General features: G+C 46.0%; 4 protein-coding genes across 8 annotated transcripts; 3 read left to right on the forward strand and 1 right to left on the reverse strand.

The window, feature by feature from the left end:
- Nucleotides 1-2475: 2475 nt before the first annotated feature.
- Nucleotides 2476-3620, reverse strand: LOC135295557 (thyroid hormone-inducible hepatic protein-like). Its single transcript, XM_064411326.1, has 2 exons — nucleotides 3094-3620; nucleotides 2476-2808 (listed from the first exon to the last, which is right to left on the reverse strand). The coding sequence occupies exon 1, from the start codon at nucleotides 3511-3513 to the stop codon at nucleotides 3112-3114; it is 402 nt and encodes a 133-aa protein (XP_064267396.1). The 5' UTR covers nucleotides 3514-3620; the 3' UTR covers nucleotides 2476-2808; nucleotides 3094-3111.
- Nucleotides 3621-9174: 5554 nt separating this feature from the next.
- Nucleotides 9175-10345, forward strand: LOC135295558 (thyroid hormone-inducible hepatic protein-like). The gene is made up of 2 exons (XM_064411327.1): nucleotides 9175-9657; nucleotides 9943-10345. The coding sequence occupies exon 1, from the start codon at nucleotides 9238-9240 to the stop codon at nucleotides 9637-9639; it is 402 nt and encodes a 133-aa protein (XP_064267397.1). The 5' UTR covers nucleotides 9175-9237; the 3' UTR covers nucleotides 9640-9657; nucleotides 9943-10345.
- Nucleotides 10346-19660: 9315 nt separating this feature from the next.
- Nucleotides 19661-24838, forward strand: KCTD14 (potassium channel tetramerization domain containing 14). Of its 3 annotated transcripts, none has more exons than XM_064409742.1 (2): nucleotides 19661-20134; nucleotides 23073-24838. In XM_064409742.1, the coding sequence occupies exons 1-2, from the start codon at nucleotides 20066-20068 to the stop codon at nucleotides 23742-23744; spliced, it is 741 nt and encodes a 246-aa protein (XP_064265812.1). In that variant the 5' UTR covers nucleotides 19661-20065; the 3' UTR covers nucleotides 23745-24838. The 3 variants fall into 3 exon arrangements, with proteins under 3 accessions (XP_064265812.1, XP_064265813.1, XP_064265814.1); XM_064409743.1 differs by having other exon boundaries at nucleotides 19662-20125; XM_064409744.1 differs by lacking the exon at nucleotides 19661-20134 and adding an exon at nucleotides 21659-21737.
- A 1757-nt stretch (nucleotides 24839-26595) lies between these two features.
- Nucleotides 26596-59079, forward strand: INTS4 (integrator complex subunit 4). Of its 3 annotated transcripts, none has more exons than XM_064409750.1 (23): nucleotides 26596-26699; nucleotides 27510-27704; nucleotides 29578-29695; nucleotides 30368-30474; nucleotides 30674-30859; nucleotides 32075-32125; nucleotides 32744-32832; nucleotides 33091-33211; nucleotides 33723-33794; nucleotides 34791-34965; nucleotides 37032-37237; nucleotides 39507-39649; nucleotides 40600-40715; nucleotides 42560-42693; nucleotides 43525-43682; nucleotides 46903-46996; nucleotides 49172-49252; nucleotides 50976-51106; nucleotides 52008-52067; nucleotides 53693-53852; nucleotides 54169-54312; nucleotides 55023-55143; nucleotides 57390-59079. In XM_064409750.1, exons 1-23 carry the CDS (start codon nucleotides 26646-26648, stop codon nucleotides 57581-57583), a joined length of 2910 nt encoding a protein of 969 aa, XP_064265820.1. In that variant the 5' UTR covers nucleotides 26596-26645; the 3' UTR covers nucleotides 57584-59079. The 3 variants fall into 3 exon arrangements, with proteins under 3 accessions (XP_064265820.1, XP_064265821.1, XP_064265822.1); XM_064409751.1 differs by having other exon boundaries at nucleotides 26608-26699; nucleotides 27513-27704; XM_064409752.1 differs by lacking the exon at nucleotides 26596-26699 and adding an exon at nucleotides 27029-27064.
- The last annotated feature ends 4480 nt before the right edge of the window (nucleotides 59080-63559 follow it).

Consider the following 63559-nt stretch of genomic DNA (forward strand, 5'->3'; position numbering starts at 1 on the left):
CGCCCCACGCCGGCTCCTGCACCCGTCTGCTTACGGCAAAAACATGATCTGCGGCTTCTCCGCTGCCACCTGTGCCACTGCCGTGCCACCCCACAGAAACCGCCACAGCCGGAGTTGCTCAGGGACATGCGCTGCTGCCGGGCGCGGCCCGGGCTGCTCCGCTGCTACCGCGCAGCTCGAAGCCACTCCATTGGCACTGCTTGCAGCCTGGGGCCACCTTGCCGCTCGGACCGCAGCAACCCGCGCCGTGTGGATCCACAAAACTGCCCGCAAACACGAGCCCCTCCACAGAGGGCTGCACCCTTCCCCTGCACCAGAGACTAACCCCCACCACACAGGGGTCACTCTGGGGGTTCCACTATCAGTCGCGGGGTAAAATCACCCCTTCCTGGGGACCTGGGTTGGCTGAAGTGCTGTGAGGAAGTCCTCTGTCCTGCGACTGGTTCGTTCAGGGCTGGAACGAGTTGTCAGTCCCTCCCTCATGATTTTCCGACATCCAAAAAGTGACGGAGAACACCGAGGCAGCTGACAGTCCCAAAAGCTGACAAAATACACGCGTAGATAACCAGCCGCAGCATGGGATCTCAGACCTTGTAGGAAGGCCCACGTTCAGGTGCCAGCTGTAAGAATGATCTGGGGGCCTTTGAGGGTTCTAATCCGGCTAGCTCTGGAAACATGGGCCCTCTCAGTCTCACAGGGAGAAAAGTAAAAGACTGGCAGCACTCTTTTCTCTCAGGGCCAGTTTATTTGTTGATAGGAGCGATCCGGGAAAGAAGGAGGTGTCCCAGAGGGAAAGAAGAGGGAGTCTGCCGGTGGGAGATTTTAAACCCGGGGGAATGGGGGAGGCAGGAGAGGAGCCACAGCCAATGGGATAAAAGTGATGGGAGGGTCGAGGGGAGGAGAAACCAGGGGAGAGACCACCACCACAGGGGGTTTTTGGGGGAGAGGGAAAAAACAGAACAAACCATGTGACACAAACAAACTATTCAGTGCAAATTACCAAACCTGAGTGCAAAACAATTAAGGAAACTATTTAGTGCAACACATCAGGAAGGGATATTCAGAGACCACCTAGTGCATTGCCTTGCTGTGTGCTGGGACATCTTGCACTAGACCTGGTAGCCCAGAACCGTATTGAACCTCAAGGCCTGTGCACACTCATTCAGCAACCTGTTCCTTTGTGTCACCAACCTCAGGCTGAAATGGCTCTGCCTTTTCTTGACAGCAACACCACAAAAGCTGATGCCTGATTTCTGTGCAGAAAAACTGTGGATCTGCCCAACACCCAGCCCAGTCATGCAACAGTGAGGGGCAGCAGAGCTGTAGGTCTCAGCACTTCTGGGGAGTAGCCTCCCTCAAGATCCCAGCTCCATATCCAGACATCCTAGCTTTGGGATACACTGGAGATTCCCATCTCCCCTCTCCTGATCTGGCCACTTTCTCTCAGCTGCTGAGACCACTTGTCCTGCCCCATTGTGGGCAGCAGGGACAGGGTCTCCAGCCAGCTGTGGTTGTGTGAACTGCTGAGGGGACTGGGGGCTCTGGAAGGAGCAGCTGAGGCCAGACCCAGAAGCTCCCTCTCTGGAAGGGTCCTGGCCAGGTTCAAGGGAGGACAAGGACAGTTCTGAGGGGTTTGGGACAACCAGAGTCATGGGAGATGTGTCAGCAGGATGCACTGGGGACAACATGTGGACATAGGAAGATCCATGAGGTAACATCTACCTCCTCCTGACCCATGGCTTGGATTGGGGTCCCCAGGAGGACGGTGAGTTGAGGACAGGTTGACCAAACACCAGCTCTGTGGCCACAGAGAAGGAAGGAGCTCACTGCACCAGCACCCAGAAGTGCTGCTTTCCTAGGAATGCAGCTGCCAAAGACCAAGTTGATGAGACTATCCAAAGTATCTCAAAGCTGGGATATCTGCACATGGATCTGGTTCTTGAGGGAGGCTACTCCCCAGAAGTGCTGAGACCTACAGCTCTGCTGCCCCTCACTGTTGCATGACTGGGCTGGGTGCTGGGCAGATACACACATTTATGTGCACAGAAATCAGGTAACAGCTTTTGTGGTGTTGCTGTCAAGAAAAGGAAGAACCATTTCAGCCTGAGGCTGGAGACACAAAAGAACAGGTTGCAGAATCAGTTTGCACGAGCCCTGAGGTTCAACACAGTTCTGAGCTACCAGGTCTAGTGCAGGATGTCCCAGGACACAGCAGGGCACTGCACTAGGTGATCTCTGAAGATCCCTTCCAACCCAAACAATCCTATGGCGTTGGGATTCTTTGTCCCTTTCAAAAATTCCCCAGCACTGCCCTGGAATGATCCCACCCCGCAGAGCCAGTGTCCCCCTGCCCCTCCCTGGGGCACTCCATGAGTGAAAGCAGCACACTGACAACACTGGCTTCCCAGGGATTCTTTTATTAGCAGAAATAAAATTATTATTATGTTACAAGGGGGAAATGCCCTTGGAGTCCAGGTACCAGCTGGAAAAGGACTTGGCAATCTCAAGAGACTGTTGGAGGTCAGGGCCACATCACAACACTCCCAACATCGTGCCCCTCTTTGAAAATAAAGAGCAGGCTACGAGCCTGCAGCTCTTCCAGTGGCCTTCCCAGCACAGCCAGATGCTTCTTCCTATGAGGATAAGGCACCATCTGGTTCTGCCGTGGTCACAACCATCTCCGGTGTCGGTGCCAGTGCCGGGAGATCCGATCAGCTGCCATGGAGCGGGGAATGCCAGCGTGACTGGGAAGAGCCTGCAGTGGTCAGCGATGGGGATGTCTTGTGCTTCCTGACACCAGCACCTGTCCTGCAACAGCAGCATTCCTTAACTCCAAGGATCATCCCAGGGGGACACACAGACCATCAGCCCTGAGCCCACAGACCCTGAAGCCCTGCAGTCTCTGCACAGAGCAATGGGACACGTTCCCTCCTCCAGCATGGAGAGGGATATCCAATGTCAGCTGAGGGGACAGTCCCCATTTCAAGGCCCTTCCAGGCACATCCCCAGCCCTGCACTGTCGGGCACCTCTCCCAACAGGGAGGCCTCCCATTGTCTTGCTGCCCCTTGACTCCTTTTGTCCCCTAGTCTTACCTGGAGGCCAGGACAGGGTCACCAGCTGGGCTGCCCCTCGCTGAGGTTGATCTGCTCCAGGATCTGGCTGTACCTCCGGGTCAGGGCGTTGGTGTCCCTGGTGAGGTGGGTGAGGACCTGCTGCAGGCCAGTCAGGTGGTGGGACAGGCACTCCTCGAGCTGGGCATCCTGGGCCTCGTTGCTGTCCAAGGATGTGTCCACGTCGCTGTCGGCATCGCTGGGGCTCTGGTCACCGACAGAGGCCAGGCCTTTCTCCACCATGGGCTTGATGGCCTTGAGCAGCTGGTAGCGCTCGTAGAGGTCCGTGCGGCTCTCTGCAGCCGGGGCTGCCCCCTCCTGCTGCGGGAAGACCCCTCGGAGCAGGCTGGGGAACATCACCTCCTGCTCCATCTTCTGGGTGGCTGAGAAGTACTGCTCCATGGCCCTTCTGCTACAGCTCTGGCAGTGCTGCTCTGGGCTCTTCTGACAGTGTCACCTGCTCCCTGTCCCCGCAGGGGCTTTTTATGCAGTGCTGGGGCACGTCCCTCCCCTGCTGTCCTCCCCTGCCAGCCGGGGTTGGGCTGGATGCCCTTGGGGTCGGGCTTGGCTCCAGCCCAGCCGGGGCTGGGCCCTGCTGTGTCCCTGGCTCTGTGCAATCTTTCCCGGCCCAGCCTCCCCGTGGCCTTCACCCGAGCTGGCCGGGGGTCCTGATGCCTCCCCATGCCAGGAACTACGGGGGATAGCAAGGAGGAGAGGTGCCCTGGGTCTCTCCCATCCTCTCCTGTGTTAGCTCAATCCCCCAACACGATCAGAACTGGGGCCCTCTGGTTGCGGGTCCAGCTCCTGCCCCCCAGTATGGCAAGGCTGCAGGGGACCGTCACCGCCCCTCCTTCCTGCTGCCATGCGCTCAGGACGTGAACACTCCAGGGACATTGAGCAACCCCTTTAGCACACATACAGAAATCTGGAACACACTGGACATACACTGGAACATTGTCCCACTGGGACAATGTCTGGGGACAATGGAGCCTGCTGGTGTCCAGAGATGTGGTTGCCCAGAAACATCCAATGCCCCCACCTCCCCCTGAGCTCAGCAGGGATGTGGGCAGGGACAGGAATCGGACTCCATGCTGTGTAACTCCTGTGGCAGCAGCACAGAGCCATTGCTGCCCCCAGGGGATGCTGGACATGGCTTCCCTGCCATTGTCCCGATTCTGGGAGAGCAAAAGCCACTCCTGTTGCTGGCATCTCTCCCTCTGTCCCCCTCTGTCCCACACAGGTGCCTGCACTGCCACTCTCCCTTTGTCCACCCTTTCCCCACCTGTCCTCGCCACTCCTCCTGTCCGTTTTCTTGTCTCCTGGCATCTCTTTTTGTCCTGCCCTGGGGCCCATTGCTTCACCAAGGAGTGTGGGTGCTGCTGGCCCCGTGCAGGTGCCAGAGAGAGCCTTGGCCACATCAGGGCACCTGGGCCATTCCATAGTTTCCAGGAGCTGCAGGCACATCACAGGGCTCTGGGGACAGAGGCACACATGGAATGCTCTGCCCTCCTTCTCCCCCCACTATTTCCCAAGCTGGTCGTAGTGAGCATGGCAGAATGTTTGGGGGTGACAGGGGCTCAGCAGACTCCAATGGCTCCCCAGTTCCTCACCCTTGGGACATGAATAATTGCTAAATCCTCTCTTTGCCTCTGTGAACCGTTACCCAAACATGGAGCACCACATCCCCTACATCCTGCAGGGAGATACTGGGGAGAGCTCGGCAGCTGCCACTGCCTGCAGGGATGGCAGGAGCAGGAGGACCAGGACTGCTGCTGGAGCACAGCACAGCCACCATGGGGTTGCAGCATGGCTGGGTTTGGGCTGAGCTGGACCGGGGTGCCCAGCCCTGGTTTGGGGCCCTGGGGAGGCTGCTCAGGGCCACCAAGGCCCCCAGGAGCTGCACTGATATCCTATGGTCTCTGCTGTTACAGACCCCCAGATTTGGGCAATCTTGGCCCTGACCTGTGACCCTCCCGGGGAGTGCACCCCAGCCCCAGCCTCAGCTCAGAGTGCAGATCATGCCACCACATGTGTCCCCATGTGTTGTGGCGTGATGTCATGGTTTACCCCAGATCCCCGGTTTCTCTCCAAAGTTTCCTTCCCCAGGTTTGTCACTCAGCTCTCATTTCCCCCACTCTGTCCTCTGCTGGGTACTCTCTATCTACCCAGGAATTCCAGAGGAGCGTCAAGTGACTGGGGAGATTCAAAAGATGCCCCTGCCCTTGGGAGGCATTGGAGCATCCAGGTTCGTCTTTCCCTAAGTCCTTGTCCCCCCGTACTTAGTTGGTCGTCCTTGGTGCCCCCCCACACCCCTGGGTAAAAGGGCAAGCAAGCCACACGGTCGGGGAGCTCTGTTGGAGCTGTTGCTGGATTCAAGGGCCATGCGGCCCAGAAAAAAACTCTGGATTAAAAATCTGTATCAGAACCAACTCCTTCCTTCACCATCGCATTAAAGCTTCTCTGTCAGAGGATCTGAGGAGCGAACCCTCCACGGAGGAAGTTCTAGCCTGCAAACACTGCAGCTTGGGCATACCTGGGCTTGCAAGCATGTGCCCAGCCGCGACCCACAGATAGCCAACATTTTCTCTGGGGTGAAACACCACCATTGCAGCTATTTGGTTCAGCAGTACGGCCAGGCAAGCCAAGGCATGACCCGTTCAGCAATATTGGTACATCCAATACCCAGGTGTCTATGTACCACCCTGGGCACATCCTCCTGTCTTATCCCTCTGTGGCACCAAGGGAAGGGAATGTGGCACCATGCTCGGCCTATGGAGCTGGGACAAGAAGGAAGAGGGGCACAGTCAGAGTGACAGCAGTCGCCTTGGCAGGTCACCATGATGTGCAATGGAGCCCTGCTCTCCTGCAGGTGACTGAAGACCTGAGTGCCACTGGGAATGGCTGAATGAATTCCTTCTTTTGCTTTGCCTACTTGTGCAGCTTCTGCTTTTCCTGTGGAGCTCTCTTCATTTCTGCCCACGACTTTTCTCACATTTACCCTCACTAATTCTCTCTCCCATCCCACTTGGGGGGAATGACAGAGCAGCTGAGTGGGGCTGAGTGTCCAGTGGGGCTCAAATCATGATATCCACAGGAAGCTCCAGCCCCAGGGCAGACATGTCCCACCCTGAGGCCATCCTGGGGGACACCATGATGTCTCTGAACCTTCAGGAAGCTCCACGGTGTCCCAGATGTCCTGCAATCATGGGGCTGCCAGTGTGTGCAAACCTGAGTGCAGCACAGGGCAGCCCGGGATGCCTGGAGCAGCCAGAAAGGGAGAAGAGGAGCAGTGGGTTTAGGGCTGAGGGGAGAGGGCAGGTGGCAGCATGGGCACCTGGCTGGGCTTTGAGGGGACAGTGGGAGAGCTGCCAACACTGAGGGTTGCAAAATGGAGGAAGGGCCCCATGGCCTTTCCCAAAATAGAACCAATTCCTCCAATTGCCACATAGTGCAAGATAAGAAGGGACAGGAGTCCTGGCCATTGACCAGCCATGGAGTGGGGCTGGAGCAGTGGGACCCCCAGGCCAGGTCAGGCAATGGCCTCAGGGAGCCTGGGCCAGGAGCCAGGGGTGAAAACGAGGAGAGGTGCCCGGGTTCTCTCCTGTCCTTTCCTATCCTATCTCAACCCCCTCAAAGTGTTCAGTTTTGGGGTCCTGTGGGAGTGGGTCCATCTCATGCACCCTGGGATGGCCAGGCTACTGGCAGCTGTGCTGCTGGGGATGTCACCTCCCCCACTCCTCGCTGCCATGTGCTCAGGGTGTGAACACTCCAGGGACATTGAGCAGGCTCTGTCCATGACTGCCAGTCTGAACACGGCAGCAGACACCGGTGTGGAACATCCCACTGGGAGGGCTCTGCTGAAGGAATCCTGCACAGGTCCTGAGGACATGCAGTGGGGACAGAGATGGGACCAAATGACACAAGGGGTGTAGCAGGCACAGGGCCTGCAAGGCCTCCCTGGTGGTCAGCAGCCTAAGATAGGAATTGCCTAGTCATGATGACTGGGCCTTAGAAACCCCTCTTCCATCTTCAGACCCTTGTTTATCTTCCTGTCAGACTACAGGTCACTTTCCTTTTGACCCTTACTATTGGACAATTTCTAAAACTCCTGTAGCCTTTATAAAGAGCTCCTTTTGCCCAGTTTGTCAGAAGATCCTGTCCCTGAGAACCTTCTCAGACGATATCAATGGAGACATCTCGGTGGAACCTTTCCCTGCATCTGCCAAAGGCACTTAGCAAGCTAAAGAGCTGAAATCACCTAATGAGCTGATAATCACTAAAGAGCTGAAATCACTAATAGCTGAGCTTGCTAAGGTTGCCTGTGGCTGGGATCTGCCTGGGCACTCAAACAGGCTGTGCTGAACAGGACTGCACTATCAGGACCTGGTGCAGCCAGCCTGGGATGCCCCAAAACCTGCCAAGGCGAGCCCTATAAAGGGAAAATGAGATTTCATGGCACACAGTGGAGCACAGATGGTGCCACCTTCACACCCATCACACCCATCCTGGAGCAGAGGTCATGGCTGGTCAATGGCCAGGACTCCTGTCCCTTCTTATTTTGCACTATGTGGCAATTGGACGAATTGGTTCTATTTTGGGAAAGTCCATGGGGTCCTTCCTCCCTTTTGCAACCCATAGTGTTGGCAGCTCTCCTGCTGTCCCCTTCCACTGTCCCCTCATAGCCCAGCCTGGTGCCCATGCTGCCGCCTGCCCTCTCCCTCACAGACCTGAGCCCACTGCTAGCCTTCCCTCTAATGGGCCCTAGAGGCACAGAGAGGGTCTGGCAATTATTCATGTCCCAAGGATGAGGAGCTGGACAGCCATTGGAGTCTGCTGCGCCCCTGTCACCCCCAAATATTCTGCTATGCTCACTATGAGTAGCTTGGGAAGCAGTGGGGAGAGCAGTGGGGCAAAGCATCCCTTGTCTCCCTCTGTCTCCAGAGCCTTGAGATGTGCCTGCAGCACCAGGAAGCTCTGGAGTGGCCCAGGTGCCCTGATGTGGCCGAGGCTCAGTCTGGCACCTGCACACGGCCAGCAGCACCCACATCCTTGGTGCAGCAATGGGCCTCAGGGCAGGACGCAAAGAGATGCCAGGAGAAAAGAATAGGGATAATAGGGGTGGTGGCAAGCGCGAGTGGAGAACGGGGGGGGGGAAACGATGTCTGGTAGTGCAGGCACCTGCGTGGGACACAGAGGGACAGAGGGAGAGCTGCCAACACCATGGGTTGCAAAAGGAACCAGGTACCCCACAGCCTTTCACAAACAGAACCCCTTTCGCGGACTGCCACACACCACAGGGACATGCAGGGACAGGCAATGCTGGCTGGTGCCCAGGCTGTGGCTTTTGCTCTCCCAGAATCGGGACAATGGCAGGGAAGCCATGTCCAGCATCCCCTGGGGGCAGCAATGGCTCTGTGCTGCTGCCACAGGAGTTACACAGCATGAAGTCAGGTCCCTGTCCCTGCCCACATCCCTGCTGAGCTCAGGGGGAGGTGGGGGGCATTGGATGTTTCTGGGCACCCACATCTCTGGACACCAGCAGGCTCCATTGTCCCCAGACACCCAGTGGGACAATGTTCCTGTGAATTTCCAGTGTATTCTAGATTTCCATATGTGTGCTAAAGGGGTTGCTCAATGTCCCTGGAGTGTTCATGTCCTGAGCGCATGGCAGCAGGAAGGAGGGGCGGTGACGGTCCCCTGCAGCCTTGCCAAACTGGGGGGCAGGAGCTGGACCCGCAACCAGAGGGCCCCAGTTCTGATCGTGTTGGGGGATTGAGCTAACACAGGAGAGGATGGGAGAGACCCAGGGCACTTCTCCTCCTTGCTATCCCCCGTAGTTCCTGGCATGGGGAGGCAGCAGGACCCCCGGCCAGCTCGGGTGAAGGCCACGGGGAGGCTGGACCGGGAAAGATTGCACAGAGCCAGGGACACAGCAGGGCCCAGCCCCAGCTGGGCTGGAGCCAAGCCCGACCCCAAGGGCATCCAGCCCAACCCCGGCTGGCAGGGGAGGACAGCAGGGGAGGGATGTGCCCCAGCACTGCATAAAAAGCCCCTGCAGGGACAGGGAGCAGGTGACACTGTCAGAAGAGCCCAGAGCAGCACTGCCAGAGCTGTAGCAGAAGGGCCATGGAGCAGTACTTCTCAGCCACCCAGAAGATGGAGCAGGAGGTGATGTTCCCCAGCCTGCTCCGAGGGGTCTTCCCGCAGCAGGAGGGGGCAGCCCCGGCTGCAGAGAGCCGCACGGACCTCTACGAGCGCTACCAGCTGCTCAAGGCCATCAAGCCCATGGTGGAGAAAGGCCTGGCCTCTGTCGGTGACCAGAGCCCCAGCGATGCCGACAGCGACGTGGACACATCCTTGGACAGCAACGAGGCCCAGGATGCCCAGCTCGAGGAGCGCCTGTCCCACCACCTGACTGGCCTGCAGCAGGTCCTCACCCACCTCACCAGGGACACCAACGCCCTGACCCGGAGGTACAGCCAGATCCTGGAGCAGATCAACCTCAGCGAGGGGCAGCCCAGCTGGTGACCCTGTCCGGGCCTCCAGGTAAGACTTGGGGACAAAAGGAGTCCAGGGGCAGCAAGACAATGGGAGGCCTCCCTGTTGGGAGAGGTGCCCAACAGTGCAGGGCTGGGGATGTGCCTGGAAGGGCCTTGAAATGGGAACTGTCCCCTCAGCTGAGATTGGATATCCCTCTCCATGCTGGAGGAGGGAACGTGTCCCATTGCTCTGTGCAGAGACTGCAGGGCTTCAGGGTCTGTGGGCTCAGGGCTGATGGTCTGTGTGTCCCCCTGGGATGATCCTTGGAGTTAAGGAATGCTGCTGTTGCAGGACAGGTGCTGGTGTCAGGAAGCACAAGACATCCCCATCGCTGACCACTGCAGGCTCTTCCCAGTCACGCTGGCATTCCCCGCTCCATGGCAGCTGATCAGATCTCCCGGCACTGGCACCGACACCGGAGATGGTTGTGACCACGGCAGAACCAGATGGTGCCTTATGCTCATAGGAAGAAGCATCTGGCTGTGCTGGGAAGGCCACTGGAAGAGCTGCAGGCTCGTAGCCTGCTCTTTATTTTCAAAGAATGGAACGAAGTTGGGAGTGTTGTGATGTGGCCCCAACCTCCAACAGTCCCTTGAGTTTGCCAAGCCCTTTTCCAGCTGGTACCTGGACTCCAAGGGCATTTCCCCCTTGTAACATAATAATAATTTTATTTCTGCTAATAAAAGAATCCCTGGGAAGCCAGTGTTGTCAGTGTGCTGCTTTCACTCATGCAGTGCCCCAGGGAGGGGCAGGGGGACACTGGCTCTGTGGGGTGGGATCTTTACAGGGCAGTGTTGGGGAATTTTTGAAAGGGACAAAGAATCCCAACGTCATAGGATTGTTTGGGTTGGAAGGGATCTTCAGAGATCCCCTAGTGCAGTGCCCTGCTGTGTCCTGGGACATCTTGCACTAGACCTGGTAGCTCAGAACTGTGCTGAACCTCAGAGCTCGTTGAAACACACTGGGCAACCCAAATGAGTGCAAAAACAACTCCCTCCAGCCAGAGTGAGGATTTCAGAGCTGATATGCTCTTGTCCCTCCTTAGCCTGGGCAAAGTTGCAGCCCTGTCTTATCCAGAGGGAATGGAAGATGAGGGGCAGACTGGAAGAGACCTGGGCCATCCCCATTGCAATGGCACCTCTGGCTGGGGCATGATGGAGCTCTGCCTTTGGAGCTCTTCGGTGTCTGGCGCTGAATGCAGAGGCAGGTGTTGAACCATAAGGAACATATGGAGACTGGTTCCTGTGAGGAGAGGACCATGGAGGGGCAATGTCCCTCCGGTGCTTTACCTGGCTGTTGCTCAAGGATGGGATCTGTGTCCCCAGGAGAACACAGCCACCTGTGCTGGTTTAGGCAGTGGTGGAGTTTTCTTTTTTTTCTGTACTGCCACTCTGGTGAGGGGACTGCAGCACATGGAAATCCGGGAGGAGATACTGGTGGGATTACTGATCCATACCAACCCAAGGGATATTCCAGATCGTATGACATCAGTATATAAAGTGGAGGGAAGAGGTAAGAAGTGAGCTACACCTGGAATTATAGCCTTTGTCTGCCCAGGTCACCATTACCTGTGATGGACCCTGCAGTTCTGGGATTGCTGAACACCCACCTGCCCATGGGAAGTGGTGAATGAATTTCTTGCTTTGCTCTGTTTGCATGCATGGCTTTTGCTTTCCCTGTTACATTGGTTTTATTTCAGCCCACGTCTTTTCTCGCTCTTGCCCTTGATTCTCTCTCTGATCCTGCTGGTGGGGCAGTGAGTGGCTGTGTGCGCCTTGGTGGCTGGCTGGGGTCAAACCCCACTGGTGTCACAGCGAGGGACACCTGCAGCCCCCTGCAGTGATGGCTTTGGGTTTGGGCAGCACTCAGCAGCTGCAGAGGCTCGTGGTGCCCCAGGGAAGTGTCACAGCAGGACACGGGGTGAAGCACTGGCCATGGCTGTTGAACATGCCCAGGGGGAGACGCAGATGTCCCCAAAGGCCTGTGACCCGGGGCAGCTGGAAGGGCTTGCTGACGTGTTGTGGGCCGCTTGCATCCCCCAGGAGCCGTGGGTCTCTCTCTGAGAGCCGCTGTCCCTGCAGCTGGCTCTGAGCCCGGTGTGTCACAGAACTCCTGCCTGCTCTGCTTGCAGGGCATTGCATCACGCTGCCCCAGGGATGTGCCCAGGCCTGACGCTGCCCCGCTGCTGGCCACGGCTGCTGGCCACAGCTGGCAAGAGGTTTCTGCGCTGGTCCCAGTGGGATGTTGGCAGACAGGGCAGATCAGGCACCTCTGGCGTGGCAGGGGGTGCTGGCTCTGTGCTGCCCTGGACAGGCTCCCAGGGCACCCACACTGCTACCAGCCAGCATGGGGAAAGATCTTCTTCTTCCAGATTGTTCAAGCAAATCAGAGTGGCAGCACTTATTTTAAATCTGTTTAGGGACATCATATCCATGAGAGAGCAGTGACCTGGCACAGGGCTCAGTGTGAGGAAAACAAGAGATAAAGCCCACTTTTGAACCAAAATATCGAATGAATAGGAAACCCCAATTTCCCTTCTCCAACCAGTTCCAGACATCCTAATCACACATCCTCCCCAGCCCTAACAATGGGGCGCTGCCTGTTCCCCTCCCTTCCCACAAGGCAGTTTCCCTGCCTGTACACCCTTGCCTTTCCATTTTTGGGGTGCTCTGGCCTTATCTGTACCCCTGGCTGCTGCCTACCATTTTCCGGGGCAGATGCTGGGGGAAAGCACCCCACAAATTCACACCCACTCACCCCTGGTCTGGCTCTGTGAGCCAGCAAGGCGTGCTCAGAGCAAAGGCAGTAGTGGGAGGGCATCCTTCTTGTCTGCTCAGCCCTGATGAGGCCTCACTTGGAGTGCTGTGTCCAGTTCTGGTCTTTCTGGTACAAGAGAGACATGAAGAGAGTCCAGTAAATAGCCATAAATGTGATAGAAGAGAAGGAGTATCTTCCATATGAGGGAAGGCTGAGAGAGCTGGTGGTATCCAGATTTGGAAAGAGAAGGCTGAGAAAGTTCTGATCAGTGTTTGTTCACCTCTTTGTGATAGAGGGGAAGAGGTGACTCCAGAATCTTCCTACTGGTCTTCAGTGACAGGACAGGAAAAGAGTGACAGACACACATGGAAACACAAAATAAATCCCATCTAAACATGAGAAAACCTTTTTTTTTTTCCTAAAACTGAAGGTGCTGAAACACTGTCACAGGTGACCCAGAAAGGGGGTGGAATCTTCATTCTCAGAGATATCCAATATCCATGGTCCCATTGTTGACCTTGCTTGAGCAGTTGTTGAAGCTGATTGTCTCCGGAGGTGCCTTCCAGCCTCTCCAGCACTGACTCTGTCTCTGTCCCTGTCTCATGCCCCCTTTGCTGCCAGCCCAGGAGCTGGCTGCAGGCTGCTCACAGCACCTGACCAGGAGGATGCTCTGCCAGACCTGGGTGGAGGTTGGAATATTACAAAGCAGGGCTGCTTTGGGCTGGGTCCTACAGTCTCTTACTCCTGTCATTGCTTCTCCAAGGACCCTCCTTCAGACTTGGAATTTTCATGTTTCTCCTCAGGCTGACAACTTCTGAATTGTAAAAATATCTTTTCTAACTCCCTAGTCACTTTTAAATCCTGCTGCTGGTCATATTACCTCTTTAATAAGCAGTTTGGGGCAAGCACCTTCAGACAAGTATCACCTGTTCATTATCACCTTCTTTTAGCAGCGTTGCTCTCTAGGCCAGCTGCCACGGTTGGGCTGGGTGAGACCCCCAGACCAGCACAGAAGAAGGTGAGTTTTCAGGCAGAGCACATGAGAAATTCACCTTCTCTGGATAAACCCATCACTTGCTCTCCTTCTCCACTCCTCAAAACTGCCCAGGTCAAGGCAGCTTTCCCATGGTGCTGCCTGCAACCTGCCTGCTCTGGGGGAAGGGGCTGGACTCACCATCTTGGGCCTGCAGCAGTGGTAAGGACAGCGGTGACAGGGCAGGATTGGAAAGTACCTGACAGACCCCAGGCACCTCCTCACCACCACACTCAGAGCACAGGGATGTAGTGGGACCCCCGGCCAGCTCGGGTGAAGGCCACGGGGAGGCTCAGAAGAGATTGCACAGAGCCAGGGACATGGTGTAGCTGAGCCCCAGCTGGGCTGGAGCCAAGCCCGACCCAAGGGCATCCAGCCCAAGCCTGGCTGGCAGGGGAGGACAGCAGGGGAGGGACGTGCCCCAGCACTGCATAAAAAGCCCCTGCGGGGACAAGGAGCAGGTGACACTGTCAGAAGAGCCCAGAGCAGCACTGCCAGAGCTGTAGCAGAAGGGCCATGGAGCAGTACTTCTCAGCCACCCAGAAGATGGAGCAGGAGGTGATGTTCCCCAGCCTGCTCCGAGGGGTCTTCCCGCAGCAGGAGGGGGCAGCCGCGGATACCGAGAGCCACACGGACCTCTACGAGCGCTACCAGCTGCTCAAGGCCATCAAGCCCATGGTGGAGAAAGGCCTGGCCTCTGTCGGTGACCAGAGCCCCAGCAGTGTGGACACAGACACAGCCACAGCCTTAGATGAGGGTGCAGACAGCAATCTGGAAGAGCGCCTGTCCCATCACGTCAATGGCTTGCAGCAAGTTCTGACAGACCTCACCAAAAACACCAAAGCCCTGACCCGGAGGTACAGCCAGATCCTGGAGCAGATCAACCTTAGTGAAGACCAGTCCAGTTCTTGAGCCTGCACTTCCCGTCTCTGAGGTAAGAGCCTGGGGACACGCAGTGCCAAGAAGAGCTGGCTGAGAGGTAATGTACTTTGTCCTTATGCCGCCACATCAGCTGTGTGGTGTTATAATGTTTGCATCACACCCCCAAATCCTAGGAGTTCTGAGTCTGCACTTCATTGCTCAACAGAAACATCCTCCTGGATTTGTCATTCTCAAATGCCATTGGTGCAAGCTGTGTCAGCGAACAAAGGCAACTCTGTGAGCTCCACGCTGTTCCTAAGGCTCCCCAGTTTGCAGCACAGGCAGTGTCTTTCTGCTGCTGGCCAGACACAAATGATCCAGGGACAAAAGAGATGGGTGGTTGAAATACCATGACTGGACTCCAGGAGATGCCAGACACTGGTGCTCCAGTTATTTCTCCTTTTTGTCTGAGGGAAAAATACAACAGTCATTTCTAGGGAGTTTGGCACTTTCAGGTTTCCCAATATCTAACTTTGGCACACCACCTGCAAACAGCTCAGACACTTCAGTCTTCCCCTAGCCTGAAAAGCAAAACCGTTGTCCATGGTGGTGGAACTTTCATCCCCTGAGGCCCCTTGGGGAGACATCCCCGTGATCCATCAGAGATGGGGCTCATGGCCAAGGTTGTTGTAGTGAAATGGAGAGCGTAGAAAAATGATAGCAACAACAGAGGGCATTAACAGGACTTTACCCTTGTTTAGGAAGACACCCACATAGAAATGAGGACATCCTGACCATATGTGTTATCCCCACAGGGTCTGTTCTCCAAGCCCAGTGGCACTTCTCCTGTGTCAAGTCCCTCCGAGGAGTGTCCTTTGTGAGCAGCACAGAGCTTGGCTGCCTGCTGGGTGCTGTCTGTGCCATCTGACTTGTCCTGTGGCTGATCCTGCCGGCAAGCTTCCTGCTTTGTTCACTCCTGTCCTAGGGGAATTTCTGCGGGGCAGAAATGAGTGGTTTGTGTAGTTGTTTTGTAGAAGGCAACTTTGAAGTGATGCTTTTTTCTGTGTGTGTCTAAGCCCCTCCAAACTGTTCTCTTTGGAAGTGTAAATAAAATGCAAAGCCTTGTGCAGATGTGTCCTGTGTTTCCTACCAGCTGTCACTTCTGTTGAACTACCATCCCCCCAGCACATGAGAATGAAGGACCTTGGCCACCAAGGCCAAGCTTCAGTGCAGGGAGATGAGCTGGATTTCTTTGGCAGGGCTTTGAGATTAATGTTCCTCTTTCTCTCCCACCTTGCAAAACCTCAGTGTAATCCTGCCATCATTTTGTCCTTGGAGCTGAATCCCAACCTGCTCCCCAGCATCCTTCCTTTCCTCCCCCTTCTCTCCTGGATTCCCAGCACCTTGTCCTCTCCTGTGAACAACCTGCTGGAATCCTCACAAGCCCCAGCAAAACAGGTGAGGCAGTTCTGCTCCTCCTTGCTTGGCCACAACACACTCCAGAGCTGGGAACAGAGGAGGAGGAGGTGGGGATGCTCAGCTGGAGTAGGAAGGCAGGACCTTGCTCTCTTCTGATCCCTGCAAACTGTGGGGAAACCAGGGAAAAAGCCCTAACTGGGTGGGTGGGCAGGAGCTGCAAGCTCTTCACAGGCAGGTTGGAGCTTTCAGGACAGGTTGGGTCCCACCTCCAAGTGACCCATTCCCTTCCAGACAAACCACCACCCTTGGGAAATCCTACTGAGCTGGGCACTAGAGTAAAGTGTCCCCTTGCCTGTTCAGGACATTTTTAAAAAACCTCAGCTGTTGAAATAGTGCTCCTTTGGCTGAACAAACACTGGTTCTCTATCAATTTTCCACTTTTGATCGTAAAACTGGGGATCTCTGAGCACCTGTGGTGAGAGGTGGATTGCCACCATGCCCTGTGCTTCACGGTCTGGTTGTGTTGTTCGTGTTGCTACAGGTGCTCTCTGAATCTGCCGTATCACAAAAGTGAAATAACATCCTTCAGGCTGAAATCAGAGACCCATCAGCTCCAAAAACCTCCATCTAAAATTAACAGATGTTCTGCAGATGGTATTCCTGTTTCCTCCACTCACCTCCAGGCAGCTCCATGCCTTGCTCCTGTATTCATGTTGACCCCTTTAGTGGGGTCCTGATTGCTTGGCAGCAAGTGAAGAGCCACAGCACTGTAAAAGGAAGACAACAGCAGGACCTTCCTGCCTTGTTTTTATTTTAGTGAAACTCTAATTGCAGAGAAAATAAAAGAGAAAATTTGTTGTGCTGTTTAACAGTGGAATGTGCTGTGGCAGCTCAGATCTCAGATACAAGCCTTCAGCCATGCATCCTGAGAAGGTAGGTGGAGCTGATAAATGGCTGGAAGGCACCAGTTAGGAATGCTGACAGTGTTTGCACAGCACATGGTGTTTAATTTAGGAGTGGTTCTTGACTTGCAGAGTCTCTTAAACAGAGACTGCCAATTTAATATGCTAAAGAAATAAATACTTTATAAATACTTTTGTGGATAGTACTGTTTTCTAAACTGATGCATAGTCACAAAATCACAGAGTGGTTTAGGCTGGAAGGGACTTTAAAGATCTCCTAGTTCCAAACCCCCCTGCCATGGGCAGGGATGTAACCTACTGTATCAGTTTCATCAAGGCCCCTTCCAACCCAACCTTGAACACTTTCAGGGGTGGGGCAGCCATAACTTCTCTGGGCAGCCTGTGCCAGTGCCTCATCACTCTCTGAGTAAATGCATGTATCAGCACAGAGATGTTCCAGCTCATGTTATATAAATATTTATAAATTTTATAAATCTTTACGCAATTTTATAAATATTTTTATGCAATTGTCAAAAAGAACATATTTATTCCCCGCAAAATCACTGTCAAGTTATTCTTCTTTGATAAAACCAAATTTTTAAGCACTAATATGATTATTCTTATGTTTCATATTGTGGTTGCTCATCCAAGGCCCAGGTACAGGCTAATTCTTTCAGGAAAGAACAGGGAAAGGATGGTCCCTGCCTGAAAGAGCTTACAGGCTTGGAAACACCCCTTTAACACCAAATAAAAACTGTAAGTAGAGGAACCAGACCAGTATGTTCATCACACTGAAGAACCAGCTATGGTTGGTGTAGCAGTAGAAGAGAGTTGTAGACTCTCTGAGCTGCCAACTATTTATTTTGCTAAAGTGGTAAGGATTTCTGTTGTGGAATTGAGTGCCATTAGCCACCCTTGATTCTGATTTGGGGAAATCTCTCAAACAAGCAAGGTAAACTCATCTACTGCCCTTCACCCTGCCCGAGTGAAAAGCTTGTGTGAGCAGAGAGGTGATGGTCCACCCATCTTTCCAGTTCTGCAGCTGCAGAAGGAAAGGCTGCCACCTCCAGCACTGAAGACATGGTGGATGCGAACTCTGTCAGCTATATTCAGGATATTATCTGAAACATCTACATAAGCCAGCCCAAAGAATGGAATCTGCAGCCCTTAGAGGTCCAGAACATGCAAATCTTCCAGGTCTCCCTGTTTTCCAGTAAGCATTAATCTTGTAAAATTTATTGCAAGTCATAAAACCTGGGGTCCCAAGCAGACCTCACTGGTGCATCCAACACTACCAATTCTGCTGGTCTGGTAAAGGGAAAATTCAAGCATTTCTATTCAAAGCAGCAGAGAAAACTCAGACAAAGGTTATCATTGAGGATCTCTGGGGATACTTAAGAGAACCAAAAAGCAAAATGTAAGATGAGTTCAATGATAGGTTTACCCAAATGCACAAAGCATTCAAGAGTCTGGGCCCAGCTTTGATGGAACCTTTCATGAGGACAGGCTTCAAGCGAAGTGAATCAATCTAAATTCTATCTGTTTTTCCCTCTGTGCCTCAAGCTCCTGTTCAGATCAATGCTGTCTTCTGAGAGGATACAGATCCAGCAAAACTCCCTGGGGTATTCAAAAGCAACAAAGCTGCTGTCCATGAGCACAATGCAGATTTTGTGCAAATTATTTCTGTATATACCATGCTGTCAATTTTCATAATGAACATCTCCCGCAGGAAGATTTTTGGGAAGTGCTGTATTTGTCTGAGCTTTTTCTTTTGATTGCTGGCAAAGGGGAGCATCTTGAAACAAAAGAAAGTGAGGCAAGGTTGGCGAGGGGATAACATCTTTTATTAGACCAACTGAAACTTGAAAAAAAAATGGAAAAAGAAAAACCCAAGCAAGCTGAAGCAGAATCTGACAGACATGGGAATGCCTCGTGTGCCCTAAAACATGGATAGTTTTATCCATCTGTGTCAGCTGATCTAATAAAAGATATTGTCTCTCATTACAAACATTAAGTTACATCTGTGAACAATCATGTCCATGGTAATTTTGCCACCAGAATGAAACAGAGACACAGAAGTGATGAGTGCCCTGAAGACAAATTTAGAAGCAACAGTGCACTTAGAATCACCTGGAATGAAATAAAGGAGACCCTGAAGGGCTGTGCTCTGGTTCTTGAGAGGTTATTTAGGCTAGTTCTGATGTAATGTTCTGTGTTTAATAAATTAACACAGACAAAGAATCATCATAGAATCACAGAATGGCTTGGATTGGGAAGGAACCCCAAAGATTATGTAGTTCCAACCTCCACTCCCCTCCCCCACCCCACCCCTGACCCCATCATCATAAGTAGGGACACCTTCCATTAGAACAGGTTGCTCAAAGCCCCATTTAACCAGGCCTTTAACATTTCCAGGAACGGGGCATCCATAGCTTTCTCAATCTGTGCCAGTGTCTCATCACTCTCACAGTAAAGAATGTCTTCCCTATATCTAAATCTAAATCTCTCCTCTTTTATCTTCAAGCTGTTCCCCCTTGTCCTGTCATGATGTGCTCAGGCAAAAATTCACTCTCCTTTTTTTATAAAGTCCCTTTAAGTACGTTCAAGTTCACCTTCACTACATCCTTGTGAGTGTTTTGATTTTGTGATAGTCTTACAACTACTAAATCTGTGGTGCTGTCCACATTCTATATTTGGTGGATACAGGATATTAGAAAACAATGTCATGCAAAGATAATAATCAAATATTTATGGCCAATTGAAAAGAAGAGTTTGTGCTCAAGCAGAGATTCAGGTTTGGTTTTATTTACCTTGCACAAATTACTCAGTGCCCAGAGATTGTGTGGGTGAGGAAAAAATGCCACCACCTTGGACAGATTGTAGACACGCTGTAGATCTGTCATCAGTGTGAGTGAAAAATGGGATCAGTGAAATTGTTTGGGATAGACAGTGCTTTGAAGCAGCAGTGCATGGAAGCCAAAAAGCTGTGAAAATGTTTACTAGTTTTGATACAAGCAGTTGTCAAGGAGAGGTGGACACACAGGCACACCTCACGGGGCTCGTTGGAGGTGCCTCCCTTGGAAGAGATTATTCAGCCCTCAGTCACCACTCAGATAGCAGCACATGAGTTGTGTGCTGGCAGCCAGCCCCAGTCCACCCTGCACCTTGCTGGCTGCCAGAAAACTAATGAGCAAATACTTCCGCTTTCAGGCTGTCCCCTCCCTCTCCCTACACCTGCAGCTAGAACCAGGACTCTGCCTGGGACAAACTGGAACCTCCGTGGCAGCAGCTGGGCTGGGAGTGGGGGAAAGCTGACCCAACGAAGAAAGACCGAGTGAAAGAGGATTGGAGCACAGCTGGGAGCCATCCTGTGTGTGGGGTAGGACACCAGCACTGAGCAGCAGGTTTTCCCAAACAGCTGAGTCCTCAGCTCCTGGGGAAAATGAGTATTTCGTCGGAGCACAAGCCCCTTGGGAAGCAAGTCACCGGCAGCCTGCATATGGTGAGTAAGGTATGTCCTCAAGGGCACAATTCCCTTATGCGGGATCAAAGCACCCCTGTTGGGCTACATTTGAGTGGGTTTTTTCCCCCCCATATGCTAATCTGAAGACACCAGGCCTCACCAAATATATCCCTAAGAAGAAGATTCTAGTTAAAAACTAGACTGACTCTGGCCTGTTTGCACCTGTTGTGTTACAGGAGGGCCAGGTCTCTCACAGGCATGCAAGATGTGACAACAGCAAATAACCAGAGTTGTTCTTCTCCTTTGGCAAGAAATGGAATTCAATTAATATGAACTCTAATTGGTTAATTGGTCAGTTCCCTACATAAAAGCCTGTTGTAGGTTTTGGGGTTTTCAACAAGTCTTATGAGTCTCCAATGATGCCAAAGCTGCCCTGTGTTGTTGACATGCAGGATCATCAGGTGGGAGCAGTAGTTTTTCTAGCTATAAGGAAAAATAATGGCAGCCTCAGACAAGCAGCATGTTACTAGGTGGAAATCAGTGATGAGATTATTTATTTTTACTCTTCTCTGCCCTCAGTCTATTGCTAACCAGTTTGTCTTCTTGGCTAAAGCTGAACAATCTCTTCTCCAGACCTCTCTGTATTAAGAAAACCCAAACTTCCTACCTTGCACTTTTGTTGCAAAATGCTTCCCTATGGAAATAACTGTTTTACAGATATGTAAACTGGGGCACAAAAAGATGGAATGACTTTCCTGAGCATCACCTTGCTGGCTAATTACAGAACTAGCAATCAGCTGGTGCCAGTACTTCCAGTCCACAGGGAACCACTTTGATGCCAGGCTAAAACCATTAATCAAGATGCAAGAACATGAAGCTGGGCTAGTGTATTAAGGAATAACATGTTATCCATTTGTATTAGTGACAAACAGCACAAAACATCTGACCTGCCATCTGAAAAAGGAGCAAAGGCTCAAAAGCTTGAGACTCTCCTGTCATATGGTTCCTAGTGAGGAGCGCTGTGAATAGCTCTTGGACTAATAGCAAATCTCCTAGGGAGAGACTTGACTACAGAAACAGCTTTGGGCTGTGTTTTTCAGTAGGTCGAAATCACAAGATAGTCTCAGACAGAATAGTGCTTGTCATCTTGACCCAAGTGCAAATGATTGCTCCTGAAATGAAACTACCCACACTAGTGCAAAGCAATATTCCAGCAGGGTCTTTGTCCTGAATCTCCTGTTGCTTCCCTGGTTTGCTTAGGGCGTGAACAAATTTCTGCTAAATCTGATAATCTGCTCCTGTTTAAAGGGAAGGTCTCCCATTGCACCAGGCTGTCTGTTCCCAGTCCCAACCTTTTGTCAGCTCTGTGCACATTAAATCTTCTGTCAGCCAATCCAGCTCACTAAGAAGAAAGAGGAGCAGAGCTGGAATGAGGTGAGCAAGAGAGCACATAGAGAGGTACAAGAACAGGACAGGGAGAGGGCACAGGAGCCCCTCCTTCTCTTGGTGTGCGCTGTGAAATCAGCTCGCGTCACCCCGTGGGTCTGTACCCATGTGATCCAGCTAAGCACTTAGGTACACGCTTCACCTGAGGCATGTGACCAGCAGCACTGAGGTAGTTCCTTTCATGATCAGAGCCAAGAAAGTGCAGGTGAGCTCCTGGAAAATAGGGTTGTGTATTGACTTACGCCTTCCCAATGGCAGGTGTGGCCCTGGTATTACAGTAGTGCTGGCAGGAGGAAAAGAACTTTCTTTCTTTCTTTCTTTCTTTCTTTCTTTCTTTCTTTCTTTCTTTCTTTCTTTCTTTCTTTCTTTCTTTCTTTCTTTCTTTCTTTCTTTCTTTCTTTCTTTCTTTCTTTCTTTCTTTCTTTCTTTCTTTCTTTCTTTCTTTCTTTCTTCCTTCCTTCCTTCCTTCCTTCCTTCCTTCCTTCCTTCCTTCCTTCCTTCCTTCCTTCCTTCCTTCCTTCCTTCCTTCCTTCCTTCCTTCTCTTCTCTTCTCTTCTCTTCTCTTCTCTTCTCTTCTCTTCTCTTCTCTTCTCTTCTCTTCTCTTCTCTTCTCTTCTCTTCTCTTCTCATCTGCTGAGTACTACATAAAATGACTAGGTGCAAAGGGAAGCTAGTAAAATTTTTCAGAACTGAACATACAGGAAGGTCAATTTAAAAAGTCCATCTTTCCAGGTATTCAGGTCTTCTTCAATTCTCACAATGGTGTTAATACAGAGGGTTAAAAAAATGTAAGCAAGCACACAATCTTTACATTTTTCCATTTTAAGCCCAAGTCAGTTGCATGAATTATTTCCTTTACTTCCTAACTAAAGCCATCATACATTTTAGGTGCTTTGCTAAACAGCTTCTGTCCTGCACCTCTGACATGATGGATTTTTGTTTCTTACTTCAGTGTTTGCAGCTGAACCTCCAGATGAGTGGAAGCCAATTCCACCTATTTATAAAGTTTAAAGAGCTTTAGTTTCTCCTTTGAAGAGGAAAGAACAGTTCAGATGATAAAAATGAAATAGCACAGCTTTGGGCTCTATCTTTGTTCCTCTGCACATGGGGTGGGTGAGAGCTCACGTACTGCTCTTGCTGTAGGTGGCCCACAGGGACAATTCTTGTGAGCAGCTTAGGAGATCAGTGTTGGATCCTGTAGTCACTCTCAGCTTTCCTGGGCAGGGTGCTTTTTTTCCCTCTTCCCACCAGGAAAATGACACTTTCCTACATCCCAAAGATGAGGTGAGGACTTAGGCATGTAGAAATGTCCAAGTCTCTGCTGCTCTGGTGGTGAGAGCTGTATAAGCATCCTGATCCTGCTTTTTGCAAAAAATCAGGTGGAAGTTCCTATCTGAAACCCACAAAATGAGAACTCATACCGCTCTTCACACCATGATTCTATCCTCCAACCACAGTCATCTATCTTTTCCTTGGCACTTCCATGTTGATGACCTCAGACTGATAATGCACATGGCTTTTTGTCCCTTTATTTTTTCAGTTGTCACCAATTGTGGAGTTAAATGTTGGCGGGGAGATGTACACAACAACGCTGAGCACCTTGAAGAAACACCCTGGCTCCAAGCTGGCAGAGATGTTCACCGGCCAGCCCAAACTCAGGACTGACTCTGAAGGGAGGTTCTTCATTGACAGGCCAGGCACCTACTTCAAATACATCCTGGAGTACCTGCGCAGTAACCAAGTGCCCACCCAGTGCATCCAGGACGTCTACAAGGAGGCATTGTTCTATGACATAGAGCCTTTGATCAAGCAGCTTGAGGACTCCCCACAGATCTTTGGGGAACTCGTGGCGAGGAGGCAGTTCCTGGCTCGTGTGCCCAACTACAGTGAGAACATTGAGTTGATGATCCGCATCGCGAGGGCGGAAGCGGTCGCATCCCGACAGTCCAGTGTCATCGTATGTGTGGTCAGAACCGAGGAGGACGCAGCCAGGTGTCAGGATGCCTTGAACAGTTTGGACATGGATAAAAAATCCGTGGTGAAGTTTGGCCCCTGGAAGGCTGTGCCAAGTATTTCTGATCTGCTGGACTGCATTCAAATGGATGTTGAAGCCAAAGGGTATAAAATATCCTTTCAGCCCCATGTTGCTGAAAAAGGTTTTCGCTTCAAATCGCATGACTTCTTCTACAAGTTCCTGTTCACCTGGTGGTAGCAAAGTGTCACCATTGATAGGGAACATCAGAAAGCAATCGCTGGAACAAATTAACCTGGACTGTGCAGACTAAACAATGAGCTACCACAGGGACAAGAAGAAACACACAGGCCAATGAAAGGATCTCCTTTGGCTGTTTTCTATATCAAAGAGCACTTACGATCCACTTTACTTGGGGTTTAGGGGATAACTTTTTAGGAGTTTTAAAAGGCTCCAGAAAAAGGAGGAATTTTACTCTTCAGTGTTGCTTACTATTCATTCAGTTCAAAGAGATGGATCTGTGAATTGAGCCAACCTCACTCAACCTAAGGGAAAGGAATAATCCCAAATATGTCTCGTGGACATGTAGAGTTGTTTTCTCAGTGCAAATGGAAACGGGTCACATATGTGGAAATCCTGAATGAAACAGTGATAGTATCACATACCAAATTAAATTTGGATTCTAAATGGAAAGGCAAAAGCTGTTTATCTCCTGCCTTTCTACACTAGAATCTGGGTAAAAAGGAAGGATTCACTGTCCTATGACCGCTTCTTATTCCTCCAGCAGGCAGCCTACTCTCTAGTCAATGTATGTATTACCATTATTTATTATTTATTCTGAAGGAAAGACAGACAACCTCAGCTACGGTCCAGGATCAACAAAAGGCAAAAATACCATCACTGATGTGATGAGTTTTTAATTTAAGGACACACACTCCTCTTTCAGACCACACAATCTTAATCTTTTTCTTATGACATTCATTATTATGATGATGCTATTTCTAACTGCATAAGCTCCTGGAAGAATTGGGAAAACCTGCCATGATTTGGTGGGAAGGAAGTGGTACTGAAGCAATAGCCTGCAAATTCTCTTTTATCGAACACAAGTTGCATTCTACAAGGTGTTTTAAAAAAATCTTAGCATTTGAAAGTTTATTTTTATACTGGAAATGGCTTGGGTTTAATAGCTCTGAGAATCATAATGGCTGATTTGATAAAGACCATATTTCCTTTACTTCTCAGAAGACGGATTTCTTCCAGTCAAGGACAATAACCATAGAATCATAGGATGGTCCCTGGGATTTCAAATAAATAAATTTCAAACCTTTTTTGAATGATGCAGAAGTGCTTTATTTACTGACATTTTCCCTCTCAAGATCCCCGAATTCTAAAGACCTGAACTTTTGTCTTTAGGGTAACAGATTGGAACCACTCCTAATTAAGCTGTGTTTCAGATGTGCTTATCCTAGCATGGACCTCCCCCCAGTGACAGCCATGAGTCACTCCAGCAGCTGCAGGGCAGCTCTGCTGAAGGTGTGACGGGACTCTGAGTTCTCCCACATTTATAACTTTGTTAAGAATGGACACAGTCAGTGTCTGAGAGGACAAAAAGGTTTAGGAAATAGGCTCTTATGATCATAACCGAGTGGTTGGTGGTGCTCATCCTGGAAGAGGAGAGATTGAGGAGGCCTCCCAGCAGACAAAAGGCTGCTTTAAAGAGATCTGTTTCACTGTGTACATATTAAGGGTGGGGAAACTGGCTTAAGTCACAACAACAGAGATGAAAATTAGATATTAGGAGAAAAAAATCTCAGTAGAGAATAGTTAAAGCCTCACACCAACCAATCTCCTAAATCTATAGAACTGCTGCCATGAGAAACTTTAATTGGCACACACTCGAATCCTGTGTTCAGTTTGGGGCCCCTCACTCCAAGAAGGACATTGAGGCCCCGGAGTGTCCTGGAGAAGGGCAGTGGAGCTGAGGAAGGGTGTGGAGTACAACTCCCATGAGGAGTGGCAGAGGGAGCTGGGGGTGCTCAGCCTGGAGAAAAGGAGGCTCAGGGGAACCTTATTGCTCCCTACAACTGCCTGAGAGGAGGGTGCAGCCAGGCGAGGGGCAGGACAAGAGAAATGGCCTCAGGTTGTGCCAGGAAAATCATCAGGAAAAATGTATTCACTGAAAGGCTGCTCAGACATTGGAACAGGCTGCCCAAGGAATTGGTCGAGTCACCATCCCTGGAAGTGCTCAAAAAATGCATGGATGTGGCACTTGGGGACCGAGTTTAGTGGTGGGCTTGGCAGTGATGGGTTAATGGTTGAACTCAATGATTTTAGAAATTTTTTGTGACGTTAATGATTCTACGATTCTGATGGAAATAAATTTTCTAATTATTTTAAATTAATTATTTTAATTAATCATAAGCAGTATATTATTTATTAGCATTGCATTAGTCTTAAGTCACTTTTAGCCAGCATGTAGATAAGTTTCTTTACACAAACTGTTATTGTTAAGAGTTTGATGGCGAAAATTGAAACTTTTAAGTTTTGCTAAACTAGCCCTGATATGCTTTGATGGCCAAAACCTGCAAGAGAGAGAGATGTGTATTTCTGTAAGTGGGCAAAAAAAAAACCAAAAAAAAACAACAGAATTTATAGACTACAAGGCCATTTTGCAGAAACCAGAAGATAACAAGAGACTAACAAAGACTCTTCAGTATGTGCTGCAAAACTCCCTACCTGGAAAAAGATAACAAAAAGACTGAGAAATGGGGACTGATTAACGTGAGAGGCAAGAATAAATAACCAATAGAGGACAGAATACTAATTAATTAAAAGAATAATATAATTTAGAACCAATTAACAGCCATTTCTTTGCTTGCTGAAAAAGCAGAAATAGGTGGGAAAATCGGCTTAAAATCGAATACTAGTGAAACCTGGGCGCACTTTACAGGGAAACAGCGCGGGGCAGACGCCCTGGGCCGGGGCGGGCCCAGCCGCGGCCGCCATGTTGGGCCCGCGTCCCCATGGCAACGGGAGGCCGCCGGACCATCGAGTGCGGCCTCCGGGCGGAAAGAGCGGCCGCGCCCCGGGCCCCTCCCCACGCAGCTCTATGGCTCCTCTTCCGGGTTGCGCGGCGGCGTCATGGCGGCGCACCTGAAGAAGCGGGTGTATGAGGAGTTCACCAAGGTGGTCCAGGTAACACGTCCGCCCTGGGCCAGGATGGACGGCTCCGAGCTCTGCCGTGTGGCGGGAGCTGCCGGCGGGCGAGGCGGGGCTGTGGGGAAGCCCACCGGGCCAGCCGGGCACCGAGCCTGGGAGCGCCGCCCGCTCGCCAGGCGTCGGGGCTGGGGCGGCCCTTCAGGGGTTGGGGAGGAGCGGGACGGGTCGGCCCCGAGTTTAAGAAGGGTGGAGCTGGCGGAGAGGAGAGGTCTTAGGGAAGATGTTCCCCTTAGGGTGGGCAGGGAGAGAGGTTGCGGAGTCTCCCTCATGGGAGATACTCAAAAAGTGTCTGGGCGCGGACCTGTGCGGTGTGCTGTGGGATGACCCTGCTTGAGAGGGAGGTTGGACGAGATGACCCACTGTGGTCCCTTCCAACCAGACCCGTTGTGTTGATTCTTTGACCTGAATACGGCCGGGACAGCTGCGGGGAAAAGGAAGCATTCCCCAGCCCGCCACTGGGGAAGGAACTAGAGGGAATTTCTGGGCTGCTGCAGGCCGGTGGGAGTGGGAGAAATCGTGTTTGCCCTGGATTAGTTGTTTGGTGTTGGAAGCAGCAGGATTTAGCCCAGCCTGGGGTGGGGAGAGGCCGTGTTTTGAGGGGACAGGGATTACCTGGGCGGGACAACAACAGCCACAGCGGTCTGAGGATGGGTTTCTTCCTCAGGCAGATGAAGGAGGGGCTAGTGACTGCCGTGGGCATGGGAGGTTCCTTAGGCCTCGCCGTGTTCAGCCTGGGAAGGAGTGGGCTGGATCTGCTGTTTCTGAGCCGTGTCCCTATGCCCACAGCAGCAGCATGAGGACCTGTCCACTAAGAAGCTGCGGCTCACCAAGCCCAGCAAGTCAGCAGCGCTCCACGTGGACCTGTGCAAAGCCACCTCGCCTGCAGATGCCTTGCAGTACCTGCTCCAGTTTGCCAGGAAGCCCGTGGAAGTGGAGAGCGTGGAAGGGGTTGTCAGGATCCTGCTGGAGCATTATTACAAGGTGGTGAAGCTGGGAGCCAAACGTGCTTGCTCCCTCTGCTCCTGTTTGCTTGGTGTGGGATGTTGAACAGGGGTCACAGGCTCCTGTGTTGCTGACTCAGTTGCCAGCAGCCTGGGCTGAGAGTGAGCAGCTGTAGCCCTTGGCCCAAGTGATTTCTGATCGTGTTACTTGGTTCCTGTGCTGATGGTTTCAGCAGCCTGTGACAAGTTGTCCCTGCACGTGGCCTGTGTGGAAGTTAACTTGGCGAGGGACAAAAGACCTGTCAGGTTTTCCAGGGATCCCAGCTGTCTGGAACTGTTTCAGCTTTATCTAACACTTTCCTGAGTGATGTGTCCTTACCTTATTCTTAATTTTCTCTAGCAGTGGAGAAACCTTTTAGCTGTTGCTTATGTGGTAAAAACCAGCACTTTTAAAATCACAGAATCATGAAATGGTTTGGGTTGGAAGGGACATTTAAGATTATCCACTTCTGACCCCTCTGCTAGGGCAGGGACACCTTCTGTTAGACCAGGGTACCCAAAGTTCCATCCAGCCTGGCCTTGAACACTTCCAGGCATGAGGCTGCTTCCCTGGGCAGCATCTCACCACCCTCTCAGTAAAGAATTTCTTCCTAATGTCAAATCTATGAAAAAAACTGTCAGGGATCAGTCTCTTCTCCAATTAGCAAGCAGTAGAACAAGGAAATGGTCTCAAGCTGCTCCAAGGAGTTTTAGATTGGACATTTGGAAAACTTTCCACGCTGAAAAGATTATCAAGCACTGGAACAGGCTGCCCAGGGCAGTGGTTGAGTCACTGTCCCTGAAGGTATTTCAAAGATGGGTAGATGTGGCACTTGGGGACATTGCTTAGTGGTAGACTTGTCAGTGCAGGGTGAAGGGTTGGACTTGATTTTAGAGGTCTTTTCCAACATAAATTATTCTCTGGTTCTATGAAATACAGAGTTCCTGGTCAAATAACACAGATTATTTGTGCTTGGAGTTTGTTTTGTAGCTTTTATTAGAAGAGAGGCTCATGAACCTGCAGACAAGATCACACTGGCAAGAGCACAGCCAGTTGCAGAATCCAGCTTTTAAAATACTGCTTTCAAAACTATCGTAGCTGACTTTGCTTTACTTACAGACAAAATTTTCTTAGCACTCCATAACACCCTTTCCCTGATCATTCAAAAACCTGTCCCTGAAAGCTGTAACTGCAGTGGAAGTTATGTGATGATTTATTTGTTTTGTTTAAGATGATCCTGTAGCCTCCTGCTCCTTCATCCCTATATATTTTGGTAGGGCAGTTCCCATACAGTCCTGATGATGGTATCCATTGTTCAAACACGTAACTTCAACTCTAAAATAAAAAATGCTTCTCAGTTCAATTGAGAAAGGGACTGCTGCCTTGGGTGTCACATTTGTCACTTGGAGGCTGTGTGTGGCACTGAAGTCTCTCTTGAACACTTGACAGATATAACACTTGTAACTGTAGAAGTTCTTGTTGAAATATGGGATATTTGTTGCTGTAATATTTCTGCAACTCTGAATGTTGCACAGATGCTTGGCAGGATCCATGTATGGCATACAGATGACTTTTTGCCTTTCTACTGTGCATTGGATATCCTTGGTAATACAATGAAAGAGGGGCCTTCCAGTTATGACCAGAAGTCTTGTGTGCATCAGTCTGTAGAAGCCTCACATCTTTAAAATGCATAAATTTTGAAATTAATTTTAAAGGAATATTAATTGATGGGACTTAACTTATGTAATTATCACCTCTGACAGCATTTGCTGTTTTTAAATGAGTAGATGTATGTAGGTAATATATGCTGTTCTCTTTTTTTTTCTTTAACCTTGCTGTATTGGGGATTTTTTGGGGTGTTGTTTCCTTCCAGGAGAATGATGCCTCTGTAAGACTGAAGATTGCATCCTTGCTGGGGTTGTTGTCAAAGACTGCAGGATTTTCCCCAGACTGCATTATGGATGATGCCATTAACACCCTTCAGAATGAGAGTAAGCCTCACTTTGATGTGGTGCTTGAGGTCAAGGTGGAATCATGCTGTCAAAGCATTTGGGACAGTGGCAAGGCCTTACATCTCAGGTGTATGATTGGGAATTGCTGCTTAGAGTATTTATTTTCTGGTTTTGTGAATGATGACAGATAACACCAGTTCTGAGGGGGAGAAGAGTGTTCCTCTGACCTGTCTGCTCTATATTTTTATTCTAAAGGAGTGCAAAATTTGCTTTTGCGTCTCCATCTGAGAGTTATTGCTTCTGAGGTTCTCTGTTCTACAGGACAGTTTTGCTTAAAATGGAAATGTGTTTGAAGAGGAGTTTTTTTGTATTATGCCAGAGGCCAGCTCATCAAGCTATATCAACAGGAGTGTAGCCAGCAGGTCTAGGGAGGGTATTATACCCTTTTACTCAGCACTGGTCAGGCCACATCTGGAATACCTTATCCAGTTTTGGGTTCCCCAGTGCCAGGTTAGTGCTGGTAAGGTTGGGCAGCCACTGAGGTGGTAGAGGACTGGAGTATGTGGTGTCCAAGGCTCAGCTGAGGGAGCTGGGCTGGTTCAGGCCTTGAAAAGTTTCAGGATGGCCTTTCAATGTGGATCAGTGTGTGATCCTGTGGCTGGTAAGAGTTCAGCAAAATAATGCATAGCCTTTCACTCTTCTGTTTTGCAGAGTCTCACCAAGTCCTTGCTCAGCTGCTGGACACCCTGTTAGTGATTGGCACAAAACTCCCAGAGAATCCATCTGTCAGGATGAGGCTGGTGGAGGTAGCCTGCAAGGTAAGGAGGCCTCTCTGGGCCGGGAAACTTTTGTCACTGCCACAAGAAAAAAAGATAGTCAGTATTTTAATTATTTTCATTTTTCTCAACAAACTGTTACAATACTAACATTAATAACTTCTAGGAAACAGCACTATGTTTCAAAGGACTGAAAGAACCATAAGAATCCAGTTACATCTGCTTGTCTCTTGTTCCCCAGCATCTGACAGATTCTTCTCATGGTGTAAGGAATAAGTGTCTTCAGCTAATTGGCTGTCTTGGCCCTGTGGAAAAAGGCATTGCAAAAGAGGCTGAAAGCCAGGCGGCCAAAGATGTCCAGAAGATAATAGGAGATCATTTTAATGATCAGGACCCTCGAGTTAGGACTGCAGCTATAAAAGCCATGGTAAGTGTAGCTGGTATTGTGGAAGAAATGGTTTGGGGTTGTATCAGGATGCTGAGAGAGGGCTGCAAACTAACACAAAGAGGTTTGTTTTAGAGATTATTTTAATTAACTTAGTAAAAGCCTGTTCAGTGTATCAAAATTACCTGAAAAAATAAGCTAGATCTTGAAATATTAGAGTAATATGAGATCTCAGGGGGCATTTGAGTGATTCATAACTTCTGTTTCAGGTATAGCTGAAGAAGCTTTTCAACTTGTTCATTCTTTTGTGTGTGTGGGTTCTTTCTTTTAGTGACAAATTTATTTCTTGATTTAGTGTTGGTTTCCAGAATAAACCACTAGTGCTCCAAAATGCAGTAGGTATCTGCTTATGATAGGAAACCTGTGTGATAAGTCCAGAAGGAATTTTGTTTGTTTTAAATCAAACCTTTATGTTTTGCTTTATGGTTACATTCATTAGCATTCTCTAACTGTTCATGAGATATACTTTATACTGGTGGTTTTTTTGTGTGTGTGTGGGGACCCTTCTGACGTTTTTAGCTTTGCAGAAATGCAAGCAAAGACCATGCATTTCAAAATAATGCTTTAATGTGAGTTGCCTGCGAGTGTATGGGGATACAGAAGTTTCTCTGTTGCCCCTAAAGTTGATAATAATGTTCCATCTAATGTGATAGTCAACAAGGATCTTTGAATTAATGTTACTAAACTCCAGAGAAAGAAGGAGGATGCATTTGAGATCAGATTGCACTTGAATCTCTCTGAAATCTCCCTCTCCTGGACATTGTACTTACTCATCCTTCTAAAAAGAAACAATGTAGGACACTTTGCTGTCCCTGTGGTTCAGTAACATAAAGATTGCCAATGTTTTCATGCCATGTAAATGCTACTTTTGGATCCATGTTTCAGGAATGTTAATAAAGGAATTAATTATCTGTTTAAATTATGGTTGAATATGGCTAACACTAAAAATTATTTGAAGGTTGGGAGAATGAACAGGCAGTGTATTTGTGTAAATTGTTTTTCTGTAATCTAAGTATGAATGACTGTGAAGCTAAAAAATTGTACTGAAGTCAAGAATATTATTTAAGATACTTACTGTCAAGGTAATGCAGTATTTTAATTATAGCAGCTCAAACAGAAAAACTTGAGAAAAGTTAGTCTATGTCCCTTAACATGTACTTACACTTTCTTGCATTGTTTTGATATTTTCCCCTGTAGCTACAGCTTCATGAAAGAGGACTAAAGTTACAGCAAGCTATTTATAGTCAGGTAAAACCTTGCATTTGTTTTGTACTTGTCTGCATGTCTTTCTCTTTGAGTTCTCTGGCAGTGTGTTGTGTGAGGAGGAGGGTACTGAGCAGAGGAGGAGTATTTCACACTTAGGTTGAAGATATTCCTTGTTGTTGTATAACAGTGGAAATAAAAGGTTATTTTGCATTCATTGTGCTTAAATGCACTAAAGCACTTGCTTTGTTATATATTATTTGGGGAGGTGATCATGGGAAGGGCAAGGCATGATGAAGTCATTCCTGTCATCTGGCAATCATAGTCTGGAAGTCTTAAACCTTTGTTCATTGGAGAGTATTCATGAAGCTTGTATTTGTTATATCAGTAAAGCTGTGCAGCTGCAGCCTGTATCAAATCAGTCCTATTGCAGACTCACATTTCATCCTTCTTGCATAGTACAGGCAATTCTGGAGTTTATAACATGTGCCTGATTGACTTCATTAGATCTAGCCTGCCTGATCAAACTTGGAAAGCAGGGACGACTGGATTCATTTTGATTTTTAATCTGTCCTAACTGTCTTGTGGTAAGGATGCTGCTGACATTGTGGGAAGTGAGTGACAGCTCAGGTGGAGATGTTTCAGGTGTAAATGTTCTTTCAGGCCTGCAAGCTGTTGGCAGATGATTACGAGCAAGTGCGCAGTGCTGCAGTTCAGCTGATTTGGGTCCTCAGCCAGCTTTACCCTGAAAGGTACGTCCTGCATGCACTGTCCTCAAAGTACTGGTCAAGTACTCATCCTAATCCTGAGAGTTTTGTGCCAGTAGGTCTGAGGAGGAGCTGTTAGCAAACTGATGTGTGCAAATGGCTGATGCCTGATGAGAATGCGCTGATGCAGTGAAGTTTTGGTTCCTGGTATTTGTTGAACATTGATAGGAAATCAGCATGGTTGTTTCTTATTGATGCCATCCAGTATGGAATACAATTAACAAACTGATTTCTCTATGTCAGCATCGTCCCGATTCCTTCTTCTAATGAAGAAATTCGCTTGGTTGATGATGCCTTTGGAAAAATTTGCCATATGGTTAGTGATGGTTCCTGGGTTGTAAGAGTACAAGCTGCAAAGTTATTGGTAAGTTGCATTATTTTCTTCTCTAGCAGAGAATAGTTTCTCTTAAGTTACTTGACTTTTCATATATGTTTGAAAAAAAAAAAAAGAATGGGAGGATGTTTAAAACTGTATAAGTAAATTTCTCCCAAAATTCTGAGGTGAAAGAAATGAGGGAGGTTGAGGAAACCCAACAGTTTTTCAGCTCAACTGTACTGTGATTCTTCCCTTAAGAGTAGATGGTTGAACATTAAAGAAAAAAACAAATCCCTGTGATAATTTCCTGCCTGTACTTCTCTACCACAGGACATGTGAACCAACTGAACTCAAGGAAAGCCACATTAACCTCAGTGGGAAAATAAGATGTTGTGATTCTTTTCACTTTTTTAGACTCTGATGTACAATAGTGTCAGGTATTACATAAAGCTGTTGGAATGAGTGGATAAGATTGGATGCCCTTTTGGGATAAGTCAGGAAATTACATGACGCAATTTAGAATAATCCTGTTTCTTCCATTTGATTTTTTTTTCATTAGGGTTCTATGCAACAAGTTAGCTCCCATTTCTTGGAGCAGACCCTTGACAAGAAGCTCATGTCAGATCTGAGGGTATGTAAGTGTTTGGGTTTGTTTTCCTGTGTACAGGTACTAAAATCACACAAGAGGTATGTTAATATGGAGTGTGCTTGTTCACCTTGTCCTTGCCTGAGGGCTGCTGAGAGTTAATTGATGATGACAGGTTTTGTTTTAGATTAAAGTCAATTAAGCAATTGCTAATTTTAGATTTAATTAACCAAGTATGTAAGAAACAGTTCTAGGCTATTCAAGTTTTGCAACAACTGAGAGCTAAATGTTTATGGTGTTGTGTTTTGGCTGAAAGCTTTACCTATTGTGTATGGAAAGGTTGCATCCTAGATCTAGGAGCAAGCTCTTGGAAACATCCTGCAACATCTGATGAAAAAACATCAACATTTCAAGAAACATGAGTAGCTAAAGGTCTACTCAGCCCTGTGAGCAAAACTTTTCAGTAATGTTCCTTCTTTAAGGAACATGCTCAAGGTTATGTTAATTTTTTTTCTGTCTACAAAAGAAAAAAAAAGAGTTGCTGGTTTTTGTGTGCTGCTTTGTAAAGGCTGTTAAATAAAGTGCTGCACTGCTTTATTTAGAGTGTGTGGGAAAAGGAGGCAGACTAGCAAGCACACTGAATGAATATCCCATTTTACACATTGCTGAACTCTGGATAGTATTGATAGCATTAAGGTATTTAATTGCAGTTTTACAAGTTGAACTGCAAAGTGATAGCATTTTGCAGATCACTTACTGCCTTCTTAACTAGATGGGCCCAGTTTGGCTGTTCTTACAATGTCTAAGAATATGTTCATTAAAATGTATTTGTTATTATCCTTTCCCTACATCAAAACTACAGAGAGTTATTGGCAGTTAGAAATAGCCATAGAAGAGTAGGTGCTGTTTGCTTCTCTTAGCACTTGCATGTGTGTCAATGTCTAAGCCTCCAGCTATGTCTGTTTTCAGATCTAGTTTAATATTTTGTTCAATCACCTTTTGAAGTTTACATGGTTGTAACTGCAATGCTTTTTTGGACAGAGGAAGCGCACTGCACATGAACGAGCCAAAGAGCTCTACAGCTCTGGGGAGTTTTCAAGTGGCAGAAAGTGGGGAGATGATGCTCCCAAAGAGGAGATCGATACTGGTGCTGTGAACTTGATTGAATCAGGAGCTTGTGGGGCTTTTGTTCATGGCCTAGAAGATGAGATGTATGGTAAGTGTTAACTAGCCACAGAACAGCTAAAGGGAGGAGATCTGTGTTGGCTGATGAGCATCGTTGTGATCTCTGATATTGCAGTTGTTTCAAAGGTGCTGTAGTGTTGCGCAGAATTTTGGGCAGAAGTGTTCAGTTGGATAGCAAAAGCAAATAGCTTCCTATAAATGGTAAAGATTTAGTAACATATATGGTAATAAGTGCCTTGGTTCTGGTCTGCAGAAACACATTGGGATTATTTTTTGTTGTTGACTTTAATTTAATGTGGACATAAATTGGCAGAGTAAGTTACTGCTGTTCAAAATCGGTATTTTGTCAGCAGGAAGGAAATTCATAGAGTCATTTAGGTTGGAAGATACCTCTAAGACCATAAATTCCAAATGTTAACCCAACACTACCAAGTCCACTACTAAACCATGTTCCTAAGTGCCACATCCTGATGATTTCTGAACACTTCCAAGGGTGGCGATTCCTCCACTTCCCTGTGTAGTCTGTACCAGTGATTGACAACCCGAATGTTTTCCATCTAAACCTCTCCTGATACAGTGTGAGGATGGTATTTGCATAAACCATGAGAATTCCAAGCTCTGAATGTCATTTTTGAATTTGCCTTTAATGCTGCTGGAAGGATGAGGTTAAGTTAAAACATGCAAAACCACCATAACAAAAATATTGTAGATTGGGTTGTAAAAGTGGGTTTATTGCTTCATGGGTTCTGCAAGTTAATGCACGTTTTCCCAGTAACTAAACTCTCCCTGAAGCTTGAAAGTGCACCTTCTTTTTTTCCTGACTAACAATAAAAAATATTTCACTTGTTCAACCCCTTGGCCCAATGAAACATGTTCTCCAGTTTCTTGAGCCACAGTTCTTGTGTCAGTATGATGCTGTTGAGGAATGTGAATAAAATGAACAAATGTGAAATATACACAGATCTCTCTCTTCACTGCAGCATTTTTAAATACTGCTGAGCTCTCTCTGACTGGCAGTGCTGCTTCATGTCTTGAATTCCATGTTGTAACTTAAATCTGAATTAGTGTGTCAGCTTATGAGAGCAATATCAGCAAAATGTTTCTCTTTTCTTAATGCCATGGGGTCTTAATGACTATGGAGACTCAGAGCTGTGACAAAAGCTTCATTACTGAGCAAGCAGGGGTCTTGCTGTCTGTGCATTTTTGTACTTGATCAGAATCCTGAGCAGTCAGATGTCTTCTTTAAGAACAGTAGGCCTGAAAGCTCCACACAAGTTCAAGTAAATGTTTTCTAGATGAGCTAATTTGAGTCAAAACTAGAAGTATGTTTAAAACAACATTTGCAAGACATCAGATTAATTACTATTTTTCTGATCCTAGCACATAAATGTTAGGGAAGCTAATGAGGATGATTATAGGGAAGAGAATCTCATCTCAGCCTAACCTTGTTATATTTGGGTGTTCTTCAAATTCCTGCAATGTTTTACAGCATAAGTACACTCAGGATGCTTTCTGATGCTTTTTTTTCACTTTAATTCAAATAATTTTAATATTTAGGTGGTACCTTTTTCCTTTGTCTTGAGGAATCTGAAGTCAGCAGAAGACTTTCATTCTGTTAACTGCCAAAACATTGATTCTCTGGGGATTTTCAGCAATTCATAAAGTGCTGCATAGCAAGTTAAAACTGCAGGGAAAGCTCCAAGCAATTAAAACATCAGGAAGAATAAAACAACCACAGTTTAATTAACTAAATCAGTTTGCTTAAGATACCAGTGTTAATGCTATGCTTGCAAAACACACTGTGAAATATGCAGTATTTATTGATGGATTGGAGACCTGTTTTTCACCTGCAGGTCCTTTTTGCAGATGCTTGTGGCAGCAGCAGGGGCTGTATCAGAAGTGAGACTTGAAGATTTGCCTGTGAAGAGGTCCCCAGTGGGTCCTTGCTTAGGCTCTGTTGCCCTCAGCGTTTCCTTAGCATGTCCTGTCCTTAGCCCAGCCCTTGAAGAGTTCAAGAGCTCACTGTTGGGTGAATGTCCTTTCAAACCAGACAGTTTTAGTTAATTTACAGTGAATTCCCTGCTTCTCTTTTAACAGAGGTTCGAATTGCTGCGGTGGAAGCCCTGTGTATGTTGGCTCAGTCCTCGCCTTCTTTTGCGGAGAAATGCCTGGATTTTCTGGTTGACATGTTTAATGATGAAATTGAGGAGGTCAGATTGCAGTCAATACACACAATGAGAAAAATTTCCAACAACATCACGCTGCGGGAGGACCAGCTGGATACTGTGTTGGCTGTCTTGGAGGTAAGAAATTCTTGAGGAGGGCAAGAATTGCTTTCCTGCTTACTTTGGGATGTTTAATTATGTACTGCTAATCAGTCCCTTCCTCTGAGAGCAAACCCACCCTTTTTTTGGGTTTTTTGACTCTTTGAACTCTGTCAAAGGTTCCTAAAATCTGGTAGCTTATAAGTGCCAGGACAGCAGAATACTTCTGAAATAGAAAAATTTTAGATGAAAACTCTTCCTTTGATCACTGTGCTGTTGCCTCCATGTGTTTCCTTCTGTCTTGTGTTGAGGTCCAGCACTCCATGCACTTCATGTTGCATGCAGCTTCATTTTGTTTCTGTGTCCTTGACTCAGCTGCTTTGGCTACACCTTTGCTCACCAAGCAGAGCTGGCTGTGGGCCTGAAATCTTTTTTCTTTTGAGAGTGTTTGTCAGTGTGCTCTGCCATGTAATTTTGAGTTTCCCCAACCAGCATCCTCCTAGTTGGTGTTCAGCCAGGATTCAGGGAATAGCACTAGTCATCTGCTCTTCCTGGTTGATGAGGTGGATCCAGGAATAGATTTTGGCTGTATGAATGGTACTGTGTCAAACTGTCCTCTCAGACCTGATTTAGTTGCTGAGCTATAGCCCCTGAGGCTTTTTTTTAAATCTACTGCTTGTGGTAAGCAAGTTCCTGCTTCTTTTGGGAAGTGCCTTGGGAGGTGCTGCAAATCGACTGTTTCAGTCTCTTCACCTTTTATTTCCTTAACCCAGGGCAGCAGTTCCTGCTCTCAGTTGTGCCTCAGGAAGTAGCAAACTAATTAAACCTATTTTATCAGTCTGTAGCAAATGCTGGAGAGTATGATCTGACTTTGCAAATGCAGCAATGAACTTTAGGTGCCTCACATTTTTGTCATTGCTTACATTTGTTTAAGCTGGGAACCTGTGCATTGAGGTATGAGAATGTCCTGGTTAGGCTGGGCTCTTCTGTCCTCACTTACCATGTATGATAAACCCTACATGTATTGTGGTTTATATTATCATAATTATCATCAGGCATTGGGATAGCTTCAGTGTAGAATTATTAACATTTTAATGGATTTATCTGATTCTGAAAGTTGCTTGGTGCTTTTCTATAAAATCCATCTTCCAGTACAAAAATAAAGGCTGTGGAAAAATACCATTAACTTTGGTGCCTAAATTGGTTTCAGCAGCATAAATATGGAACATCATGGTGTTGAGGATAACTTCTGTTTTCACCCCACTGCTTTCACTTTATCAGAACAATTGTAACCAGGTACTCCTTGCTTTTCTGACCAGACTTTGGAATTTGCTTTCCCTGTTGTTCTTGATCTCAGTTTCTGTTGAGTTTGCTCATCTCTGTCCCTTCATGGTCTTCTGCCTTGCTTGTCTCTGTACCACATTTCTGGTGGGTTTTATTAGTGGTCTGGAGTATTTTATGTCTGTGGTCATTCCAGTCCTCAGAGTTTGTCTTCTCTGTGGTCCTAGTCTGTCTTTGACCAACAAAAGCCCTTTGATCATTCAAGTGTGTTGGCTGTCATTTAAGAGCCTTTACAAGAGGATTGCTCTTTCTTCTTTTGTGTACGACAGTGATGAATGAGCTGTTGATACTTAGCAAATTATAATTTAGAAAAGGTAAAATCCACCATTGGAAAGCATCTAGTTTTTGTATCCTATCAAATTTTCATGATGTGTCCTGCAGCACCAGGCAAATGCTGATAGCAAGGAACATGGTGATACGTGGATATGGAATGTCAAGGTTGTTTTTGGCAGAAGGAATGTAATTAATTCAGCTGAATATTCTAGTCTGTCGAGCCACTGACATGTCCTCAGTGCTTGCTCAGACCCTCTGGAAGTGGCGACTGGCTGAAAGCCTGTGGAATTGAGCTCCCTGGGTTGAAAACGATAAAAGGCTGCTGTGAAAATGCTAAAAAAAATCTTTGGTGATTGTTTTACTGAGTTGCCCAACACCTTCCTTTTCTGTTACTGCAAAGATACATCACCCAAACCAAGTAGTGATTTTTGGTCTGCTTGAGCACGTCAGCAGTGAAGCAGTTCCCATTTATTCCAGTAAAGGAAGCACATTGGAGGATGAGACCAGGAGTCTCTGCAGCACTTGCCCGGTCTGTCACTTCATCTGTGCTTAGCTCTGGTGACTAGAAGCAGGCACTGCTGTTCACAGACCTCTTTAATTAACTCAGCCAAGGAACAGAGGCTGCCACCTTTAAAGTAAATGTGTGTGCAGGCATGTTTTGCTCAGCAGTGTCTGGGTTGGCTTTTGATTTTAGGATTCTTCAAGGGACATTCGGGAAGCACTTCATGAACTGTTGTGTTGCACCAATGTTTCAACTAAAGAAGGCATCCATCTTGCACTGGTGGAGCTGCTGAAAAACCTGACCAAGTATCCCACAGACAGAGAATCCATATGGAAGTGAGTGTATTCAGTGTCCCTGTGTGTCTACTTACTTTCCTCTTCTTTTTATTAAGTGATGTGCTAGGAAATACGGAGCTTGCTAAGGAGGTAACAGGTATTGCAGTGTTATTATTACAGTCCTGTTACTCTGTAAATATGTACTTCTTCATGACTGGTGTGGAAACTCTGTGTTGTTCTTGCTTGTCAATACTTGCACTGGGAATCCAGATCTGATGACTGCTCCTGGAAGTGTCCGCCTATTCCAGGCACTCAGTGCATTCACAGGAAAGATGAATTCCATTTGAAACCTCATCTCTTCTATGCAAGTGTTTTTGCTCACTTGACATTGTGTTAAATAGTAATATTTACCAGCAGTTGGCTGTATCAGTTGTGATACGTGAATTAGCCATGTGGCATTATGCTGTCAGAGGAAATTTTCTGCCTAAGTAAAAAGAAGGAACTTTGGCATCAGGTTAATGGTTGTTTAATGGAAGCAATAAAGGGAATGATGCTCCACACACATGGTTTGAGATGGAATTCTTAGATATTACTGGAAACACTTATTTTAGCCTGCTTTGACTTCCATGTACTTTTACATTGGTTTTGGAGTTTGTGGATTTTGAGGTTTTACCTTCTGTCTTCCCTGTTTCTGAAAAAAAAAAAAATGCACTCATTCATTAGTCTGTAGTATAAAAGCTTCCTGGATTGTATAACTCCAAGTGCTAACTATTTTGTAGACACTTTAAATTTAAAAAAAAAAAATTACTGCTCGTCCTTTCAGTTTTCTCAGATCCTATAAAATATTAATGCAAATGGTCAGTTGTAAAGAAAACAGCAAGCTTGGACAGCAGGATTTTCTTGCTGACTGTCCAAAAGTGTTGCTGCAATATGAAGTGGTAATACTTTAGAATGTTGTGTTTTGAAATGTGCCTGTTTGCTAACATATATTTCAACCTGTCTATTTCCAGATGCTTGAAGTTCCTGGGAAGCAGGCATCCCACTTTGGTGCTTCCATTAGTCCCAGAGCTGCTGAGCACACATCCGTTCTTTGACACCCCGGAACCAGACATGGATGACCCAGCCTGTATCTTTATTCATGAAGCCAGTTGATAATTTTGACTGCAGTAGATTTTATTAATGATTTTCTGACTCTCACATTTCTTCAGCCATTTCTCCCTGTAGCAGACAAACAATCCTGTGCCTCTTTCTGAATCCCTTTGCACTTAGTTTGTTACTCAGCAAGTGATGGAAAAACTGTTGGCTGGAACCATCTTCATAAATATCAGTGAATTATAATTGGTCTTCTTTTTATGCTGTGATGAATAATCAAGCAATTTATCAAGGTTTAGGCTTTGCAGATGAGCCTTTTGATGTCAAAACATTTGTCTAGTTTGCATTAATTTTGAGGATGCTTTAGCTTTTAAATAACAAGAATGTTTTTTCATGTCTGTTTTCTTTTTAGGTAAAACTTTTACTGTGTTCACTTCTGTGCAGTTTATAAATCAGCACCAGCTCTAAGTTCAGTAGTGCCTTAATCCCTACAATGCTTTGAATTTTTCATCTTTCTGAAATAATTCAATGTCAGAAATCCTTATATTGTTAGCTCTTCCAGTGTTTTAGAATACAAACAATTATTGATACACTATTCTCCTCAACAAGAGGAGATGCCTTGGAAATGCATTTTTCCATTGTTATTCCCCTTGCTTCCCTTCTGTGTGATGGCAGAACATAATGTTATTTCTGATTCATGCTGAGACACGTTGGACTGGAACCTTCCTCTAGAAGCTGTTCCTTATTTTTCTCTCCAGTCACAGGCCATCAACCAGAAATTCTATACAGATTAAATTAATGCCTTGTGAGAATTGAAATGAGTTGGAATCAGGTGGAGAGAAATGAATCTGTAATTACATGGTTTAGTAATAATTTGAGTAAAGTTGTCCTGTGAATAGAGAATTAAAAGAACATTGCAGGGGGAAGAATGCTGTTCTTTAAATCAGTGCACCTTCCTGCCAGGAACCAGAGAATATTATGTTAGAGAATGTTTTGGATGTAACTTGCCACTACATTTTACAGAGGCATATTATGTGAAGATAGGCATGTGAGCCAGAAGCTGGGGTAAACCTGAATAGTATGTTTCCAGTGTAAACTGATACTTAAAAACATGGTTTTGTTTGCTTCAAAGCACTCTAGGAAATTTGAATCAGAGCTTATGCTTAGGATCAGCCCTGTTGCAGGTGTCAGCCTTTGGGCTAATTTCTAAAGCCTTTGGCTGCTCTCTCTTTCTGCAGGTCTCAGACTGTGAAAATGTGTTTTCCATTTCAGAATTATCTTTCCATATTAGATTCTTTGTGTTGCTTAAAGTCTCTGCAGAGTGATGTTTTTCAGGGAATCTTAGGTAATGCAGTAATTTTCAAGGACTTGGCAGTAAATGTATAATTTTGGATGCTGTGAGGGCACCAAAAAACTTGAGCAACCTGGTCTAGTGGGCAGTGTCCCTGCCCATGGCAGGGTGGGGTTGGAACTAGTGGTCTTCAAGGTCCATTCCAACCAAACCACTCTGTGATTCTGTGGTGCTTACTGGTGAGCACAGTGTAAGCTGTGAGGAAGAGTGAAACTCCACCTAATGCGCATGTCCTGTGTTTGGGATCCCTGGCTCCTTTCCTTTGTGTTGCCTCTGAGCCATCCGATGTTGGCAGTAACATCCTTTTTCCAGTATGGCTCACCCTGTAATGTTTGCACTTTGGACTTGGTTTTCATTTGCTCAGACAGCTGTTTCTTCACGTTTTGCTCAGTATTTTCTGACTGTAAAGAACTTCCTGGACAAATCCTGGCCAAAGAAAGGGTTGTTGATGACTTGTTTTAATTTCCCATCCCCAAGAAGCTCTTCTTGCTGTTTTTCATTTTTCTTTAACAATCCATTTGCAATAGACATTGCTGTTCTGGTTCTGATTTTTAATGCTGCTAAAAGTTGCCCAACAATGCCTGCCCTGTTCTCTGACCATACATTCAGACATTACGCGTATCTTCGGGACAGTCTCTCTCACCTGGTCCCTCCATTAAGGGTAAGTTGAACTAAGTTCGGTTTGGACTTTGACACCTGTTAGAAATATTGCCAGTCTCTGCCATGTCTGTCTGTGTGTAACACTTAGATTCTAAAAGTTATTAATTAATATTAATATTGATATTAATTAATATCAATATTAAGATTAATAATTAATATTGATATTAATATTAATATTGAAATGTTCATTAAGGCAGGAGAGATAAATGTTAAATTGCTACAACATGGAATTTGTGATATGTTGGGGAGTATAGTAACATCATTGCTCTCAAGTGAGAATAGAACATGGTTTGCTGGTTGGGTAAGAATACTGGGAGGGCAGTATTCCTGGGAGTTTTCCATAGCTCTGACTGTGTGTGGGAAAGGCCTTTGTAGATCTTCCAACATTTCACTTGTGTCCTACCAGAACAGTTTATTCATGGGTGAAATATGTTCCATTCTGCTTTGCAACATGCATTTCCTGCATGGAAGTATGGGTGGGATTGAAGTTGGCTGTAAGTCTTATCATAGCTCATAAAATGGGTGGTGGTTTGTGCAGTATTGGACTTCTCTTGGCTTCACTGTGTCAAATGTAAGATGAGGAAGATGTTTACCTCAAAGGGATGTTGAAGTTTAACCTGAGGATCTCTGGTGCAACAAGTGGATTGTAAAGTGGGGAGGATTGACTAACAAAGATGCAGATTTGAAAGGCTTGGTATAAATTTTGTATTTGAGAAATGAATTGGAGTTCTCAGTTTCTTGCTAAAATACATGTCAGCATTTTGTGGTGTTATTCCTTGTGTTAGACTTTGCTCTTATTTTTTTTTGTTCATGTGTGTTCCCTCTCGCTTAGTTGCCGGGTAGAAAGCTGGTGTCCTCTGCTGTTTCTCCCAGTATTACCCCACATGAAGATCCTTCCCAGCAGTTCCTGCATCAGAGCCTGGAGAGGGTTTACAACTTTCAGCACCTCGACCCACGGGGCATACAGGAGCTGCTGGAATTTACCATCCGGTAAGGCCTCAAGCTGCCCTTTCACGGAAAGATGTGTTAGGGTGCTCAGTTACTCTGATGTGGGTGCTTTGCTTCTGAATATGAGTGTTGTAATTTGCTGGCCAGCGCTTAACTTGAGCCTTCCTTTTAGAGACTGTTGTGACAAAAGAGTGTTCATGACCTGTTTTCAAATCAAATGGATGGTCTCAGGTGTGGCACAGCCCCCCAGAATAACCAGTGGGCATTTTGGGCTGGGAGGAATCTTTTCAGCCCATGGTAAGAGTCTTTTTGGACTGTTCACTTATGCTAAAATACACTCTGTTTTTATGGTTTATGGGTGACAGCCTTGTGTCTCATTCTCAGTTTTGTGTCCTTGTAATTTTGATCATATTATTTGTAATGTACATGCAGAAGATTTTCTTGGGGTTTGTTTTTTTAGTGAGGGGGAAAAGGTATTGTCCCCTTTGTTCTTGCATTTTCTGGGTCCTGTGGCCTTTCACTCAGCAGGAAAGGACCTGCTTCTGGTGTTTTGGGTTCTCATTGCCAGTCCCACTTACAAAGGACTTGGGTATTCCTCATCAGTTTTCAAATCAGAGAGCTTTCCCAGGAATAGAAAACATTCTTGCATGCTGCTGTCTGCTGCTGTATAGATAAGGGTTGTGGTGTTGCTTCTCAGTGTGGGTTTTATGCTGCCTCTTCCATTTCATCTCTAGACTGATTTACACAAACAAAACACTTGAAAAGGATCCTTTCAATGTGATTCCTCTGCTTGGAAAGAGCAAAAGAGTGTTATTTTAAGAGTTAGGAAAAGAATCCAAAATGCTTTGTTTGGAATATGGAATTTTTAAAAAGCTTAATTATTTTTATTCCTTCAAAATAGCTGCCTTCTGTTGTGTGTGTGTTGCTGTGAATCACTGTCACACCCATCTGCAGCAGAGAGTAAACAGTGTGCTCCTCACTGAAAACCCAGCTGTGGGAACTGTGAGGTTTGTCCTCAGCTGTTTTGCAGCTGCTGTGTGCCAGCCTAAAATATAGTCTTAAAGCACTTAGTGCACTAAACACTTGAAACAGGTAGTCCCTAGGCCAAGCATCCAGAACCTCTCAGGCATGAGGGTCTGGGAACCTTCCAGGCCATGACTGTTTCCAGTTTTTCAGTTGATGGAAATTATTGCCTTGGCTTTTTTCCTGATGGTATTGCCCCCCAGGAAACCAACTGCTCTTTTCCATCCTTAAGACAAAGGGAGGATTTTGACAAAGCCAAAAAAAGTGTTAAAGGTTATTTTGCAGAGGGCAAGATATTCCTACACCAGCAATTTGGTTGCTAAGAGCAGAAGGATAGAAGCAGCTCACAGCAGCGGATTTTGTCATGGAACATAACTCTCTCCTCCTTTATCATTGTCATCCACAAAAATAACAGACCTTGTGGAGTTTGTGTCTACTTGGGACTCAGAGTTTTGGCTGCAGAGCATGGGGAGGGGGGAGCATCAGTCTGCAGTGTGGTTAGAAATGTAAGACAGGCTGTTTAGCAAATCTCTCTGTGGTTTAGTTTCTCCATCTATAGGAGAATTCTTTTTTTTATAGGGATGTTGAAATCTGTTTAAGATTTGTAAGGAAATAGAATTAGTGGAATTGGGAACTGTATAAGACTGGGAAATTGAATATCTGCCTAGTTGTTAGCTGAGAGATGACATCCTGTTCCCCATTAGTGTGTTGTGATGGATTGTGACATGGGAATTAAGCACCCAGGAGCCTCCTCTTCACTCTGCTCTCTAGAGGGAGAAGAAATGGAATCTCTGTGTAAGGTTGAGTCTGGCTCTGCTGTTGATGCGTTGCTGTTGAAGAAAAGCACAGCCCCTCACTATGAGAGACATTGAGGGGCCGGAGTGTGTCCAGGGAAGGTCAACGCAGCTGGGAAGGGCTGGAGCACAGGTCTGCTGAGGGAGCTGAGGGTGTTTAGCCTGAAGAAAAGGAGACTCAGCGGGACCTTAACACTCTCTACAACACCTGAAAGGAGGCTGTAGCCAGGTGGGGACTGGTCTCTTCTCCTGAGTGACAAGAGGATAGGTGGAAGCAGCCTCAACTTGTGCCAGGGGAGGTTTAGATTGGATTGTAGGAAAATGTCTTCATGGAAAGGGCTGCCCAAGGCAGTGGTGTATTCACCATTCCAGGAGGGATTTGAAAGATGTAGATATGCCACTTGTGGTGGGCTTGGCAGTGCTAGCTTAATGGTGGAACTGGATGATCTTAGAGGTCTTTTCCAACATAAATGATTCTATGATTCTCTGCTTAGGAAAGATTTTCTTTGACTGCATATTATACAGATAACCTCATGAATTTTTGTTAATGTCTCAGCGCTCAGCAGCTCTTTGGTTTGGCAGAGCCAAAGATTCAGAATTGCATCCTAAATGCAAAGATAAATCTAAAATAAAAGAAAATGATCAGCTGAAAAATAAAATTAATAAATTAAGTAGGAAATGTGGAAGTAAAGTGACAATTTTAATAGACTTTGGATCAAAGCAAAGTGCAGAGAAGAAAAGGCACATGTTGAAACCACATCATCCAACCTATTTTCAGTTCTGTAAAAAAAAAAAAATTGTTTTTTTAATGCACACTTTAAGAAAACCTGGCTAGCAGTAGAGAACTAAAGCCTTTTGGGTTCCATTAACTGACATTTTTTTTTCTATCATATTAAAAGCTGCTTATGTTGGTGTGTGATTTACAGAAATACCAGGCAGCACACACCATCTAGTTGGGCAAATATCAGTACATCAGATTCTAGCTTGGCTTAAAAGGACAGCTGTATTTCAGATACACTTGGTTGCATGAGCCCAACACGTTCCAAACAACCTTTCTTAGCCAACATGAATAGTTTGATTTCCCAGCAGTGTAACACAAATGGGTCGTTAGCTGCTGTAGAGGGCTGGAGTGTTTTAAGTTAAATCTGGAGCTGCCACTCTGTGTGGTTCCCGTGGGGCTGCAGAGTAATGTTGGTTGACAGACTTAATGCTTCCACTGCTGTGCTGGTGCCAGCTTCCCAGAAGAAGGGACATGCCAAGTCCCAAGGTGCAAACTGCTTTGTAGTGTGTGTTTTGCTGCTGTTTCTGGTGCTTGCTCTAATAAAAGCAGGCAGCAGGAATAGCTGGCTTTATTGTCACTGCCTTCTTAGTGTGTTTGGATTAAACTGTTCTCTGTCTCAACATTATTTTCTCTTTTTTTTTTTTTTTCTTTTCACATGCTTCAGTGATCTTCAGAGGCTTGGAGAGCTGCAGTCAGAACTGGCAGGGATGGCAGATTTCACTGCAACTTACCTTCAGTGTCAGCTGCTCCTCATCAAGGTTTGACTTCATCTGGGGTTTTTTTTGAGCTATTCTTCAAATATGCCCCCAGTCCATCACAGTGGCATGCTTTCATGTTTTGATGCTCATGCTGAAAAGTGATGTGTGATGAAAGAGCAGGTTCTGTGGATTTCTGATAATCCTGCTTCCCTCCTGCAGCAAATAATTTATGCAGTAACTTTGCCAATGCGGACCTCTGCTGCTGTACCTAGGGCTTATGCTGGTTCGCAAGCATTTTGTCATTGCAGAGTTTATTATCTGACAGAAACCACGCTGAGGGAAGCTGTGTTAGGAGAGTAACTTTTCCCCGCTGCTGGCTACTGGAATGGTTTTTGTTAGACTGCTGCCGTTTTTATAGAGGGTGATTTGCAGAGATAGCTTTATTGGCACCACTGCCAGAGGAGTTCTTAAGACTTGATATCAGTCTTGCTTTCTTTTATAGTGCTGAAATTATCTGTCTATTTAGTATTAGCAGGTTCAAGTGGCTACTTAGACACCATTGCAGTAGCCCTTTGCAAAAGTCCCTTTTCAAAGTAATCTTCTTGCTGTAAACAGGAACTAATTTTTTACTTCATAGAAAATCTTGAGCTGGAAAGGACCCTCTAGTTCCAACACCCCTGCTGTGGTCAGGGATTCCACTGGACTAGATTGCTCATGGCTGTAAGCTGGCAGTGGTATTTAAGTTAGTCCTTGGCATTCTTTGGTGTTTGAGTGTAACTTACACACATATAAAGCAAGAACTAAAGCAAGCAGCAAACAAGTTTCCAGAAGGGACTCAATGAAGTTTTGTTATGTAAAACCAAGGACGGATTTCAGTTGCTTTGCTAATGCATAGTCGCCAGTTGGCATGTCTCATGCCAGGCCTCAAATCCTTGGAATATATTTATCACCCAAAGGTATTTCAGATGAGCAGTGGTACAGTTCAGTACAATCCAGCTAAATCCAAAGTGAAATGTGCTTTGCAGGCAGAGGACTAGCATTTGGAGATAGCTTTGTTGCCCTTCTCCAGGGTTTGACTGGAATGAAACAGATGGTTTTGCATCTGGCAGAGGTGTGCTCTGTTTGGAAGAAGGGTGAAAGCTGCATCAGCCATTCTTGGCTTGAGCTGTAGAGCAGTCAAGAGATCAGTGATGCAGAGGAGTCACTAATATGCATGGAATAAAAAGTAACTGATAATATCAGGAATCACAGAATATCTTGGGTTGGAAGGGATTTTGAGAATCATCTAATTCCAGACCCCTTCTTACAGGCACAGATAACCTCCACTCATACAATACAGTTAAGAATTCTGAGAACCTGATGTGTCCAAGTAGTCCTTTTCATTAGATTTCTTTCCAGTTGCTTCTATTCCCAAAAGAAAAAAAGTTGCTGGGGGAAAAAGTATCTTAATTTCCTAGCCTCTCAAGCCACAAAAGGTTCCATACCTGTAAAGGCTCTACATACCCTGTGATTTTAGAGGTAGTTAACTGGGATTTATGGGCTAAAGGGTGGGTGATGGATACAGTCTGTATGTTCTTGAGCTTTGGCTACAGCCAGCCTTGTGCATAGCTGTGTGTAAGACAGGCAACTTCAAAAAGGAGGCAGTGGTATAAATCATCCACTCAAAGTTTCTACATTTTTTAAAAATATAAAGCAAAAAGCAAATAGGGTATGGTAGGCAGTTGAGGGTTTTTTATTGGTTTTATTTGTTTGTTTGGGTTTTTTTGTTTTGTTTTTAATACCAATATCAGCAGCTGAATTAGACACAATATTCATAATAACTCCAAGATTTTGGTGGAGTGCAGGAAAGTTCAGAAATTTGGCTGTGGAGGTAAGTGTGTTTCTGGGGACAGTTGTTTTTATTCCCACTTTTTGCCTTCTCTCTGAGATTACCCTGATCTTGGTCTCAGGGGGTTGATAACAAGTGGCCTGTTGGTTTTCTTTATGAAGTACAAGGAGTTTGGTCTGACGAGTCTCTCATTCACAACTTTGTCAATATTATTCTCAATTTCCTTTATATTTTCTAGTTTTATAGGTATCTCTGTTTCTTTACAGAACAATGTATATTTTGGAGGCCTTGATTCCCTGTGTTGTATTTAAAAGCACAAGAGAAAGCTTTGACATGCTTTTTCAACCAAATGTTTTGACTGAATTGGATATTTATCATCATTTCATGTGTTTTTTTTTTTCTTGTAGGCCTTGCAGGAGAAGTTGTGGAATGTGGCAGCTCCCCTGTACCTGAAACAGAATGCATTGGCATCTGCTGCAGCAAAACAGGTGAGATGGAAGCAGTTGAACCTGCACAGAGGCCAGTCCTTGGCTAGGAGTCTTTTGTTGGCCATGGAACAATTACACACTTCTGACCTTCCACTGCTGTAGACTGTCCAAGTAAATCTTAATCCCCCAAACTGAGATCATTTCTCTTCTCTTCAAAAGATGAGTGGGGAGGGAGGGAAGTTCATGACTGCTGTAAAAAGGCAAATATCACACTCGTCTTCCAGAAGAGTAAGAAAGAAGATCCAGAAAACCGTGGGCTGCTTGTCCTTGCCTCTTCCCTGGGGAAGGTTATGCACCAAATACTTACAAAAGCTGTTCCTAAATAAGATCAACAAAGCTACTTGGAACAGCCAGAATGCATTTCTCAAGAATAAATTATGGCTGACTACCACCAGAGCTCTGTATGGTGAGGGGACTGGTGCTGTGAACAAGGGGAGGACAATGGAAGTTGCACAGCTTGGATACAGTCTCCCATAATTTCTTTTTCACCAGACTTGCAGGATTGTGGCTGAATAAACAGGTGGTAAGGGTCCTGCAAATTGAGGAACCAGCTGATGTGCTGGAGGGCATGGCTGCTGGTCTGGACAGGCTGGGTAACTGGGATGACAGGAACATCATCGTGTTCAGTACATTGAATATGAGGCATTGCAGGAGGCCAACTGCATCTGGGATGACTTGGTTTGGGAAATGATCCAGCTCTGGGGAGATGCCATCTGGAGGGCTGTGTCATGTGTTGGCCTCCCCAGTAGAAGGAAGAGGCTGACAAACGGGCAAGTTCAGCAGAGGGCCACCAGTGTAGTCAGGGCTTTCAGCACATTACCTGCAAGGAAAGGCTGAGGGAGCTGGAATTGTCCAGCCTGGAAAGAGCAGACTTCAGGATGGATTTACTTCTGTCTAGCACTGTATCATTACAGGATATAAACGAGACAGAGCCAGACTACTCTGGACAAGAGGCAGTTGGCAAATGATGGGAAATTTTGATCAGCTATTAAGGGAAAATTTCCTGTAAGGATGGTTAAGTACTGTTGCCCAGAGAGGTGAGGGGAATCTCTGTTGTTGGAAGCAATTTGATGTGGCCCCGAGTTACTGGATCTAATGAGACCTGCTCTGGGCAGGGAGCCAGGCTAGATGGCATCTGGAGATCCCATCCAATCTGAGTTATTCTGATTCTGGGATGTATAAATTCTCAGATCCTGGAAAAACTGAAGCTGAGCCTTAAAAGTAAAGAAGCAAGCAAGGTATTCAATAGTCTGGTAACAAATCTAGGGTAAAAGCACGTTCATGGATCTGTTGGGAAACTCTGCTGATATTGAGTCTTCAGATAATTAAGATGTGATAGGTACTGCTGTGCATCAAAGCCTTCTCTGTTGTTGATGAGTAGAAACAAAAGCCATCCAGCTTTTGAAATCTTCTCTGAGTGAAATGTTTGTCTTGGGTGCCCTCTTGAGTAGCATGTGGATGTCCTGGAAAATGTTTTCTGTTATGATGGTGAATGTAGGTCACTTGCTATCAATGCAAGGTGAGGGAGTATTCCCTGTTAAATAACTTGAAAGTTCTTTGGCATCTGCACAGTCATACTGAACTCAACTGTATTAATTTGAGCACTTCCTCTTGCTTCATATGCTCCTTGGTATGACATAAAAATACCAGAATGTGGTGATGATGGTTGTACCAGGGCTTATCAGTCTGTTGGTTTTTCATCCCTGTGGCGTCTGTCTGGCAGATCTTGGAAGAAACTTACAAAATGGAGTTCATGTACAGTGGAGTGGAAAGTAGACAAGTGGTCATTATTCACCACATGAGACTGCAAGCGAAGGCCTTGCAGCTGATAGTGACTGCCCGCACCACCAGAGGGTAAGCATGACCTGACACAGGGAGTTTCTTAGGGTTAGCTCTAAGATTACTGTCCTTAAGCTTTGTTTAAAATCCAGCAAGGATAAATTAGACACATAACAAGGCAGCGTGCCAATAACCATTTGCTAGAATAACTCAGAACAAAGAACCTTCTTTTGCCTTTGATACAGCTGTATAGGGACACTATCCTGAATTAGATGGCAAAACTATTGGGAAGATGGGTGTTAGGGGTTGAGTTCTCTCATTTATGAACATCCAAATAGGTTAAAAACATTGCAGAGTTGATATTTGGGATCTTTTTAAATGAAGAAAAAAGTCGTGTATCAAAAGAATGCACCAAACATGTTTGCTTCATTAAGTATTGGTTGCTGAATTTTTAGCGTCAGGAAAGTATTGTCCTCCTGACTGATCTGCAACTGCTGTGTGTGACTCAGACAGAAACTGCTCCTGTGCAGGCTTAGGTACAAGAGAGGCTCTGAGTGGTTTGTTTTGGCTGCTGAAGTTAAAGAAGTGACACATGGTTGTAGAATGAGAACTCCAGCTAGTGGAATTAGAGCAAATTAGTTACTGCCCTAGTTTACTTCTGTTTCAGGTTTGTTGCCATCAATTTACTGTTACCATGGAGGTCCATAATATATTTGCCTTTTAACCACTTAGAGGAGGAAAATGAGTATTTTCTAACAGTAGCTTTGGGAACTTAATCAGTGCCTTATGCAGATGGGGGTTTTTATGTGAGAAGGGGATATAGATAAGTGAGGAATACTTTTTTTTGGTTCAAAAACGGTAAGATTTTCCCATTTTTAGGAGGTTCAGTGGGATTCCAAGCCACCTAAATGTGTATAGCCATAGAGCCATTTTTCTTTCTTTAAAAGTAAACCAAGGAATATTATTTTCATTACAGAGTGGAACCTCTTTTTGGGATGTGTGAAAAATTCCTCCAAGAAGTGGATTCCTTTCAGAGGTGACAAACTCCATTGCTCCTACACTTTGTATTAGAAAGTCCTACCAGCATTGTCATCAGGGGATACTCACTTTGTTTTTCATCTCTTCACATCTCCCTTCTCTGCTGTCCTACATTGGGAACTGTCATGGGATAATAATAAAGCAAGAAGAACCTTTGTAGTTAAAGTCCTTAACATCGGGATATTATGCTGGTACTTCAGAAACATGTGCTCTGAATTAATTTTTTATAGAATAGCTGATTTTTTCCTTGTCTTCATAAGGATTTATCTACTTTGAGTAGATGCTGTTTTGATAAATACTTTTTTTTTCTGTCTCCTGGAGTTCTGAGAGTGTTTTGACCTTTCAAAGACTTTCAAAGATTAATAAAAAAGCAGATTACCCTTGATGTACTCAACATGTGACAAAAAGACAAGAATTCTGCAGTATCTTTCCTGGCTCTGTCTGCTGCTTTTTCCACCTCTTAGTACTCAACTTTATTCCAGGGAGAATAGATTTATTAAGTGTCAATTTGATGATCAGATTGATTCTAGTGAAAGGTGTCCCTGCCCATGGCAGGGCTGTGGAACCAGGTAATCTTTGAGGTCCCTTCCAAACCCAAACCATTCTCTGGTTCTGATTCTGTGAAATAGTGATGAATTCTGCAGATCCTGAGACTCAGTGCAAGGAAAAGGTACACATGAAATGAAGAGTTCTATCCTCCAGCTCCAGCTGGGCTTTAGGGTAGGACAGATTTGGTCCTGTTTTCTTATCAGTTAACCAGCCACAACTACCAAGCGTATAATAAATGTGAATTTAGTCAGAATACAAATAAAACTCTGCTCAGCCAGCTAAAGATACTTGTATCTCTGGCTAGCTGTCCAATTCCCTGCTGAGTCATAAAATCATAGAATCACAGAATCATGGTTTAGGTTGGAAGGTACCTTAAAGACAGTCTTGTTCCATGTCCCCTCCCATGGGCAGAGACACCTTCCACTAGACCAGAACTCCATCCAGCCTGGCCTTAAACACTTCCAGGGATGGGGCTTCCACAGCTTCTCTGGGCAATCTGTGCCAGTGCCTCACCATGCTCACAGTGAAGAATCTCCTCCTAAAATTGAATCTAAACCTTCAAAACAATTCTCATTTGTCCTGTCATGATCTGCCTGTGTAAAGTCTTCTTTATAAGCCCCTTCTAAGAACTGAAAATTGGCAATGAGGTATCCCTGCAGCCTTCCTTCTCCAGGCTGAACACTCCCAACTCTCTCAGCCTGTCCTCATAACAGAGGTGTTCCAGCCATCTCAGCATCTTCATGGCCTCCTCTGTTCTTCTTACACTGTGAACTCCACAACTGGGCACAGTACTCCAGGTGGGATCTCATGAGGGCAAAGAAGAGGGGGAGAATCCCCTCCTTTGACCTGCTGCCCACACCACACAGCTCTTGAAGTTGTCAGTTTGAGCACAAGGCACAGTCCCAGCACAAGCAGCCAAAGTCATCTCTTATGGATGAGACAGACCAGAAGAGGAAGGCAGCTATCTAATTCTGTCATTATAACTAAATATAAGGATTAAGTAGCTTGACTAAAAATAACAATACTGTGGGAAAAGTTGAAAAAAATTTTATTTTTAATCTATTCTTGACACAGGTGTTTTATCTCTGAGCTCCCACATATGCAAGGCAGTTTTGTAGATAAATTGCTGGACTTAATGCCCAGACTTGTGACGTCCAAGCCCTCAGAAGTGGTCAAGATTCTTCAGACAACACTGCGGCAAAGTACCTTCCTCCACCTTCCTCTTCCAGAGCAGGTTGGTTTAACAGAAAATTAAAAAGCAATATCCTTGTGGACTGTCTTGGCATCTGACTACTTTCTAATATACAACAAACTTTTAGAATTCAGGGTCTTGTCAGACACAACTCTTACTCATTTCTTGTTTGTCTTCTTATCTAGCATCCTCAGGACTACTGCTGAAACATGAAAAACTTAGTAATTCCTGGCAATATTAAAAAAAAAATCCAGAGTTTATGCGCGTCTCTGTTAAGAACAGTAGTATTTGTGATTTTTTTTTTTCTTTCCTCTTTTCCCCACCTTGTGATTTTTGCCAATCACTTTGTCCCTAACAGCTCCATAGAGCCACTGCAAATATCATTGAGCCTACTGGTGAATCTGATAATCCCCTGAGGTTTACATCAGGATTGGTTGTGGCACTGGATGTTGATGCAACTCTGGAACATGTGCAGGATCCCCAAGGAACTGTTAAAGTTCAGGTAAGCAGTCATTTGACATCTATGCAGACAAGAGAGAGTTTCTTTAAGGATGTCAATACTTCTAGATTGCAAATAATGATACATTTTGTTAGTAACAATGCTGGGTTTCTGTGTTTTGACCAGTCATTCAGAAAGTGGTTTGTCTGTAGTGCACTGACAGTTGACTTGGGTGCAGTTCTGAGAGTTTGCTTTGAGCACTTGGATGTCGTTCCGTGCTTCCATGTGCACTGTGCATGTTATGGACATGAACACCAGTAAATGCTGGTAAGCTTCCAGCTGGTCTAGTGGAAGGAGAAGAGGCAAAAGTTGTTCTGAGTGGCACAAAAATACGCAGACTCTTCACTCTCTGTATTTCCAGCTTTTCTTCCTACTGCTGAATCACTAGTTTTTGGTGCAGCTGAGGAGGTAGGAGTGGTAGGATGCAAGTAAAATATGCAGCATCACAGTGTAACAAAGAAACAAAAACCTCAGTTACAATGCAGTGGAAGAAGCTGATGTCAGTGTGGCCTTTTTTCCACCTGTGCTGTGGGTTTGAATGGCAGCATGTGGCTGTTATACCCAGGGCAGCTGAACTCCTGGCTCCAAGCTAAATCCCACTTGTCTTGCCTTGCTAACTCAGACAGTAAACAGCCAAGTAATGCACTGTTCCCTGTGCAGTTGTCATTCCTTTGTTGGTTTTTTTTTTCCCTCTTTTTCTTGTTCCACTCTAGGTGTTGTATCCAGATGGACAAGCACAGCTAATCCATCCTAAACCAGCTGACTTCCGAAATCCCGGCCCTGGGAGGCACAGGCTGATAACTCAGGTTTACCTCTCTCACACAGCCTGGACAGGTAATGTTAATAACACAAGTTAACGTGGCTGTGTGGCTGCACAAGTTACATACCCACAGTCTGGGGCGCTCTGAGGATCCTGGAGTCTGCACCTGTGGTTGGTGCTGCCCTTGGTGTGGATCAGGCCTTTGAGCAGTTACAGCTCCCTGTTTACCAGGCACTGCTGCTCTGTAAGGAAATAGAGGGGCTGCTGTTTTGGGAGAGCCCTGGGAGCCTTCATGTGAGAGCTGTGTTCAAGGTGAGGTCACCACTCATGTGCAGAGCAAAGTCAGCTCTCAGAGCCAGGTCTGCATCCTCAGATAAAGGCAAAGGATCACGGGAAATGGACTCCTTGTAAGTCATTGTTTCAGGTCTCACAGGTATCTGAGCACGGCAGGGAACAGTTCAGCAGTACAATTTCATTGCTGATTCAACTTCCACCCTTTTAATGCCCTAAAGACTCCCCCTTTAGTTCTGATGGTGATGTGACTCCAGCATTCGCCTTCAGTCTCAGCTGCTGCTCACACTTCCCCATGGAAGCACTTCAGTAATTGGCTTGTGCACTTCAAACAACAAAAGCAGAGTGTACTTCATTCACAGCTCCCTTTTGCTGTTTTCTTTTAATCCCTTCGCCTTTATTCAAATGTGGGGATTTCCTCTGAGAGGTTTTTTTTCTGAGCAGTTTTTCATTGGATTTGTTGATCTTTTTAACCAACAGAATTTTGTTTATTGCTGTGTTCCTTCACATACCCTTGTTTTTATATATTACTCCCATGGTGTACTCACTCATCCTGCTCTCTTAGTTTTGTTTTGGAGAAGAAAACATGGTACTGTTTCTAGGACTGGAAGTATCTGGGTTTAAGTGTTGATGCTATTACTTTACCAGAGAGAGCTGAAGTCCTTATTTCTACTTCTGAGGTGTTCACTGGAAGGACATTTTAAGCATGGCCCTGAGGGATTCTGTTCTGGTGTCTCCTCTAGGCATTATTTTAATCATTAATTCTGACATTGGCACTTAGGCATGTAAAACAGGGGGAAGACACTGAGCTGGGAGGGGCTTGGGAAACAGAATTGCCTTGAAATTCAAGACAATAAAACTTGTTAAAGGCCAGTAGAAAGAGTGTGCTAGGGGATGAGAATGCCCAAGTGCAAAGCACTGATTAACTGCCAGGTGTAGAGCAGAAGTGAAAGAGGTGACTGCAGGCTGCAAATAAAGAGTTGGTGGACTGAAGAAAAGGTGAGCTCAGGGAGGTGCTGGCTGAAGCCTGGAGTGACTGTGCAAAAGTTATTTTTTGTGTTCTGTCTGGTGCTGATGATGTCTCAGCTGGAGACCCCTGCAGTTCTAAATGTGGCATCTTAAAATCCTGTGGGTTTCAGCAGGTTTCATTTAGGTGTCATTAATGTGGTCCTGTTATGGGATATCCCTGGTATACAGTTAAGTCCTGCACACCACCTGGTGCTCACTCCCCAGCGGGAGGACCGGTAGAGGATCAGAAGGGCAATGTGAGAAAACTCAGGGGTATTACACTGTACAGCAATAGCTACAACATCCCTGTGTTATTGACACTATTTTGGTCACAAATCCAAAACAAGGCATCATGCAAGCTACTATGAAGGAAAATTAACTTTATCCCAGCCCAAACCAGTACAGTCCATAAAGAAAACCTAAATAAATCTGGGTTTCAGTCTAGAAAGGAGAATTTTGTTGTGTATGTAAGTCCAGGGTAATACTGTGTATACTGAAACCCCTGTACTGGTCTGACCACTGTGAGAAGAGTAAATTGAAATTATCCTATGGACAGTATTAGGGACCTTGCTCTGCACAGCTGCATAGTTGGTGAAAGAGAGGAAGAGGCTGTCTGGCATGCGAAAACTTCCAACAAAAGAGAATCTTCAAGTAATCTCCTGTGCCACAAGTGTTGCCAGATGTCATCTGGACTGATCCTGACATAAATACAGTGAGCAGGGCCTGCTAGGTCTTTGGGGGTTTTAATGTTTATTATTTCATTGAAGTTACTTTCCAGCAGTTATTTTATAAAATTGCAAGTTAGTGGTAAGATTTAAGTGACGACAGAGAGGGGGATAAACCTAGAAAAGTCCTTAGTTCTGTTGTGCCAAAGGCTTGTTTTCAGACACTAAACTGGATTCTGGTCACTCCAGAACAGCTCTGTGTATACCCACCATAGGTGAAATTAAAATTCATTTGATGTTGATTGTTCACTGCAATGACAATCACCTTTGGATTGTTCTATTTTTTTTCTCTGCAGAGCCATGTCAGATTGAAGTGCGATTGCTGCTGGCTTACAACTCCAACAGGAGCAAAGCATCTACCAGAGTTCCTAAATCTACCTGGAGTGAGAGCTTGGAGGCTCTCCCACCCTCTGAAAATGGCATAGAGGGGACCATTCCCTTCAGCAAACCTGTCAAGGTGTATATAATGCCCAAACCTGCCAGGCGGTGAAGGCTGGCACTGAAAAACCTCTTTATGGGGTTTGTTGTGTCCAAGACAGCAAATCAAGCCAAAACAGCCTGTACTTGCCTAAAGGGAGTCAAAATAAAGCTGCTGAAAAACAGGTCTCTTAAGCAGCAGGCAAATACAGGAGTTACTCAGCTGGTTAGGAGTGGTTTCAGGAAAATGCAGGTTTTTCTATATTGACCCAACAGAAACAGAACAGTTCACAATCAGCATTCCAGTAGTAATTTCATTGGGCTGTACCTTCAGTTTTTATCTATTGAAAGTCTTTCTCCAAGGCCTCTAGGTTTTCTGCTATGTATTTACTATGTAAATGCTTGAGCACATAAATCAATGTTATTTTTACAGAACTCTGAAGTGAAGCTGAGGAGTTCAGCGTTTTGTGTGGGATTGTTGGTTTGTTTCTGGGGTTTTCTGGGTTTGGTTGTTCTGGTTTTGGGGTTTTGGGTTTGGCTTTTTTGGTTGGTTTTTTTTTGTTGTTGGTGGGGTTTTTTTGTTTGTTTGGTGGGTTTTTTTGTGGTTTTTTTTGTTTGTTTGTTTTTTGTTTGGGTTTTTTTGTTTTGTTTGGTTTTAGGTTTTGGGGTTTTTTTGCATGTCTAAAACTTGTATTTGTGCACTGGTACTTAATTTCTTAACAGAAAAAATAATATTCTAAAAAGTACTGTTGTTTTCGTATGGGAACAGCACCTAGGAAGGAAATTTCCAATTGCTGTTCTACATCCTCTACAGCTGTACTGAAGCTGGTCCAGCTCTGGGGAGGGCACAGGTGCAGGGGCAGGAGGAACCCCTTTGTGCAGGTGGCAGAACTTCAGTCAGCAGGGCGTGGAGTTTAACTGGGCTACAGCAACAAAGCAGTTTGTCTCCTGTTGCACCTTTGTGCAGCTTGAGGAGCAGTTGGAAAATTAAGTGTGATTAAGTACCAGTTGGAAAATTCCTAACCACAACCCACTAAGTTTTAAAGGATCTGTTTCTATGTGATGATCCTGGCCTGAACCAGTCTTAGTGGGATGTGAAAATCTATGATTTTCAGTTTACCAGCACTTTGGGCACTCAGAGTCTTTCTTGTCAGTTGAAGTAGCCAAACACCCTCTGTTCAACAGCAGTTGGGCAGCTGGTCAGTGTTCCCCTCTGGAGATGAGCTGGGAGTACAGAGGGACAAGCATTTAGTTAAAACTTGATCCATCTGGCATTCCTGTCAGGAATTGTGTCTGTGCATTGCTTCTGTGTGCCAGGCTTAGTGGACTGAGTAACCTCCTATGATTTGTAGCAATCCTTTGGTAGGATTTTTTTAGGAGGACCTAATGTGTGAAACATTCTAGTGCAGCAGCCAAATGCTGCCTGTGTTCATGAACCAGTGGGCTTTTTTTCTTTTTAAAAAAGGTGTATTTTTAGCAAACAAACAAAACAGTGAAGAAATACTTTCCAGTTGTATTTAGTGTAAATAACCCCTTACATGCTTTCCTACAATAAAATTGGAAAACTCATGCTATTCTGTTTCTTTTTTTATAATATGAGTGAACATGAATGCCTGCATGGTCCTTGGCTAATAAGATCACTGCATGTTTTTTGTGATTTAAATTTTTTAGCACTGGTGAATTGTAGCCCAAAGGCTCATAATCCTAAAAATTTGCTGCTGCTTTAGGTATCCTTAAATTAAATTTACTTTCTTAGTGCTTCTGCTCTTACAAACTGTTTATTGGTGTTTCACCTTTAGGGCACTGCTTTGAAAATTGCCTGCCCATCTGACAGCTGAGTTGTTATTGTCTGACTTGTCTTTGGCATCCTCAGTTCAGTTCCCAGCAGACAGGGTTGATGTGTCTCTCATTAGGAGGCTCTGTCTGGGCAGATATTTGACAAGTTGAGTGAGCTCATTACAGACTTTTTCCTTTTTCTTCCTCTCATTTTTGCACTTCACCAGTATTTTGTGCAGTTTGTCATCTCAGTAGTGTTTCTAATTTAGATGGTGTCCATAGGCTCCAGACCACAATGGATGCTGTGGTAGGCACAGCAGATATTTTCAATATCAAAATTTAGGCATCTTTGTCTCTTTTGCTAAGTACTGGATCAAATTTCTACTGTTTTGTTCCCCTCCCACTGTCCTTGATCCCTGTCCATACAACATACCAGGCAAAGAGTGAGTGCCTTCCGTATTGCTGCTGAGAATCAGATACTGCAGGGCTGTGGAAAAGTTCTTCCATCTGTAATTTCAGGATGCCTAAAACCAGCTGAAAATGTAAGGCTGCTATGAACATTTCCAGTCTGCTAATGAGAGCATTCTGCATTTGGCTTCTCTTCTGTAGATTTTTCTCTGATTCCTGGTTTGGATCATGGAAGAAATCACAGCTTTTCCTTTCCTCCTTCAGTTTCACCTGTGGAAGCAGATGACATCATCCAATCTAAGCCTTCCCTCTCTCAGGCTGAAGCCCCCCTGCCTTGTCCTATCAATTCATGCCCTTTTCAAAAGTCCCCCTCCAGCTCTCTTGTAGCCCCTTCAGGTAATGGAAGGAGCTCTCAGGTTTCACCAGAGCCATCTCTTCTCCAGGCTGGACAAGCCCAACTCTCTCAGCCTGTTTCCACAGCAGAGGTGCTCCAGCCCTTTCAGCATTTTCATGGTCTCCCCTGGACTTACATGTTGGCATCCTTATGTTGGGAGCCCCAGAGCTGGATGTAGCACTGCAGGTGGGGTCTGACCAGGGTGGAACAGGGGAGAATCCCCTCCCTTGCCTGCTGCTCACATGCAGCCCAGAAAGGCAGAGCAGCCCTTTGAGCTGCCAGGGCACGTTGTTGAGTCATGCTGAGCTGCTCACCCACCAACTCCCCCAAGGTGTTGCCCCTCAGAGCTGCTCTCAATCCATTCACCCAGCCTGCATATGTGTATGGGACTGCCCATTTCACACCATGGTCCAACATATGGGGAATTGGAAAAGAAATTGGTATAAAAAGCAGGGGTTATTGTAGTTGTTGAAATCCAGATGTTGACTTTTTGTTCCCATCCTCAGATTTGAGACATTAAGGTTTTTCTGCTCTCAAAAATATCAGAGTTCATGCTCTTTGTGTTGTCTCAGAGGCATTCATGCCATTCACCTGTTGTCCTTTAATTCTGGATAATTGTTGGGCTTCTGCACTGCAATAGCCTATAAGATGATTGATCTCGGAATGAAAATAAAAACAAAGGGCTCTAATCATGCACAAAGATAATTTGAAAGATAATTTGTATCTTTCATCTCTGTTAAAGGGGGAACAGAGGACTTCAGATGACAGTCACCCAAGTATGGGGAGTTTCTGTTCTCCCAGATGGTTCCAAGTGTAGGAACAGTGTGCCAGTACAGCTGCAGCCACAGGGAGATGTAGCAATCTACAAAGGAAGGAAGGGCAAAAAATTTGCTAAGAACCAACGATGTTCAAATACCCCTCACCTCTGCATTGTACCTGCTAGTTAGATGGAAGCAAGAGGGAAAAGAAGCTGGCAGAGCAAGGAGAATGCTGACCTCATGTGAAAGAGGGGCAGCTCAGTGTTTTGAAAATGTGTTATCCTATTTACCATTAACTTTCTGGATTTAATTTAAATAAGGCATCTGTGTATGTGGGAAATGCAGCTTTGAATGCTTTCAGTGGGAAATTCATATCCAGATTGTTGAAGTCCAGTGAAATTCATTATGCAAATTTGGAAGTAAATAATTCAATTACTGAGTCAAGAGCTCATAAAACAATACATAAGTGTATTGGGAACAAAGTTGAACCTTATGAGACATTAACTCAGACCTGGTGTGGCTTTTACTTATTTTAAAAAGATAAGGACAAAAAGAAAAAGTAAATGGGCAGGGACACTCACTGCAAAAAGTAGAAAGCAAGTTCCTGGGAAGATGAATGAACAGGGTCTGCATTTAAATCAGGACTGTGTGACATCACGGAATCATATAGGTTGGAAAAAACCTCTAAGACCATGGAGTCCAACCATAAACCCAGCACTACCCCACCCACACTAAGCCAAGGCCCCAGGTGCCACATCCACACACCTTTTGAACACTGCCAGGGACGATGACTCCACCATTTCCCTGGGTAGCCTGTTCCAAAGCCTGGCAACACTTTTGTGAAAGATATTTTTTCCTAATATGTAATTTAAACCTTCTCTGGTGCAACTTAAGGCTATCTCTTGCCCTGTCACTTGTTACTGACACCCCACTGGCAACAGTCTCCTCTCAGGCAGTTGTAGAGAGTGATAAGGTCCCCCTGAGCCTCCTTTTCTCCAGGCTGAACACCCCCAGCTCCCTCAGGCTGCTCCTCGTCAGACTCGCACTCTCCACCATGCTGTACTGGTCATCACCTTGGGTTCAAGTTCACAGAGATGATTTCCTCTGGAATCCCGTCTTGCTTGTCTAAGTTATAATAATTTTTTTATCTTATTTCACTAGCATCTTCCATTTTATTTTTAGTAGCAGGCACTGGGAATGCAGAAAAGGCTATCTTTTTACTTTACAATTTGCTAATGCAGTATCAGTGGGACTTCAAAATACAAAGTTTTAAGGCTTGTGGATGCCAGGATTTGCACAAATGCTGCCCAATGTCCCTTAAAAATGCTGGTCGTGTTGCATTTGGTGTCTGTGAGCCTTTTATGGCCTGTTTCTCCGGGCTGCCAGCTCACACATGCTGCTTCACAAAGATAAAGGCTGGGGACTGACCCACTCGGCAGCAGAGCAGCTGGGTGGAATCTTCCTGGCTCCCAGCCCAGCCGCAGCTCGGCTTTCATTTCAGTGTCAGGGTGGGAGTTCACTGCCTACTGGGAGATCGTTTTCCTGGTGGGAGGCAGAGCAGTGGTGTATGTGAGAAATCCTGCCCTATAAAAGTGCATTCCCATGATTTGGGCTATGAGCCCATAATTTTAACAAATTATTTATGGCTCTAGCCGAAAGCAGCAATTTAACAAAGATACCAGTTTGAGCTCTGCTGGAATTTTTTGATGAATCAATCCCAGCTGCTTCCACTATCTAGCAAAGCAATTTCAGGCACCAAGAAGGAAATCGGGCTTTCAGTGACTGGAGCAGCCCAAGTGGAACAGATGCTATTGTGGGAACTGACAGTGCTGACTCAGGAAGCTGTGACGAGAGCAGCAAGAGAAGACATGGATGGAAAAACTTGCAGCAAATAACCTCCTTGTTGACACCAAAATTTTGTACTGGTGGTGGAGAAACTTAGCAGTTTACCCTTAAAAAAATAAATCCCTTTCTTTGCACACTGCAGCTCCCTGTTTTGGAAGTGGAATCTTCTGCATCCTACCAGTTGCCAAATGAAGGGAAGAATTAAGAGGCTGCAGCACAAAGCTGGATAGGGTACACCTCAGTCAGCTGGCAATACAAAACGAGCTCTGCTCCCTGCGTGCCTTTTGGGAGGACAGATCATGTGGCAGCAGCAGAGTAAGGAGCCCACAGTATTTGTGTCAAATGCAGGACCTGAGCTCGGCAGCTTTGGTGAATATGGCATCACCATTAATGTCCACATTAGCATGAAAATATGTTAGGGGAAAAAAAAAAAAGGTAAAAAACAGCCCTGGAGGAGAAAGATAAGGTGTTTGCTCAACTTCTCCTAACAGTGTAATGCGCGTGGTTCCATTTTTTTAAGTACTGCAGTGTTTTCTCAGCCAAAGCATTACTAATCCTTTTCCCATTTGAGGCTGCCTTCAGGCCCAGAAGCTCATAAAATAACACCAATACATGACCACGATCAAGGGAGTCAAACCACCTTCACTATCAGATAACATTTAGTGCAAAACGCCTCCACACTCTGTGGGCTGGTAGGAACTCGTTCTGCTGGCATTCCTTGGGGTGACCACAGTCTTCTGGGTCAGTAGTTCACCTTCTCCTTCACACCAGGCAAGTTGTGCAGAAAAATGTCACAGCAGCTACAATGAGCATTACACCAGCTGCTGTGTCAGACAACACAGATGCAGCTGGAAAGGCAGTTCCTGCT

Source organism: Passer domesticus, chromosome 2 (genome assembly GCF_036417665.1).
Source record: "Passer domesticus isolate bPasDom1 chromosome 2, bPasDom1.hap1, whole genome shotgun sequence".
Lineage (NCBI taxonomy): Eukaryota > Metazoa > Chordata > Aves > Passeriformes > Passeridae > Passer > Passer domesticus.

Excerpts from the sequence above, each read along its gene's own strand:
- LOC135295558 (XM_064411327.1), top strand. The coding sequence starts at position 9,238 with ATGGAGCAGTACTTCTCAGCCACCCAGAAGATGGAGCAGGAGGTGATG.
- INTS4 (XM_064409750.1), top strand. The coding sequence starts at position 26,646 with ATGGCGGCGCACCTGAAGAAGCGGGTGTATGAGGAGTTCACCAAGGTG. Across the intron at positions 26,700-27,509 it reads AGTTCACCAAGGTGGTCCAG|CAGCAGCATGAGGACCTGTC; the intron begins GTAACACGTCCG and ends CTATGCCCACAG. Across the intron at positions 30,860-32,074 it reads CTGCAGCTATAAAAGCCATG|CTACAGCTTCATGAAAGAGG; the intron begins GTAAGTGTAGCT and ends TTTCCCCTGTAG.
- KCTD14 (XM_064409742.1), top strand. The coding sequence starts at position 20,066 with ATGAGTATTTCGTCGGAGCACAAGCCCCTTGGGAAGCAAGTCACCGGC. Across the intron at positions 20,135-23,072 it reads GCCTGCATATGGTGAGTAAG|TTGTCACCAATTGTGGAGTT; the intron begins GTATGTCCTCAA and ends TTATTTTTTCAG.
- LOC135295557 (XM_064411326.1), bottom strand. The coding sequence starts at position 3,513 with ATGGAGCAGTACTTCTCAGCCACCCAGAAGATGGAGCAGGAGGTGATG.